Source organism: Hyperolius riggenbachi, chromosome 7 (assembly GCF_040937935.1).
Source record: "Hyperolius riggenbachi isolate aHypRig1 chromosome 7, aHypRig1.pri, whole genome shotgun sequence".
Lineage (NCBI taxonomy): Eukaryota > Metazoa > Chordata > Amphibia > Anura > Hyperoliidae > Hyperolius > Hyperolius riggenbachi.
In genome coordinates, this window is record NC_090652.1 from 109,627,152 (window position 1) to 109,699,240 (window position 72,089).

At 45.3% G+C, this 72,089-nt stretch overlaps 1 protein-coding gene across 3 annotated transcripts; it reads right to left on the reverse strand.

Annotated features, from left to right (window-relative positions):
- Positions 1 to 6,252: 6,252 nt before the first annotated feature.
- On the reverse strand, positions 6,253 to 51,878 carry MAFK (MAF bZIP transcription factor K). 3 transcript variants are annotated; one of them, XM_068244504.1, is made up of 3 exons: positions 51,755 to 51,878; positions 12,498 to 12,577; positions 6,253 to 7,023 (listed from the first exon to the last, which is right to left on the reverse strand). In XM_068244504.1, the coding sequence occupies exons 2-3, from the start codon at positions 12,531 to 12,533 to the stop codon at positions 6,592 to 6,594; spliced, it is 468 nt and encodes a 155-aa protein (XP_068100605.1). In that variant the 5' UTR covers positions 12,534 to 12,577; positions 51,755 to 51,878; the 3' UTR covers positions 6,253 to 6,591. The 3 variants fall into 3 exon arrangements, with proteins under 3 accessions (XP_068100605.1, XP_068100606.1, XP_068100603.1); XM_068244505.1 differs by lacking the exon at positions 51,755 to 51,878 and adding an exon at positions 19,674 to 19,767; XM_068244502.1 differs by lacking the exon at positions 51,755 to 51,878 and adding an exon at positions 12,728 to 12,760.
- Positions 51,879 to 72,089: the final 20,211 nt, after the last annotated feature.

Sequence of the window (72,089 nt, forward strand, 5' to 3'; positions counted from 1 at the left end):
AGGGAAGATCCACGACCAGAACTCTGGCCGAAAGCATTCTGAACATGCGCAGAATTTTCCTGGCTACAGGAGCTTAACAGAGGGAACACACAGCATGGGCCATGCTGTGTGTTCCCTCTGTTAAGCTCCTGTAGCCACAACGCGGGCCGCGCATGCACAGACAGTGAACCTTCAGAGAAGAATAACGGCACACTGGAGTGGATAGGAAGCACAATGAGGTACATGATTGACTGTGGGGGGGCTGGAAGTAACCCCACATATAGTAAATCTGAGCTTTTCCCCACCAACTTGGGTTTTCTTTACCACTTTTACCCGACCCTCTGTTTTATTTACCACTTATTACAGGTGCTCCAAAAGTTAACTGACTTATCAAGCAACACAATAAAAGATTGTCATTTACATACGGCAATAACTTTGAACCATTAGACCCCCAAAAATGTGACTGTTGCTACGAGTTACTGTGGCCTGCTCACTGAAATTTGCATGACAACGAAAGCCCAATTACACAAAATGTCATCTTTCTGAAACCTATAAAAAAAAGGTTCATTCAACTAGGCAGTGCAAAAAGAAAAGCAATCTTTGCACAACAGTGGAGCATTGATGATGTGCATTAACCCTACAATACAAATACAAAACAGATTTCACCCTTTGCAGGATATGGATTCTGGTTGCTGTGCGTTCTGGGACTCGGTTGTACTCTGATAAAGGCGTACGTAAAACAAAAAGATGCAAGCTTTGATCAGTGTCCCTTTCCTAGCAGGCACAAGGCTAGAATGTTCTGCTTGTGCATGTATGTCATGAGCACTGCAAATAAGTAGCTGAAAAAAAATGAAGTCAGATCAGCATTGCTCTCTCTCCAGAGGAATCAGCACATTTGTTTGCCAGCCTAATAACCTTCAGCAGTGGAAGGTTCCAGAGACGGGGAACTAAAACGGTCTTTACTGAACAGCAGGATGGGAAATGTTTTGGTGGCTGCTATGATGTTTTCACATTAACTTCTGGAGAAAACTACATAACAAGCACAGGTTTATCACAACAAAAAGATCACCAAATCCATAGCAAATCAATTTACAAAAATAAAACACTGCCACATTGTTCAAATAAGTCCTGGAACTTCCAATCTACATGTCCAAATCTAAAAAAACTCTTTAACCCTTTAGCAGCCAATTGATTTAGAGGCTTGCAAGTGCTCCAGGCCAATTTCTTTTAGCGCCTTATTTGTTACATTTCCTTACTACTAATTAGTACTGCTGTAATGTGTATTTATGTCCACTTGTCACTAGGGGGCAGTGTGAGACAACAGAGGACTCCTGCTTTCAGTTTCTATATCCTCTGTTAACAGAGAGACATCAAAGCATTCCAATAATTTACAGCACAATGAGTTCTGCCAGCTGAAGTCAAAAGCAATGCACTCATCTCAAATGAGATAATTCCTTTGAAGCTGTTAATGGGTTAAAGAAATACTCTTAGGTCAGACATTGAGCCCTTTAGAATAATCATAATAAAAAAAAATTGTCACGTAACTTCTACAGCACAAGTAAGAATCTAAAGGTAATCTAGAATTACACGTGACAACTCTGAAAGAAAGACCGCACATTTTTACGCTTACTAAAGGATTCAGGTAATGGGCTTTTAATTAAAGCAGAGCTAAATCGCATAAAGAAAGCAACCCACCATATAGCAAATCACTGTAAAAAACATCTGTGTTAGCTCTTAAAACGGTTTTAAAAATTCTACACTTCAGTTATTCCTCTGTAGGGTAGCAAGGCCCCAATTATACATAACATATTGTAGGACTTTAACAACATATCAACATCCAGTGTGGAAGACCAGCAGCCATTGGGCCTACAAAAATGTATCCAGTGGGGAGATAAGAGGTCCAGCTAGCATAAAAGAAATTAATTAGAAAATGACTTAATTTTTATTTTCAGTTTTATACAGTAGCTTTATTTTTAAGATTGCATCAAGCGGTCACTGCTACTATTTAGAATTCACACTCTGCTTTTTAAACTTGAAGAGGTACTCCAGTGAAAATAATGTAATACAAAAAGTGCTTCATTTTTACAAAAATTATGTATAAATGATTTAGTCAGTGTTTGCCCATTGTAAAATCTTTTAAATCCCTGATTTACATTCTGACATTTATTACATGGTGACATTTTTACTGTGGGCAGGTGATGTAACTACTGCATGGTTGGCAGTTGGAAACAGATGTACAGGAAACTGTCAAGAGTACGTACTCAGAGTTTCTTGTGGGAGGGGTTTCACCACAATATCAGTCATACAGAGCCCCCTGATGGTCTGTTTGTGAAAAGGAATAGATTTCTCATGTAAAAGGGGGCATCAGCTACTGATTGGAATAAAGTTCAATTCTTGGTTGGAGTTTCTCTTTAAAGAACTCTGAACTTCCTGCTGTAAAACCTTTTTACTCTTCTACCTGACATAAGTATTTTTAGCTTCTATTTACTTTTCAGCAAACAAATAAAATGGCAAGCTCTTTTGCATAGATAAAAATGTTTTCTTTTTAACCCATGCTGTACTGCAAAATAGAAAGTGACTTCAGATATTACATGTATACGTTTATCTCATCTCACTTCAAGTGTACTTTAAAGAGGGATCGTTAGCCACAAAATCCAATTCCATTTAAACACTGCAATGAGTTTGTAATGCTGTCAGGAATCTCACCCTGCGTTGTAAGCACTCCAATCTATTTAGAAATCTTTCTGCTGTTATAAATCTTATATGTCAGCCTGGCTCTATTCTCTGCCATCGCTGTGGAGCAAGTTCCTCATATCCCTTCCCACACTCCTGCTTCTCACTGATTGGTATGAGCATACTGCAGTGTGACAGTCTGAGGCTGCAACATGATCCTGTGCTCCCACCTGTTTACAAGCAAGCAAGCGATGACACAGCAGATTGGAGGAGGAAAAAAAAAAACTTAAGGGAGGAAATTACATCAGGATGTAGCTTCAGACTAAAGGAAGAGGACATGGCCCCTGCCAGGAACAGAGTTCTCTTCATTTACTATATAAAATTTACAAATCAAAACGTGGACAGTACAATACGTGTGTTTTGTAAGTAGATCAAGTATTTATCTACTTATATATGTGGGGTTTTTTTCATGGCATAGTATGGCTGATCCTCCTGCTTTAAAGTGAACCTAAAGTTAAAAAATAAATTTAAAATTAATGCCCACTTACTTACCTGGGGCTTCTTCCAGGCCCCTGAAGTCCTCCTGGTCCTCCGCAGTCATCCCACATTCCGCTGTTCCTCCGGTGTCCCCCTCCAAAACTGGATGTGTGGCCCCGTGCAGCACGCGTCCTCTATTGCGATTGAGCAGTAAGCAAAATCTGCTGCCAAGGGGGCCCTATCCAGGAAGCACAGTGGCCAGCCAACTCTTCAGATGGCCGGATTACTGAGGGGGACAGTGGAGGAACAGCTGAGCGCTGGGATGACAGCTTAGGACCAGGAAGACTTCAGGGGCTAGAAGAAGCCCCGTGTGAATAAATGGGCATTTTTTTATCTTTGCTTTAGGTTACATAGTAAAGATTTGCCACGCGTATCACATCCTAGACATAGATGTATGTGATTTAGTGACTGCCAGTTGCATATAGTCCGATATTAGCCATGGAGAGAATCCAAAAACATAACAAAAGTTGTGATACCCAACTGTACAAGATGTCTTTGCAAGCTTTCAAAACTTCAAGTTTCTTCTTCAGGCATGCTTCAGAACTGGACCATTCCAGTTCTGAAACATGCCTGAAGAAGAAACGTGAAGTTTTGAAAGCTTGCAAAGGAATCTTGTACAGTTAGTCATTAAAGGTATCACCTAAACACTTTTTGTTATGTTTTCGGACTTCGTGACTGGCTCGAAGCAACCAGTTTACTGAAGAAAAAAAAAAGTTATTCCAGCAGGCATCTGCATGAGACTGCAATCACACGACCACCAAGTTGCTAATCTTTAATTAACCCTAACTAAAAAGTGGTGGAAGTCAGCACTGAGGTGCAGGATTCCTGAGATCTGGGGGCTAGTGCTCTACTTATTTGAATGGTTCACACAGCCAGGTCTTTTTGGTGTTTGAACAGCAGGTGTGGAGATTACACATCATTCATGTAATCTCTTCCATTTTAATGTTAGCCTCAGGTGGTTTTGATGTGGGCTTCTAAGGCTGTGTTCCCACTTGAGAATAGACATTTTTTTGTCCATTCTCCGCTCATTGCAAAACGGATAGTAAACGGTTTCTATTCAATACACAGGAGCTTTTCACACTTGTCAGCCTGCAACGGATCCACTGGATCCGTTGCGGTAAGCGGGCCGCACGTCTGTGCAGTCCGCGATAATCCCGGGCAGGTGGATGCATTCCCCATATAGCCTATGGTGTTAACGCATCTTCCCCAGCATCCAGCTTTAATATGACCCAGGCAACGGCTGTAATATTTTACCACATAAGAGACAATAACAAAAATGAAGTGCAAGTTTGATGGATCACCAATGATCTCTTTACTGCAAGCTCTTAGATACCTCTGAATGGTGCCTTACTGGCTTGGTGTTGAGGAATGCTGTATGATAGTGTGCACTGTTAAGAGGACTTCATACATTGTTACTACTGCGCCTTTGGTGTATGGTGCTCTGCTTTCTTTATTTGATCAACTCTGCTTTAGGTATATTACACAGGGACCCTCCTACAAGGTCCTCCCTGGTGCCACTAACATTGTACTGCAATGATAAGCCATGGAGTAAATCTGACCACTAAGGTGCAATTTTAGTGCCCCCTCCCCCACACTTCCCTTTGTAGCCTCCAAGAAACTCCAGAACCCTTTTCATTTTTCAGCTATTTGTTCCATTCCATCTTTATTAATGTAATAGAAACTAATACACTGAGATTGACGAACACGAAGGTCAAATCAATCTCTGTTCTGTTAAAGAGGAACTGTAGTGAAAAAAAATGCTTATTCTTTTGCAATATTCATTGTAAGATTATTTAGGCAGTGTTTCCCTATTGTGAAATCTTTCCTTTGATTTACATCCTGAAAGGAATTGCAGGTGGTGACATCTTTAGTCCTGTCCGGTGATCCCTACAGAATGTTTGGTTACTGAGCCAATACAAAGAAGCCAGTACAAAATATACTTTTACAATTTACTGCATCCTACTATATGTCACTACAGTTCCTCTTTAAGATTCATTTTTTTAAATTAATTTCTTTCTGGAACTAAATTTCATACAGTTTCACCTTAAGAAGAATTTTGGCAAGAACTCTTGTTGATTTAATAGTTTGGCAAAGAAAAAAAAATAAAAGAAAGGTTACTCAAAGTAAATCCCCAACCTTTTCCCTGCCATTATAGCACTGGTCATTCCAAGTTATAACACAAAAATAATTATATCATTGCCTCCCTGGTGCCCAAAGACCTCAAGAATCCCAGGTTAACGTGACCATAACACCTTCAAGTGCTTTTTGTTTCAAAGCCATCTGTGATATATACTTTTACAAACCCAACACATGCCAAATACTGAAACACTACTTATGGATTTCATTTTTTTTTTCTTGTAAAGCTTATAAAAAAGTATAAAAATCACTGAACAACCTACAGCACAAAACATAGCTTTACACTCACTTGCCATATACACTTACAGGAACCATCAAACAATTCATCTTTGCATTCTTCTTATCAGGTACATGTATACCTAACAGCACAAAACCTTCAATGACAAAAACTAACTTTCAAAGTTACCAGTGACTACAACACTTCTGTTTCAGGTCAAAGTCATGACGCTGACCTGTCATTCAACAAAACGATAAGAGAGACATATGGGAAGTCCCAAAAACTTCAATAGTAAATGAAAACTAAATGATAGCTTCTCAGTGGAACAAGATGATCACCTGCGTTGGACAAACTTTATCTAATCTTGTAAACTCGAAACAACCTTTACACAGGTGTTCCATCTGTCATCTATATGATGGGCCTTCATGGAGACTGAAAACTGCATGGGTCGGTGTGATATGGGATACAGTCATAGTACATTTTGCCATTTAAAGAGATCCTGAGTTTTGTTTGAAAGGTCATTTTGAAACCACTTTGACACAGTCCCAACTGTGCCAACCAGAGCTAGGTAACAAAATGACACAAAGTGTACTATCAACAATGATATAGTGTTCACATGTAACATACTATTTCATATTTAAACAGGCTGACAATACTTTTTCTATATAAATCAAAATAAATAAATAAATTATGGTGGGGTCAAAACTCCATTACATTTCTTAGCTTGTTTATGAAGGGTCTGTGGAGATCCAAAGAAAAAAACATTATATTATATTATAATGATAAAAAAAATAATAATGAAGTCCTAGGAATTTAAAATAAGAGTTAAACTCATTCAATGTAATGAGCCAAATTCCCTGGCACAACAGCATCAAGGCATTAACGTTGTGATCTTCAGTGGTGCCTCTATGCATCATGTTGGGATGGGCAATGGAATAAAAGGCAGTGCCTAACGTGTAGCTAGGCAGGGAAGGAACCGAGAAACAATGTAAGTGAAGCCCATAATGTCCCTTGTAGAACAGTCAGCTAGTTCTCTCTTTCCATAGATACTAGGATGCTGCAGAGAATGGTATGGATGCCGATATGTCAGCAGACTTCACAATGGTGATGACACTGGTGGTGGCAACCTTGGTTGGGGTGATGGGACCCCTGGCGACTGTACGAGCGAAGGTCTGGAGAGCTTCGTACTTGGAACGTAGGGCATCCAACTCAAGCTTCATGCTGGAGTTCTCCCGTGCCAGCTTATCTACTTCATGTTGCAACTCGACTCGCTGCCTCTCCAGCTCCTCTTTCTGGGTGACGCGCTTTACTCGGCAGCTGGCTGCGTACCCTCGGTTTTTCAGGGTGCGCCTACGCTGCTTTAGGCGGATGATATCCTCTTTTGTGAGACCGCGGAGGTGCTGGTTCAGCTCCCGTACAGACATTGATACGAGTTCATCATCGCTTAGTACTGGGGCGTTCTCTCCCGCCTCCTTCTTAACCTGTAAAAGGTGAAATCAAAGCCCGCACATTAGAGAACCGTCAATCAATAGATCAAGAAATTAACTGCAGTTTCCCAAGATTTAGCATTAAAGAAATTGGTAAATATTTAGCAGACTCAGGCATTCTCTCCAAAAAATGGAAGGAAAAAACAAAGGAAATCGTAGGTGCAAGTGGTGGAAAAACATACACCTAAGGACAATGAGGGATAGTATGCAACTAATGCAGTGTTACCAGCTAGGCATGGTCAATGAGATACAAATGATTCTGAGTAGATACAGCATTATGCAAATGCACAGTTCTTTGAAATTTATAAAGATGATGGCAGCGCTTCAATAATTGCTTGTTCATATACTAGTTGAATATCATACAGCAAGATGAAAAGACCCCCCCGTCAGGTGGGGACTCACTGGATTCAGCAGCCGTCAGGGCCCGTTATCGCCTTTGGGGTAAAGGCCACCCACAGCCTCACTGGCAATTCACCTCTGGTGCTTCCGTGACTGTTGAAACAGCAAGGAGTCGTCTCCTCATTGCGTAAAAGTACACTTTATTGTAATAAAAGATCCAAAAAATCTCCAGCAAAACAATAAAAATAGCCAGCACATGAAGTTTTCCTCACAGTTCTAATAGCTCAATATGAGCATTAAGGGGATATACAGGGCAGGTATGCACTTAGCTTAATGCAGCGTGTCTCCCGCTGGCATAAACTAAAGTACGTGCGCTAGTGACTCCAGTCGCGTCCGACTGGCACTGCGCACTCAACGTCACGCTACTCAACGTCACGCTCAACTTTTTTTTTTGCTACGGCAACTCCTCAGGGGCCCCCAAGGAGTTGCCGTAGCATGGAAGTCAAGGAAGCACCGGAGGTGAATTGCCAGTGACGCTGTGGGGTGGCCTATACCCCAGAGGCATTAACGAACCCTGTCGGCCGCTGAATCCAGTGAGTCCTCACCTGACCGGTGACCTTGCTGTATGATATTCAACTAGTATATGAACAAACAATTATTGAAGCGCTGCCATCATCTTTATATATTTCAAAGGTTGGTGCACAACCAAGCAGCAGCGCTCCGCACTTGTGCTACTGACTGTTAACTAGTGCGTTTGTTGCATATGTTCACGAACAGTGATTTATAGTGTTACGGAATACCGCATAGGTTTAAGGAATGTAACTGAATCGACTACAGGAGTAATAGCTCCCTTGTGGTTATAGTGTAATTATTTATATGAGTGCAGTGTCTTTTCGTGCAACATTTATTTGTAATATTATACAAATGCAGCTTGAAAATGGACCAATCAAATAAAGCCAACTTGGGGTTCGCTCTGGTCAATTTTCAAGTTGCATTAAAGAGAACTGGAGGCGAGGTTCTAACAATGAAATCCCAATACAGAGGCTGGGTCTGCTTATAGAGCCCAGCCTCTGTTGCTATTCAGATTCCCCCTAACTTCCCCCTGCGCTCAGCAAGACCCCATAATTGTGCGGCTGTGTTTACTTTTGTAACGTCAGTCTCCGCTTTCCCCCGCCTCCTGCAGAGCTCCGGTCCCCGCCCGCGTCCCTTCCCTCCAATCAGCGTGGAGGGAATGGACGTGGGTGGGGACCGGAGCGAAGCAGGAGGCGGGGGAGAGAGGAGACTGGCATTACAAAGGTAAACACAGCCGCTGCTGACACGCTCAGTGTCGGCAGCGCGGCTGTGAATTATGGGGTCTCGCTGAGTGCAGGGAGAAGTTAGGGGGGATCTAAATAGCAACAGAGGCTGGGCTCTATAAGCAGACCCGGCCTCTGTATGGGGATTTCATTGTTAGAACCCTGCCTCGGGTTCTCTTTAAACAATTACTGCATTAACTCAGAATCATTTGCATCTCACTGGTAATCCCCATTGCTATCCAAATGCCACACCACTTAGATGCCTTTACCAAAGTCTAGGGCAGTGCTTCTCAAACCTGTCCTCATGACTCCCCAACGGTTCATGTTTTGCAGGCAACCTCAGCTATGCACGGGTGGGGTAATTAGTGTATCAGCCTGGTGGATTCCATGTAGATGAGACACTAATAACCCCACCTGTGCATTGGTAAGGCTGCCTGCAAAACATGCACCGTTGGGGAGTCACAAACACTGGTCTAGGGAGTGGAAACAATCTAAAGCAGCAGGCTCTCCAACGTAGCTACTGTACTTTGCAACTACCCCTACCAGAAGGCTCTGTTATTTTGATGCTGTATACTGTAGCATAACCAACATATCTACTCCAGTAATCAAAGTAAACCTGAACTGAAGTTTTCAAAATCTCCCAAACCCTCTAGCAAACAACTGCTACTGGAAAAGACAGATACTTACCTTTTCCAATTTAACTGTTCCACACAACCCCAAACCATTACTCTTACCAGCTTTGTGCAGAGTAATCTATGTGACATACACTGCCCAAGTTGCCAATCACTGCATACATGTATTAGAAGTAACTATACCAGTCTCAGAGTGCTAAAGATTTGCACAGGAGGAAGGGGGTGGAGGGGGGGGGGGGGCGATACCATTTGTAGAAGTGTGCTGCTGCTGCTCGTTGTCCTCGGATCCCCTCCTTTCCCGGTCCCCATAGCTTCCCCATCACCCAGAAGTTTCTCAGAGCGTGCAGAGCTATTATGAAGTACGCAGGTGCAAATTTTGAGCTGCACCTGTGCAGTGATGGAAAGTGCTTGTGAACAAGTGCTTGCCTTTTTTTGTGCTTGCACGAATTGAAACTTGCGCCTTCACGGTTCTGATTTGCGCACTGTCGCTAGGGGGAGATTCCTTGTTTTCATATTCAACTGGAGGATTGTGTTGAATATGAAGCCCACAGGAGACCCTGAGGACAACAAGCAGTGGCAGCACGCTTCTGCAAAGTTAATCTAGCCCACCATGGGCTTCAGTCATTTTTTGGGCACCAGATCAGGAGTACTTTAAGACATCTCCAGAGATCTCCAAGCAACTCTGGTGGGGATAGCCTACTGATCCAGGAGAGGGATTTGCCACCCTCACCTGGATCATGTCAGATGATAGCTCGTATGACTGAGAATTCTGCAAATTAGGGGTTCTATGATAAGTGCTACATGCAGCATCCTTAGCAAGAGTTTTCCTTGACTCAGAAGAGCCCAAGTTTATTAAATAAAGCTTCTCAGTGCTGGCTCCTGCATGAGACTACAATCACTCAACTGCTACTTTGCTGACCTTTTAGCAGCCCCCAAGTTGTCTCAACATGACAGCAGTGAAGCCCGCCTCCTTTTACTACATAATAATCAGGGCGGTGGAGTCGGAGCAATTTTGGGGTACCTGGAGTTGGAGTCAGTGGTTTCAAACTGAGAAGTCAGAGTTTGAGTTGGATGATTTCTGTACCCACTCCATAGCCTTGTAGGGGCTGTAGATTCGGAGTCATGGAGTCGGAGCAATTTTGTATACCTGAAGTCGAAGCCATGGTTTCATAAGCTGAAGAGTCTGAGTTGGGGGATTTTTTTACCAACTCTATAGCCCTGATAATAAAAATATACAGCCCTGGTTTTCTGCAACACTTCTAAAATCTCCAAAGAATGGAGAACTGTGGACCTGATGTGGTAAATTACGCCCAGAACAGGTTGCAGCGGACCCTTAGTGGCAACAGCTGTGCACTAGAGAAGATGGGGAAATTTTCAAATTGCAGTTGAAGTTTACTTTAAGCAATCTTACAACAATAAAAGAATACAGTCACAATGACTAATACTTCACATTACAGAATTAAAAAGGCAAAGTTCAAAAAAAGTTCAACTCATGGGTTTCATTTCCTGACTGGGGGAAACAGATCATTTGGAAAGTATGCTTTCCTTTCTAAAAGCCAAAAAAGCATTCACACACACAAAGAACAAAAAAATATTTCATACCTTTCACAGTGAAATAAGCATTTGCTCATGAGGATTAAGAAACATTAGCACACAAGGGAAAAATACAGATCTTAAATTGTAAATTTTAATTTTGGTACTGCAGTAGTACAGCGCAGGCGCTGAACGCTCCCAGCCACGGGAGTGCGACAAGGCGACTGGGCCGGGCATTCGCAGTAAGCCCCGACTCCCACAGTTACCGGGAGCCACAGCGGAGGATCCAGGAGGCAAGGGACGGGAGCGATCAGGCCGAATGGGGATGGATGAATCCCCAGGTATGTACGAATTCTTCCTTTTATTTAATCTCAGGTTTACTTTAAGATATACCAGACTGAAGATATTAGTACACAATGAGTCAGAAACTGACCAGTATAAATAAAAATCTAAAGCTACGCACACATGCTGGTTTGAAATAGGTTGTGGTGGACAATAAAGACAGCTTCAGCCATGACTCAGACCAGCGTATGTCCAACATCTCATAAAGATCAGTCATGCCGGCTCTTTGGCAATTTATGACACTTGAGCACAGCCCAATCGCATTATTCTCGTCTCTCCCCGCCCACAGGAGAGCGCTCCATCAAACGCTGCTCATTCTTCCTCCACACACCCCCGCACATAGCAACAGACGCGTCGCTACCCAGGAGGCAGATTATGCATCTTTACAGCGTAGGCGGTGCTCTGTCATCCAATGGAATGGGTGCTGGTCCCTACCGTGATATAACCCTGTGTGTACGGGGCTTAAGGGTATAGAAAGAAAGGGGTCACAAGAAAAATACACACAGTGACCATAAAACCTTGCTTAGTGTTTTGTGGCCTACTTCTTCAGAGGACCATGTAATGGCAACAGAAATATTAACAGGATATGGACATCACCAATTGTGCCTCATAAGATCCCCCGTTATTAAAGCTTACCCTTTGTACACACACTAGCTTATTCTCGGCCAAAAATCTAATGTGTTGGTATAGGTGTCCTCAGAGGTCACTTAATGATCCAGCATGCTGGATCTTCCTGTGACAATCAGAGGCCAAGTCCATAGTTCCCCTCCTTTTCCTGCCCATGGAAGCCAGATGCGTCTCCCTCCTTTGACACAGAGTACGTTGTTTGGCTGTTGCTTAGAAAGCCATCTGTACAGCATTGAGGCCCTGCTGTGCTATTCTCAGGATCAAGTTTGATCTTTGTGGGTGAACCAAATGAAGAGGAAACTGTGGGTTTATCCAGCTTTAGTATAAACTAAAACAAACGTAAACAGTAACTGTCTTGAGGTTGTGCCAGAGTTTACCAAGAACGGAGGAGAAGCAGTAATGCAATTTGAGCAGCCACTCACAAGTGGGGTGTCCATAGTACCAGAACCCCAATCATAATGCTGTTTTATCTTTTTCCAGTCTGAGCCCATCCATATAGGTAACAAGGCCATTCAGCACAGCATACAATAATGGGTATAGTGTTTTTGAGCAATAAATGCAATAATTTGACTAAATCTTTAACCATAGGCTACTGGATTTGATTCAGGCTACACCAAAAGCTAAACAGCACCATCCTACTTTAAGTTTTCAAGGCACCGGGTACACACAACAGAATAAGCAGACACATGTAGCATCTTACCTTTAATGCTTTGTTTGGCTTGAGATTAGTCGTCATAACCCGTAAACAATTACCAGGACAGAACGGTGCAGAAAAAGCAACTGTAAAAAGGGAAATAGAAAACACAAGTACAGGTTATCAGAAAGCTCTGCGGACCCTGGAACAGTGTACATAACATGAGATACAGTAGCAATGTGTTGTGTCAGAATAGTCAGAGCTGAGCCCAATGTCACCCACTGAGAAGAACTTACCATTGAGTGTGCCCAGCATAAACTGAAATGCACAGTAAGCAGAGCTTGAGAATATGTGATGGAGAGAGAATTCAGGTTCAGCTAAAAATTGGTCAGTAAGCAAAACACAAGATTAAAACCCAGCAGCTGATTAGCAAAAATGCCAATCAGAAACCTCACAGATGTGAAAAAAACCAAATGAGTCGCCGAGAACCACCTCCTGGCAATCTGACAAACCGCACCGGAAACCGGAGTCATGCGTGTTCACAATATGACAATGTCACACACACTGCTTATTACAAACCCGGCATTTAAATCATTGATGAAAAGAAAATGTAGCTGAGACACTACAGATTTCCCAAGGATGGTTGCCGTGGAAACCATCAAAAACCAGCCAACTTGGAGACTGTAACCATGGAGACAAAAAGGAGAAGAGAAGGAAAAAAAAAAAAGGGGGTCCAAGTGTGCGAATGACTTGAGGGCAAGTCCAACAAAGGGAAGCAAGAAAAATAGAGCAAATAGTCTCATTGATGGCAAAGAGGAGGGTCTTTGGGGAAGCTGAAAACTCATAAGATGAAAGGAGGACTCCCAGACACTTGCAATGTGGGAAGAATGATCACAGAGGGTCATAAACAGATCAGAACAGAAAGCAAGAGAAAAAAAAAAGGGGGGGGTCAGTATGTGGTTACGGTTTTGCTGATCAATGCACGGGTCCTGATAACGAGGACTTCTGACTGACATCTTGCTGCAGCTGCTTCAGCCTGACTCCCGTCAAATCCTAAGGATTAGCTTGACACAAATTTTAAGTGTTTATTTCCTCAGCTGTGGTAGAAATTCACTAAAAAGACCCGGGACTTGGAAGAAAAATCTGAAGAAAGTCATTACTAAGAGCTCACAACGTTCTCAGCTGGCTGGCTGCTGAAATCTCATAATGAAAGGAAAAGTGCTACCAGCATGATCACAACAAACAGTGCTCACTTTAATTAACAACAGGATTAACATGCCTTGTACTGGCCATGGAAGATATTTCATCTGGCTAATCTCTCATATTCACTGACTCCGCTCCAAACGCAGCAGTACTAAGGAGAGAAGATTGGGACTTTTCTCTACATTAAAAGAATATATTTGTAACTGTTCAGATCTGACGCTGCCGCAGCAGTTGGTCTTTTGAGTCTTCAGAATCAAACTGGAGGGTTACATGAAGTAGTAATGCTGAAACCAGTGTTCCGGCATGGGTGACCGATCCCGATTTCCAGATCTCCTCTCAGAATTAGGCAAGGGCTACACTGGAGACTTTAATCTCTCCTTAGGAATTGGAGTGCACAGCAGCCCCAGCTGTAATACACATTCTGCTGCTGTGGCACTTCCTTCGAAAGGTACAAAGTAGGACCGTGATGACCTGGCTTTACTGGCAAGTTATTCAGCCGGAACCATTGAAATGGGTCAGCCTGACCAAATAAAGCATTTCAGATAGAGCAGATAGTGGTAGAGTTAATGTGGCACTAAAGTTTAAAAACCATAAATTTCCAGGTAATCCCCTATTGCAGAAGACTATAATAAATAAAAAGGGAGGGGGGGGGGTGGAGGGGGGCTTTCTTATATGTCTAGTGCCTAAAATTTAACTTGCATTGAGATAGACTCCAGGGTAGGGAAAGCAAGTTGTAAACAGTAAAGGTATACAAACCCATTAGATAAGTCAGCCGAATTGGCCAATAACCACGTCGGCCGATGATCGTTGGTCTTTTTAATGTGTGTGTACAACATATGGCCAATCTGGCTCAAGGATCCAACATGATCCTTAATGACCCCTGATGCAAGATCGCAATGTAGTTTTTGCTCCCCCACCACCACCACAAAAGGCTGCTCTATTATGAGATAATCATCATCCCTCCAGCCCTCCTCTATAGCAAGAGAGCGCATTGCTAACCTGAAATCTAGAGATGTGGCAACAACAATCTCAACTGTGTATGTAGCTTAAAAAACAATGGCTGGCCAGAGAAATAGACTTAACAATGACCGTGTGTCACAACTTTCAGCCACCCAAGCAATCACCAGTCTACCACTTTGTCACATGCAAATGAAAGAGTACATGCCACAGATGCTGGGCGGTGATCAGTAGCCCAGTCCAAATCGGCAGCATGTGATGTGACCACTCTCCCACCCTAGGTGCTGCTGTATCAGTAAAGCATTGTTATAGTGATAATAAAATAGGTTTAATTCTACAGTGCTTTACAGAAAGCCATGTCACAAACTGACCCTCAGAGGACAGATAAAGGGAAAGAGGTGCCCTAGTATTTATAAAATGGATTAAAACCAGTTTAAAATCGAAAAAGGTGAGGTGACTTACCTCAATAACGAAATTCTTGTATGAACAAAGATTTTTATTTAGCACAGGCAACGCGTTTCGTGGGTCTCAGCCCGCTTCCTCAGGCCAATCACAGTGCCAATTAGTAGAAAAAAACAGTAAAGGGAGCCAGGCTCCCTGTGGTTTATTGGTTTTAATCCATGTTATACATTAAAATGGTTTTAATCCATTTTATCCATTAAAATGGTTTTATTCAATTTTATACATACCAGGGTGCCTCTTTCCCTTTAACTGTGCTTAACTTACCCCCCAACGTCTCCTGTTGTAGGGGTTGAGACAGAACACCTGTGGTCCTTACTACAGAGGCTTACTGTCACTTTTCATAAGGAGAGCAACCACATCCAGGTCGGAACACCCCGAGTGGAGTCGGGTTCATTGCCTTAAAGAGACTCCGTAACAAAAATTGCATTCTGTTTTTTATCATCCTACAAGTCCAAAAAGCTATTCTAATGTGTTCTGGCTTACTGCAGCACGTTCTACTATCACCATCTCTGTAATAAATCAACTTATCTCTCTCTTGTCAGACTTGTCAGCCTGTGTCTGGAAGGCTGCCAAGTTCTTCAGTGTTATGGTTCTGCTATGAACTCCCCCTTCCAGGCCCCTGTATACACACTGCCTGTGTGTTATTTAGGATTAGAGCAGCTTCTCTCTTCTCTCTTATCTTTTACAAGCTGGATAAATCGTCCTCTGAGCTGGCTGGGCTTTCACATACTGAAGAATTACAGACAAGGGCAAAGCTGTTTGCAGAAAGAAACAAGCAGCCTGAAACTTCAGTGCATGAGAACAGGGGGAAAGAAACACACAAATAATCTCTTGAGATTCAAAAGGAAGGGTGTATACAGCCTGCTTGTGTATGAATGTATTTTCTATGTGTGGACATACTGTACATCAACCTACTTCCTGTTTTGGTGGCCATTTTGTTTGTTTATAAACAAACTTTTTAAAACTGTTTTTAACCACTTTTAATGCGGCGAGGAGCGGCGAAATTGTGTCAGAGGGTAATAGGAAATGTCCCCTAACGCACTGGTATATTTACTTTTGTGCGATTTTAAAGGGGAACTGAAGAGAGAGGTATATGGAGGCTGTCATGTTTATTTCCTTTTAATCAATACCAGTTGCCTGGCAGCCCTGCTGGTCTAGTTCTCTGCAGTAGTATCTGATTAAAACCAGAAACAAGCATGCAGCTAGTCTTGTCAGATCAGACTTATAAGTCTGAACCACTGAAACACCTGATCTGCTGCATGCTTGTTCAGGGGCTATGGCTAATAGTATTAGAGGCAGAGGATCAGCAGGGCTGCCAGGCAACTGGTATTGTCTAAAAGGAAATAAACATGACAGCCTCCATATACCTCTCTCTTCAGTTCCCCTTTAACAATACAGATTCTCTTTAACCTGCTTCCTGCGGTTAGTTGCCCCCTTGCAACCTACCTTTGTAAGTAGTATTTCAAATTTCTTTTCTTCACGATTTTCCTATCTAACATACTACACTATTTGGGCTCCTGTTTTTGTCTCCTGTACCTTTGTGCCTAGGGTGCTGCGACACCCCTCCAACTTTGTGACCCTCAGAGGAGCTCATAATCTACTAACCTTGCCATAGTCTAGCAAGCCAACCAGTTTAGGCCCGATTTACTGCATAGCAAATCAATCTATCAGTGTGCCGTTGGGAAGTACTAGAAAACTGGGGGCCCAGAAGATACCTACACAAATCTATGGAGTACATACAGCCTTCATTCAGGTACTTTTCTAAATGGCATATGAATCTGGTAGGTGAGGTGCAGCATCAATGGTAAAAGCTATAATGCATTCAGAAATACAAAAACCTCACCCTTGTTTTGGCCATAAATTCTATATAGCCAGCCCAAATAGGACACATCACCTTGGTGGAGATCAATGAAGATGAAAGAGCTCATAGAAGAGTGCATCATCAGCAACAATCCGAAGTGAAGCACGACACCAACATGTCAGTGTGCACAACCTCGTTTCAACTCTTCAGACACAAGTAAGCAACTTCACATGTGAGATTTGAAGAGGATAGCAAGGAGAGAAGCCAATCAAGATATGGCTACCTCTGCTCTGTGGAGGACTTGGGGTCTGTATGTAAGGACATGTAGGCACCATCCCTCCACTGCCCACATAGGAGGGGAAGATTCCACCACTTCTCATCCATCTGCATGTCCTCAGACCTCTCTTCTGGTGATTCTGATACTGTAGTAAACAGCTAGTGAGTCAGTCCTTGAAAGAGGATCAAGAGACTGCACTAAACAGCGTTTCAAGCATTTTTTTATTATGTTTTTTTCAAATGGTAGTACTGTATTTAAAAACAATATTACCACCCGTTAGCAATACGCTCCATGCTGATTCGCTAGATTTGATTTTAACTACTTTAGGACCTTGATGACTGAAATCCTGTTTTGATGGCTGCCAGGGCGTAGGTTTCAGTCCATCAACGCACACTTTCTCGCCGCTTTCGTCGCCGTCTCCCCTCCGCAGCTCACTCTCCCTGCCATCTCTATAACGGCAGAGCCCTGTGAGTGGATCAGGAGCAGATTTCATTGGCTCCTGACCCTGTCTATCCACGTAAGAAGCTCCCATTATCTTACATTGATAAGCGGGGTCAGGAGCCAATGAAAGCGGCTCCTGACCAGCTCACCGGAACTCTGTCGTCATAGAGACTGCAGAGTGGGTGGCCCAGGTTCCCGACGTGCGGCGGTGATGGCAATTGCGGCTGATAAGTGCAGCAATTTGTTGCTATTCCGCCGTTTCCTGTACCAGCGGTCTCTGGTCCTTAAAGGGATACTGTAGGGGGGGGGGGGGGTGTCGGGGGGAAAATGAGCTTTACTTACCGGGGCTTCTAATGATCCCCCGCAGACATCCTGTGCCCGCGCAGCCGCTCACCGATGCTCCGGCCCCGCCTCCGGTTCACTTCTGGAATTTCTGACTTTAGTATGGTCTGTGTCTGCGCAGTACACTCCTGGTGACATCAGCGGGAGCGAGGACACGGCAACGCAGGCGCAGTGGTTTTCTGACTTTAAAGTAAGAAATTCCAGAAGTAAACCGGAGGCGGGGCCGGAGCATTGGGGAGTGGCTGCGCCAACACAGGATGTCTGCGGGGGACCATTAGAAGCCCCGGGTAAGTTCAGCTCATTTTCCCCCGACCCCCCTACAGTATCCCTTTAAGTGATTAAAGAACAATTTACCAAAACACTCCTAGGCTAGGGAAGAAATAATTAAAACCAGAAACATGTTTTGATTTAAGGTCAATTGAAGCAAGAGGAGTATGGAGGTTGCCATATTTATTTTGCTTTAAGCGGTACCAGTTGCCTGGCTGTCCGGATGATCTTTTGCCTATAACACTTTCAGCCATAGATTCCAAAAAAGCATTTGCAGATCAGGCGTTTGACATTATCAGATCTGACAAGATCAGCAGGGCTGAACGTTCCATTTTGAGTGCACTGGCCCTTTAAAAAAAATCAGTTACATACGCACATACCTGTGCTCCTGCCTTAGAATCCGGGATGCCTGTAAAGCTAGTGGCAGCTGAAGAAAAGTTTTGTACAGACTGACAAAAGAAGTGATTCAGAGTCACAAGTGTTTGATCAGCACATACAGTGAACACTAGAATACCATGCGAAGCATCAACATCTGTGACATCATGTGGTCTGAGTAAATAAACGACAGTCACATGTGAGCAATATCATAAGCTTTACCATAGGCACGATCACACGTTTCCTTGAATCTGCCAAGTCAACAGCTCATTCCGACGTTTGTTTTGCTGACGGAGCACAAATCCTCTGGTAATATAGTTTCTAAATATAAACAAGCCCCTCTGCCAATAATTACAATGAAAATAGAAGCTGCGGAGTCTGTAGGGCTCTCTCCTGTCAAATCCCAGACTCAACAGTCTACAATACACTGGTTACCACAAATCTGCATTTAACTTTGAAGGAGATCAGCCGTGGAAGAATAGAGACAGTGCATGTAAGCATTATAGACTCCCCAGCAACTTTACACAACACATGGCACAGGGTGGAGGAGCGAAGCATTAAATATACCCAAACAACTTTGCACATGGTACAGAGTGGAGGAGTGAAGCATTATAGATTACCCAGCAACTTTACACAACACATGGCACAGGGTGGAGGAGCGAAGCATTAAATATACCCAAGCAACTTTACACATGGTACAGAGTGGAGGAGTGGAGCATTAAAGATCCCCCAGGAACTTTACACATGGAAGAGAGTAGAGGAGTTATTAAGAATAATACTTTCGCACTTTGGATAGTTGCAGGCAGCTTCCCAGAGTGCAGCCCTTTAAAAAAGCTCAGGCAGTTAGACACTTTCACTCATCACCATAATACAAATACCATTACTGCAAGACTCAACTTTCCATCTGATCTGACTAGAGAAATATGGCAAAAACTAGCTTAGCAGCAGCAATTCTTAGCCAAGCATTCGTCCCCCAAATAGCATAAAACATATGTTACAAAACACCACAAGGCCTGTGATCATAACATGCTGTCTCCCTTTCTCACATAAATAATAATTTATAGTTCCAAGGGGTAGAATCTAGCCACCCAAACGTTGTAGCGATATTCATGCTCACCTTGCGTAGCGATGGTGACCTGGAATGGTGCTTAAAGTGTAAATACGCTGAAGGAGGCCCTGTTCCCTGTAAAGACATTGCCTGAGTACACCCACTCGCTTACACAGAAGGAAGCCACACTGAGGGAGGCCCTCCAATCGCTGTGTGACATAGCAATGCTGTGACTCATCGGCTGTTTACAGGCTTTGCAGAGCTCACATTCCCACAGAGCGCAGCAGCACTGCCCTGTCTTCCCATGTGCTTGCAAACTAGAGTAACACATAAGGTAGTTCCTCTGCCCATTAACAATTTGTAGTAAACTAATTCTCAATCAGATTATTCAGATCGTATTGCATGAAAACAAAGAAGCTGACGGGCCCAATCAATTCTGAATGCGTTATTGATCGCTTTCTTAAAGTAAACTTTAAAGAGGAACTCCAGTGAACATTTTACTGTTGGCAGGTGATGTAGCTGCTGCATGGTTTTTGGCAGTTGGAAACAGCTGTAAACAGCTATTTTCCACAATGCAACAAGGTTCACAGACAGGAAACTGCCAAAAGTTTGAACTTTTCTTGTGGGAGGGGTTTCTTGTGGTAGGGGTTTCACCACAATATCAGTCATACAGAACCCCCTGATGGTCTGTTTGTGAAAAGGAATAGATTTCTCAAGTAAAAGGGGGTATCAGCTACTGATTGGGATAAAGTTCCATTTTTGGCCGGAGTTTCTCTTTAAGTGACATACATCAGTAGGGGGGAGGTCCGATCGTCCGCAAAAATGTGCACACGAGTGGCTCCATGCTACGTGTGGGCTGTACCTTGCACCTGCGCAGAGTGGCCGTGCTCATACACAGAGGGAAGTGCCAATGTGAGCAGGTGCGGGCTGTACGTTGCACCTGCGCAGAGCAGCCATGCTCATACACAGAGGGAAGCACGGATGTGAGCAGGTCCGGGCTGTACTTTGCACCTGCGCAGAGCAGCCGAGCTCATACACAGAGGAAAGCAAAAATGTGAGCAGGAGCGGGCTGTACTTTGCACAGTAACCACCACCCCCCACGCCTAACCTTAACCACTCCAACACACACACGCCCAACCTTAAACACCTCCACCACTAATCACCGCAAAAAAAAAAAAAAAAAAAAAACATTTTTCAGGCTCCACCATAGATGCTCATTGAATTAATATCTGGGATATGGCTAAATCGATAAAATGTATACAATTGAAATAAAGGAAGTCAGATATTGCAAAAAACTTTTTTTATTGTACGTTTCTACAAAGCACAATATAGGTTATCGGGAGCCCTAATTTCCACTTCAGCGCCCTCTTGTCGCTACTTTATATTGTTGTCAATGGCAATGCCCATTTTGTAAACTACCGGCTGGTGCCCAAATTGTCTGCTTTCTATTTTTAAAGGGGAACTGAAGAGAGAGGTATATGGAGGCTGCCATGTTTATTTCCTTTTAAGCAATACCAGTTGCCTGGCAGCCCTACTGATCTTCTGCCTCTAATACTATTAGCCATAGCCCCTGAACAAGCATGCAGCAGATCAGGTGTTTCAGACTTTAACCATTTCAGCCCGCAGAGATTTTTCACCTTATGCATCAGAGCAATTTTCACCTCCCATTCATTCGCCAATAACTTTATCACTATGTATCACAATTCAATGATCTATATCTAGTTTTTTCCGCCACCAATTAGGCTTTCTTTGGGTGGTACATTTTGGTAAGAATTATTTTTTATAAATGCATTTTAACAGGATTAATAAGAAAAAAATGGAAAAAATTCATTATTTCTCAGTTTTCGGCCATTATAGCTTAAAATAATCCACGCTACCATAATTAAAACCTATGTATTTTATTTGCCCGTTACTATACCATTTAAATTTTGTCTCTATAACAATGTATGGCGCCATTATTTTATTTGGAAATAAAGGTGCATTGTTTCCGTTTTGCGTCCACCACTATTTACAAGCTTATTATTTAAAAAATGTTTGTAGTATACCCACTTCAAATGCATATTTAAGTTCAGACCCTTAAGTAACAATTTTTTTTTTAATTGTAATTTTTTTTTCCCATTAAAAATTTTATTTGGGTAATATTTTGGTGTGGGACATAAACAGTAAATTTTTAATGTTATAAGTGTAAATTGTAATGTAAAAAATATGTAGATGTAGTTTTACTATTTGGCCACAAGATGGCCACCTTCATTGTTTTCCCTCCTTATACTTCTCGCTAAGCGGAAGTACAAGGGGGATGCGGAAATTTTTCGGGGCAGAAAAACTGAAGCCTCTTGTAAGAGCGCTACCGGGGGGGGGGGGGGGGGGGGCACGATCGCGCAGGAGCGCAGCAGACCAGCCGCCCGGACGTGAGCTTCACGTCCGGGCGGCAGAAATGGTAAAGTCAGATCTGCCAAGACTAGCTGCATGCTTGTTTCTGGTGTTATTCAGAAACTACTGCAGAGAAATAGACCAGCAGGGCTGCCAGGCAACTGGTATTGATTAAAAGGAAATAAATATGGCAGCCTCAGTATACCTCTTACTTCAGTTCCCCTTTAAGCTGGCAGGTACCCTTTGAAGAAATGATCGTTCCGCTTGGTGGATTTACCAGATATAATCATAACTGGTAAAGATCCAATCGCAAGTTGGAATCTTTAGTGGCATGAATCAATTAAATCTGATCTTTTAATCTGGATGATCGTATCAAAACCGATTGTTCGCTAAAAATAGTACAGTTAACAGGAACCTTTAGACTCGGCTGAGAGAATGGGGGGGGGGGGGGGGCACGATCGCGCAGGAGCGCAGCAGACCAGCCGCCCGGACGTGAGCTTCACGTCCGGGCGGCAGAAATGGTAAAGTCAGATCTGCCAAGACTAGCTGCATGCTTGTTTCTGGTGTTATTCAGAAACTACTGCAGAGAAATAGACCAGCAGGGCTCGACTCGGCTGAGAGAATGGATACAGAAAATGCATGGTGAAACAGCACTCTGTGCTGCCCAATAAAACATATATAGGATTTCTTCCAACAAACTCGGCTGGGACATTTTAACAGCACTCTCAGGGCTACTTGAAAACAGATCTGAGAACACAGGCTTCAGCCACAAAACCACTGAGGTTTTGGAAAAATGTATACAAGAAGTGGTACATTCCAAGTTGGTCTGCCATAGTGGAACATTGGAGTTTGGTGGATACACCAGAAACCACACACAGAAATTATGCAAGTCATGCTTACTTCTGATAGTTTGAGGTTAGGCACAGAATTCGGCATCTGAGTTCTTCCAAACAAGTTTTACTTTCCCAAATGTGAGAGGGAATGCTCAGCATATGCATTTGCCTAGGCCATATATGCATTAGAGACATTCATAAATGCCTCTGAGGAAGCACCGCTGGACGCAAAAAGGCAGTCAGGCTCTGCTCCCACCGTTACTCTCCCCGATCAACAGTATGCTTACTTATGCACATTGTTTTTTTGTTTTGTTTTGTTTACTGAAGCCATTTGTCTCGGCATCCATTTGCATTAATAAAATGACAATGTTTTTGCAGCAGTGTCAGGAGTTTTCTCATCTCTGTTTTTACAGACATTTATAAATGTTTCCAACTGCTGCTCACTGATCGGTGTGACAAAATGTACAAGTCACTACAAAATAGCTGTGTAAGCAAAAACAGCATCACTGCACAACTGCTGTTCCAACTTCCCTCACCAGCCTGAGGGGTAACTAGTCACATATTTACTTTAACCACTTCAGCCTACAGGTGTTTTCATCTCAAGGACGGAAGCAATTTACCACTGTCAGTGCTGCTCCAATTCATTTGCCAATAACACTGGGCCCCGCGTTTAAACCCCCACTTTAATGTTGAAGAGGCCTTCGGGGCTCAACAGAAATACTCCGGTCTTAGATTACTTCCAAAGATGAGCAGTTCCATACTGCAGACTCACGCGTTCACAGAGCAAAGCTGCTTGTCTTGAGACGTACCATATAAACTTGCATATAAGCTGACCCACATAAAAGCTAAGGTACTCACTTTTCCTTAGAAACCAGGAAAAAGTGACTGACTCACGTATAAGCCCCCTTTCGAGTATAGCCCCCACTGCCCATAGCCAGATGTATCCCAAGGATGATACAGCTGTGTCTCAATCAGGCAACAAAATTAGTTTTATCCATGGACATGGATTTTCTTAGATGGCTCTGTTTTTTGATATTATGGTACACGGTGTCTCAAGATGCCAACAGATGGAATCATAGATATAAGACACAGCGATTGCCGCACAGGAAGAATACCCGATCATTGCATCGCTGGGTCACAGGATGTTTGAGCAGCGCACTCTGCACACTATGTTGCAGGGTATGAGGGGCACGGACACAACAGGGAGCCAGCTGGCATGAGCAGGATCGCTAGTGCACAATCCTCACGCTCCTCTGCCAGAAACAAAACCACCTCCACCATCCATTCTGCTCCACTGACTCGCATATAAACCCCTTGGTTTATATGCAAGTCAGTGGAGCAGAATGGATGGTCAACTTTTAAAGGACATCCGAGGTGAAAATGATCTGATGAGAAAAACAATGGTATCTGTCCTATACCTCTTTTCTGCTTTCAGAAGCCATTTACTGACAGGAAGGCGTCTATGGCTGTAATTACTTATCAGTGAGTTTTATGCTATAGTCTGACCCAGTCCGACCCAGACAAACTATCACTTGCATACTTGATGTTTAACCTTCCTGGCGGTAAGCCAGAGTTGAGCTCGGGCTATGCCGCCGGAAGGCCCCGCTTAGGCCCCGCTGGGCCGATTTGCATAATTTATTTTTTTTTGCTACACGCAGCTAGCACTTTGCTAGCTGCGTGTGCAATCCGATCGCCGCCGCTACCCGTCGCGCAGCAGCCGCCACCCCTTCCCCCCCAGACCCCGTGCGCTGCCTGGCCAATCAGTGCCAGGCAGCGCTGTGGGGTGGATCGGAGTCCCCCTTGACGTCACAATGTCGGTGACGTCATCCCGCCTGTCGCCATGGCGACGGGGGAAACCCTCCAGGAGATCCCGTTCCTTGAACGAGATCTCCTGATCTCCGATCGCCGGAGGCGATCGGAGGGGCTGGGGGGATGCCGCTGAGCAGCGGCTATCATGTAGCGAGACCTTGTCTCGCTACATGAAAAAAAAAATTTTTTTTTTTTTTAAATGGCTTTGCTGCCCCCTGGCAGATTTTGACAAACCGCCAGGAGGGTTAACTCTTTTCAGGCAGAGAAAGAAAAAGGAACACAGCCTAGTTATTTGTGTGCTAGGCACTGTCCATACACGTCTATTTAATCAGGTCACTTCAGTTGTCCTTTAAGCACTTTTTTTTGCTGAAAAATTAGGCTTATACGCAAGTCTATAAGGTACTTGGAGACCTGAAGACACAACCAGCGGGGGATTTGAATTAGAACCTATCGGTGGAAAGATGGATTGCAGAGAAGAACGAGGAGGCTTTAAAAACAACTATGGTAACTTTTTTGTTTTAGGAGGTTACAGTTGTCCTTTACAGGACAACTGAAGAGAGAGGTATATGGATGCTGCCATGTTTATTTCCTTTTAAGCAATACCAGTTGCCTGGCAGCCCTGCTGACCCTCTGCCTCAGATCAGGCGTTTCAGACTCTAAAGATCTGACAAGACTAGCTGCATGCTTGTTTCTGGTGTCTGGTGCAGATACTACTGCAGAGAAATAGAATCAGAATTCTTTTCTGCCAAGTACAGCGGTGAATTGTACCCGGAATTGGTTTTGGCGCATACAGGGTCGTTGATGAAAAACAAGAAAATAGCACGGTTAAGCATGTACATACATAGACATGGGACAAGCACACATAGGACAACATTACAGCTTGTGCGTACAATTAAGCAGAGTGTCGTATACTGTTAAGCATGGTACATACGTATAAACAATAAAAGCAAAAATAAAAAGCAAAAACAGAGAGCATTACAGCACACACGTACAGTTAACGTAATACAAACAGAGCAAAACATACACTGATAGCAGGAACAGAAAAGAGTGGGACGGGAGGAGCAGCCTGAGAGCTGATCTGAGCGCTGCCATTTTCGGCACTGGACGCTACACAGCGACACGCTCCCAACAAGACAGGTGCTCAGCAGGACTGCCAGGCAACTGGTATTGATTAAAAGGAAATAAATATGGCAGCCTCCGTATACCTCTTACTTCAGTTCCCCTTTACGTTTCTACTCTCAAGCAGAGTGCAGGCATTTTTTTCCTACATATAAACTGCAAATAAACTGTTCTCTGCTCATCTCCTGACTCCTTCAATATAGCTAGCAGGTTTAAAACCTGTGAATATTACTGCCTAAAAGAAAAAAATATTAATTAAAAAAAAAAAAATGTATAAATATGTATAACCCATACAGAAGGGGCAATATACCAGTAATTATAATTGATGGTGTTCTATGAAAGTGCCAGAACCGAAATGTTTACTGTACAAACAGAACGGATGTGAATGGATCCAATGTTAACCTATGGATCCATTCACATGCGTCCGTTGGTACGGATACGTTCCGGTCCCCAGACCTAAAAAATGGCGCAGGCCCTAATTTTCCAGACTGTTCTGCCCAGCGGAACGGATCCGGACAAAAAATACTGCAGCATTGGGGCAATGTAAAACGGAACGTTTCTTCACACTAGTGAAGAAACGGACCGTTCCATGTGGGATGGGGGCATGGGCCGACATGAACCTGAGCGAGGGAGGGTGCAGCAGCCGGGCGGGTGGGCTAGGGAGGGTTTATACATACCTAATCTTCCGTAGCAGCCGGCGGAAGAGGCTTCCGTCTTCTTCCGCGTCATGTGACTACATGATGCGTCATGTGACTAGTCACATGACGCGCTGTGTAGTCACAGCGGAAGAAGAGGAAGCCTCTAATGCCGGCTGCTATGGAAGATTAGGTATGTATTGCTGAGTGAAAACGGATCCGATCAATCATCGATCAGATCAGTTTTCACTATGTGAATCGGGCCGCAGACAGAGCCATCCGGATCCAGTGAAGCGGAGACTGGATTCGCTCACCGGATCCTTTTGGTTCAAAATCGCAATGTGAACCGGGCCTAACTTGTTCTGTAATTTAATATCACAAAAAAATGCCTTTGCATTGGAGTTTGCAGACTGCACTTCATGTCTTAAAGGGTCTCGACAACCAAACAGAATATATTTCCAAGCATTTGCACATTTTAGTGCTCTCACTAAATGACTGCCCAGTAACACCTCTTCCTGCATGTGTAATTAGCTGCACAGAGCAGGAAACATTTCAACACTGGAGTAGTAATTGCCTGACACAACTGATGCTCACTGTGCTGGAAGGAAGGCTGTGATATGCATGCAGCTTTCTCTGCAGATAAAGAAAAATGTAACAAATTTGGTACAAAGCTTGACAAAATGTCCTGTGCAAGGTTTGGAAAATAATGATTAAAGAGTAACTGTCAGGCTGCAGAAGCTAATTTAAACCTCTATTCTCCTGTGTTAAACAGTTTAGAAGGAAGCCCAAAAGCAATTAGTGAAGATAAAAATCTCAGTTACCTTTGATGTGTGCTTATCAGCAAGTCTGTTATTCTTAAGAAGACGCAAGCCGCATATCATACTGCAAAGCATTCTGGGGCTCTCCCCTCGGCTGCTAATGAGACGTTACAGCAGCTTGTAATCGCGTAGCACTGATAAATCTCCGGGCAGAGTACACTGCAGGAGTCAGCTATTGTTCCTAGCCACATGGCTCATTAATATTCACTGCACACTGTGTTATTTAGTACCAGCTTATCTGTGATCAGGAAGCAGGCAGGACATGACGACACATTTGACAGAAAAACATGGAGCCTGCCATGAGCTGTCAGGAGCATTTATCTCTGCATATACTATATACAAATTCTGTGAAATCCAAACGTGGACAGTGAAATGCATATGTAATGTAAGTACAGCCAATCTTTAGCTACTGATATATGTGTTTATTTTCTCTGAGACCTTATACCTAACAGCTCCTCTTTAAAAGAGGTTGGGGATGGAGGCACAAGAAGTGCTTGTGGTGTGTGTGTGTGTGTGTGGGGGGGGGGAACCCAATGATTTATGTACCAATTCCTTAGTTCTGGTAAGTATTAGACTAAAGAGTCGGAGTTGAGGGGGGGGGGGGGGGGCATTGATTTATGTACCAATTCCTTAGTTCTGGTAAGTATTAGACTAAGGAGTCGGAGTTGAGGAGTCAAAGCCATTTTGGGTACTTGGAGTCGGAGTCAGTGGTTTCAAAAACTGAGGAGTCAGATGATTTTTGTACCGACTCCACAGCCCTGGTACTTTTCTTCTTTCTCTATCTCTTATCTTTACCCTTTTGTAGCTTTCTTACTGGTCTTAACCTGTATAGGTTATCCATTGACATTTTATGATAAAGAAGTAAAAATAAAGTCTTCTGGTTAAAACCGATAAAATTATTGATATTTAAAAGGTGTCTTGCGATTTATAGATCTGAACTGAGTAAGACTGCTTATAAAATCAACACAATTGGAAAATCGCTTGTCCATGCATCTTCCACTCTGCACGAACATTTAAGGTCATTGTCTGTGTCAGTTTCTATTTGTCCTGCATGAAAGTTTTATTATCTGTACTGTACTCAGAACTTCCTCCCTGTTTTAAAGGCTACACAACAGCATAATAACCTTTAAACAAAAAACATTTCTTTGTTACAGCTGATACAAATCCTATACTAAATCTGCACTGTTTCTACTTCCTGATTCATGGAAGCAGACATATTGTTAATGGCCTTTGCTTTCAAATGGCCTTACCTGCCATCTCTGCCATAGGCAGTCATGTGACAGGTGAGAGATCAGATTACAACTTGTGATTAGACACAAATCAGGGGGAATTAAACAGGCTAAACTCTCTAAATACATACAGGGTGCATTCCTCTATGTATGTATTCAGTCCTGTGCAAGAGTTCAGGTTCACTTTAACAGGTAATTATAACCAAAGGATTGCAAGATAGAATAATAGAAACATACTGGATACTGACTATATGCTTACAACCTCTGCCAGGGCTTGTTTCCAAAAGTTATTTCCCCATTTGCCAGATCTATAAGGCCCGTTACACACTGAAAGCGTGCAGGAGAACGGCTCCTGCACGCGTTGCGGCGTGTCGTCGGGACACTCCGGTGCGACGCTGAGTAGCGGCGGTAGTAGTTAATTAACCCGAAGGGGAAACAGCGATTCCCGACGATAAAATGCGCCGGGACGCGTCGTACCGCAACGTATCGAAACGCAGCATCGGGTGTGAAAGGTAATGGTCTACATCACTTAGCATGCAATGCGGCAGACGGATGTATATGACGCGGGAGTTTCAAACTGTGGTCGCTCCCTGGGGAAGATGGCAAACCCCATAATTTGGGGGGGGGGGGGAGCAGCTGCCCGTAGGTAAGTAAAGCCTACCACCTCAACGGCACCCTATCATAAACCTCCCTTAAGGGGAGGCTCATTTCATATTTTTAACGTACAGGTGCTCGAGTCCCTTTAAGTAGCATGTTAGATGTCTCTGTGTTTGTTATAAAGTTTGATTAACAGCGCTGCAGCCACTAAATTCACACACAGCAGGCCACCCAGGAGCACTGAGGAATCTTTGCCAAAGAATAAGTTCTGGCTTCAGCAAGGATTCAGGAGAGTTGTAAACACTCTATATAGTTACATAGTTATTTGGGTTGAAAAACGACGTACGTCCATCGATTTCAACCAGAAAATAAAGTACAACACCAGCCTGCTCTCTCACATATCCCTGCTGATCCAGAGGAAGGCAAAAAAAAAACCCTTACAAGGCATGGTCCAATTAGCCCCAAAAGGGAAAAAGCTCCTTCCCGACTCCAGATAGCAATCAGATAAAATCCCTGGATCAAGATCACTGGGCATTACCTAGTAATTGTAGCCATGGTTGACTTTCAACACAAGGAAAGCATTGAAGCCTGCTTTAAATGCAGATATAGAATTTGCGATAACTACTTCCTGTGGCAATGCATTCCACATCTTAATCATTCTTACTGTAAAGAACACTTTCCTAAATAAATGGCTAAAACATTTTTCCTTCATGCGCAGCTCATATCCTCTAGTCCTTTGTGAAAGCCTATGGACAAAAAGCTCATCTGCCAAGCTTTTATACTGCCCTCTGATGTATTTATACATGTTAATTAGATCCCCTCTAAGGCGTCTTTTCTCCAGACTAAATAAACCCAGTTTATCTAACCTTTCTTGGTAAGTGAGACCTTCCATCCCACGTATCAATTTAGTAGCTCGTCTCTGCACCTGCTCTAAGACTGCAATATCTTTCCTATAATGTGGTGCCCAGAACTGAATTCCATATTCCAGATGTGGCCTTACTAGAGAGTTAAACAGGGGCAATATTATGCTAGCATCTCGAGTTTTTATTTCCATTTTAATGCATCCCAAAATTTTAGTAGCTTTAGCTGCAGCGGCTTGGCATTGAATACGATTATTTAACTTGTTGTCAAGGAGTACTCCTTCTCCAAGTTTGAGGTCCCCATCTGTATCCCCTTTATTTTGTATGGTGCTAGACCATTGCTACGACCAAAATGCATGACTTTACATTTTTAAACATTGAATTTTATCTGGCATTTATATTCCCATATAGCCATCCTATCCAGACCCTGTTGCAATATGTCACTATCTTCCAGAGAGTGATTTTGCACAATTTTGTATCATCTGCAAAAATGCTTTCTACGGCATCTAGTAGATCATTAATAAATAAAATGAAGAGTACTGGACCCAATACTGACCCCTGTGGCATCCCACTGCTAACAGTCACCCATTTATTTTGAATAAGATCCACTGACCACAACTCTGTTTTCTATCTATAAGCTAGTTCCCTATCCACATAGGCATGGGCCATGTGGAACATGGGAGGCAGTGACATCATAAGCTGTTGTCCTCTGGGTCCACAGGGTGGAAGTGGAAGGAGTTTTAATCATATGTATAGAGATAGCTATTTCAGCAATGCTTTCCAAAAGGAAGATTGCTGTGGAAGTCTGTTCACCTTCAGCATAAAACTGTTGAGCACCGAATGTGGCACTGTTCATTTGTATTAAAAATGTTCTAGGTATGAGCTTTCGGGAGTCACTTGCGTTGTCAGATCTGACGCCCAATACACACGGTACGATTTTCCGTGCGATAGATGAATACAATTGATAAAATCCATCATGTCCGATATTACTCCCAATCGTTTCCGCGCTCAATTTCTCATAGCGGTGAATGGAAAAAGATAAGAAAAACAAATGAAGATAAGAGAATCGAGCGCAGAATCTAGTGTGGAAAAAAAAAAAATCGCAAAATCGCATGGAAAATCTTGCCGTGTGTACCCAGCATTAGTCAGAACTGGATTGTAACATCTGAACATAAATAACACAGTAAAACGCATTGACTACTCAACATTTTTGGTGCTCCAGAACCTAGTGTACTTCATCTTCAGTGACAAGGACTGATATAAATTGTTCTGTGTGAGTACAATCTATATCATGCAGTCACACACATAGAAGGACAATATGGGGAGCAGTATATTATCCAGCATTACTAGAAGTCACATCACCTTCTGATCTTTATCCTAGTAATTGCTTACACTACATGGAGATGTAGAAATACCTCACATGCTGCAAGTCATCAATGAACAGTGTTTCAGACTACACTGTAACGTGAGGTCAGGCAGACAATGCTAGACAGATTTCCTCTTTACTGAGGGCCACACTGAAAACCCCTCACTGCCCATCACTGTTGCCAGAAGCCCCCCTCTCACTGACTGGCACACAATGACTCTGCTGTCACAGAATGGAAAATGCTATGCCATTCACATCAGCATTTTTTTCTTTACTTTGCGGCTCTCCCAAAATAACCTCTTGACTGATGAGGAAAATAGCTTGACCCCAGACACCCTTTTTAACCTTTGTATAAAAAAGCCTAGCTCTTAGGAGTCAAATCATTAAAACTGTCAAAGATAATCCATTTACTCAGCGTTATGGCATATTTGGATCAGAGTCATCTGTGGCAGAGACTTATAGCTGGCTTCAGTGCTTGGCTATGCAGTTACAAGTGAGACATAGTTAGCAGCCTGGTTGTATTGCATACAGCAACTATGTGGAGTATTGCCTTCTTAAAACATGGCAGTGTATGTGGAGGGCAGTGCCAGGTATGTGTGTGACGCACATAAAACAGGCTTGAAGAAAGTGTTTCCCCACACTACAGTTCCTGTATGAAGCATCTTTCATGTCCATCTATTGTACTGCTCCACGGAAGAGGATGGCACTATATAAATCCAAACTTCCAATAAAACCTCAATGCTTAATTACTGTCACTTTTCAGTCTTGTGTGCTTAAAGAGAAATCATAACCATGAATTTAATTTCATCCCAATCAGTAGCTGATACCCCATTTCCCATGAGAAATCTTTTCCTTTTCACAAACTGATCATCAGGGGGCTCTGTATGGCTGATATTGTGGTGACACCCCTCCCACAGAGTGATGCCAGGACTATGGTTCTGACATCACACTGTGGGAGCCTTGTTGCATTGTGGAAAATAACAGCTGTTTCCAACTATTTCTAACTGCCAAAAAAGCCTACAGCATCTTCTTCCACTGACATCACCTGCCAGCAGTAAACATTTCACCATGTTATAAATGTCAGAATGTAAATCAGGGAGAGGAAAGATTTTACAATGGGCAAACACTGACTAAATCATTTAAGCATAATAATAGTAAAAATTAAGCAATTTTAAATTATTTTCACTGGAGTTCCTCTTTAATACGTGTAGCCGCCCAGTGCACCAAAAAGCTCACACAGGTGGCCACCACCACATAAAAAATGAGATAGAACCAGATGCTGGTCACAGGTATAGTTGCTCATGTTGCTGGGTCACAGCCAACAGGACCTTTTGCATAAATTGTTATGCAACACAGGCACATAAATAGTGCTAAAAGGTAGTTTGGTAGAAACTTGTCCACTCTCCTTAGGTTCCTGACTGGTTTCGCAACTCCTACATTATCAGGGGTAATGGAGAGTAAGCTATAATGCTAAGCAATAGAGTATATAGTTTTAGAAAATGCCTGTATCTCTTGCATTTTTTGCTATATATCCAAAATAATAATATCCATTTAGGTGATTGAATAAAAGCTACCACAGGCATCCACAGCCGATTGCTTAAATGGACCTGGCAGAAAGGAAGTATGGCATGAACACGTGTAGCACCTATTCAAGCAAGATGATCCAGCGACTGAGATTGGACTGGTATGCATCATGTGTATACAGACCAACATACCCACCCTGCAAAACAGTTGTGGGTGGAGTACTTTCTTTAATTCATTACATAATGTTGACCCCTCATCAATACAAGATATGAATCTGTAGGGTTCTAGGGCTGCATAACAACTGGATATCCCAACTAGCCACTGTAAGGATGCAGCCGCAGTTGCTGCTGAGGTCTGATTATGTGCTACATGTATCCCTTAGAGTCCTGATGTGCCTGCAGATGTTAAAGGGAACCTGAAGCGAGGAGAAGTATTTAAAACAAACACATGATGTAGCTGCAAATGAATATTACATACTAACCTCACCATCAGTTCCTCTCAGAGTCTCATCATTTTCTTGTTACAGTGATCCCTTCCAGTTCTGACAATATTTTGTCAGAACTGAAATATACCAGTTGCTGTCAGTTATATATCAACAGCTGTCAATTACAACTGAATGTGCAAGGTATTGTCCATGTTTCCCTATGGCTCAAGTGGGTGATATTTCAGTTTAACAGTGCGCTGACCAGGAAGCTGTTATGGGGTAATGGCCATTTTTACATTGATCACAGTGGACAAACAGAACGCAGGAAAGGAGAAAGATCGTGAACTAGACTACATGGGAGGTAAGTATGACCTGTGTATGGTTATTTTGACTTTTTATTTTCAGTACAGTTTCTCTTTAAGCACTATGCAGTACCCTAAAATGTATAGCCCATAAGAGAAAAAAAATCTTGCCAAGTCCAAATGCATTGAGCATAGCTCCCATAAGTCCCTTCTCTCTCTCCATCCTTTGAGAAAAGGTGCCCTCTAATGGTACAATATTTCCCGCAGATATGAGCAATCAGATTTGCTGGATCGTAAGTAATCGGAAGGTAATTATCCATTGTTCTCATAAAGGGGTCGATTAGTACACTTTTTCTCTTCAGATACAACAGTAAGATCCAACAAACCCATCCACAAACTTTTGTATTTTAATCCACCATAGAATAATTTCACAGTGATTTTCTCCACATACTGCGCGATTGTGATTTTCTGAGTCAATTGTAAATATATGAGTGAACTATCGCATCTGCAGGAAATATTGTACAATGAAAGGTGGCCATTAGCGTTCCACTTTCTAGTGAAAAATCATCCAAGTGATCAGGTAATTCTGATTGGAAGAAAAATCGTTCACTACACCATCAACGAACCAATTTTTGCTTCCTATCTATCACAACCAACAAGAAAATCCAAATCTTGGTTTGATGAAAATCCAGTCGTACAACTATTGTTAGAATCGTTCAGAATTGATTGTGCCCATCAACAGAGATTATTTACAACCAATCTGATCAGAATTTCTGATCGCTCTAAAGAAAACCTGTAACTAAAAAAAGTTCCCCTAGGGGGTACTCAACTTGGGTGGGGGAAGCTTCTGGATCCTACCGAGGCTTACCCTGTCCTCCTGTGTCCCACAGAGGTCTCGCTCTGGCCCTCCGAACAGCAGGAACGTAAATATTTACCTTCCCAGCTCCAGCGCAGTATCGGCTCTCCGGTCGGAGATAGGCAGAAATAGCCGATCGCTGCTCTACTGCACAGGCGCAAGTCTCCTGCACCTGCATAGTAGAACGGACTCGACAGAGATCGGCTATTTCCATCTACTTCCGTGCTGAGAGCCGCAACAACGCCCCCGCTGGAGCCAGGGAAGGTAAATATATCAAGCCTTGTCGAGCCAGGATTGCAGGACACTTCGGGGAAGCCAGCGCTGGATTGCCTGCAGCTATAGGGGAGCAGGAAGACTCATTGGGACCCAGGCTTCCCCCCCTCCTGAGGTTAGTAGCCCCCAGGGCATGTTTTTTTCAGTACAGGGTCTCTAACAATTTTTTGCTAGGCATTGGACCGTTAGTGGCCACTTTAACGGACATCTTAAAGCAAGTCTGAAGTAAAATAAAAAACAAAACAGATACTCACATATGGAGAGGGAAGGCTCTGGGTCACATAGCACCTTCCCATTCCTCTCATGGTCCCCTCGTTCCAGCACTGTTACCATAGCTGAGCATCTGTTTTGTTTTTTCACTTAAGTCTTGCTTTAAGTGAGCAAACTGCTTTGAGAATTCAAGCCCCCACTATTGTCAGATGTTCTCAGTGTGTAGCCTAAATTGAAGCCAGAATGTCTATCCTAGCTGCAGCTTCCAGTAGCCCAGGGTTTTTCAACTCAGTCCTCAAGTACCCCCAACAGTATACGTTTTGCAGAAAACCACAAACATCTACAGGTGAGGTAATTAGAGTCTCAAGAGCTCACTAACTACCTCTGCGGATTTTCACAAAACATATACTGTTGGGAGTACTTGAGGATGGAGTTGAGAAACCCTGCACTAGCCAACCAGAGTTTGAGGCAACCATCTCGACCGCCTTTTATAAACACGATTGTCCCCAGGCTGTACTGCTTGCCCGGCTATAATGTCATTTTTTGCAATATCATAAAGATTCAATAGAAGGTAGTGCATTTCCAATGGACACACCCTGAACATTCTCGAGCATGCTTGTTACAAGAAATAAACAAGACATGCTCAGCAGATGCTGCCTTATGATACCAATTTCTCAAGTCAAAAGTGCAAAGTTTTCCACAAGCTGCTTGCTCATCATCAGATCCATACAAGTCAGCAAAATGTCACCCAGCATGACAGTTTGTGTCACATAATGCATATCTGCTCACACTGAATACCTCATGTTATAAAACCCAAATAAATCACCACCTGTGCCTAATGACAGGATCACTGTGCAAATACTTTGCAGACTGGGGACACTGGAAGCATGGAATCTGCTGTAATAAGAAAAGATTCTGCTTATTTAGGGAAAGAAATTCTGACAGCTCCAGAGGAAACACTGTAGCATGCTTCTCCTCTGACTCACTGCTGGACTTTGCCAATAATTATAAGCTTGCTGCAGTAAAAGAGGCATAGAAGGGAAAACACTGGAATATAGCGAAAAGATTTCATGCAGAAAAGGATGATTTCATTGAAAAGAGATTTGAGGGGTAAACCAGACAGAATAAATAGAGAACAGCAGACAGAATAAATACAGAGCGCGGTACAGAATATATGTATACAAGAGCAGCTTGTTACATCGTGTCTTCTGCTTACCACAAATGCCAGACAGAAGGCACAATGTTACAGATGTTGCCAATTACCTGTAGAGAGGCAACTTGCCATGAAGGCTGCCACTATGGACTACACAGCATACAGAGCATCTGGCTTCAGTTCCAGCGCTTATATGGAACAAGAACGCCAGTGTTCTGTGTTCATGGTCTGCGTATCTGCTCAAAGTGGATGACTTAAAGGTGCCCATTAAACATACAATCTTGATTGTACAATCTTACCACCTTTATGGACAACCTAAAGTATCCAAAGTATATTCAAAGTGGGATTTCTGATAACGATCAGACCCAGGGGAGATTTTAATTGTTTTGAATGTTTTTATGTATTGGAGAAGTTTTGCAATAAAGGATAATACATGCTTTTTTCACCGTAAATGAATTTGGAGTTACTTTATTATTTATTATCCTCAAAAATGGACATCGTTCACCTTTTTTAAAAAGCATGTTCACTGTCTTAGAGCAATGATCCTATTCACTTTATAGTGCAGCTCTACCTTCAGGTTGAATAAGCTGTGTAGCAGACAACGTTGTCAGCTATGCTGGGGAAAGAGGGGGGGATATGGCAACGAGCGGTGCATGCAAAACAGGGGAGCGGGCGGCGCAAACGATGAGATCAGCCGGGGTTTCGGGTTGCTGGGGTTGAGAAGAGTCGTCTGGTGGATCGCTCACAGGTTGGACGTTGGGGGTCGCCCAGTGCCGTACACATGCCTAACTGTTGGCTAAGGTAGTCCTTAATCGGCCGTCTTAAAGAGAAACTCCGACCAAGAATTTAACGTTATCCCAATCAGTAGCTGATACCCCCTTTTACATGAGAAATCTATTCCTTTTCACAAACAGACCATCAGGGGGCGCTATATGGCTGATATTGTGGTGAAACCCCTCCCACAAAGAAATTCTGAGTACGTACTCTTGGCAGTTTCCTGTCTGTGAACCCTGTTGCATTGTGGGAAATAGCTGTTTACAGCTGTTTCCAATTACCAAAACAGCAAGAAGCAGCTACATCACTTGCCAGCAGTAAAAATGTCACCATGTGATAAATGTCAGAATATAAATCAGGGATTTAAAATATTTTGCAATGGGCAAATACTGACTAAATCATTTATACATAATTATTGTAAAAATGAAGCACTTTATTACATTATTTTCACTGGAGTTCCTCTTTAAGTCAGGTGTGTGTACAAGGTTTTAGTAAGCTTGTACTACTAAGACTGTAAGGCAGTGTAGTGACATATAGTAGACTTCAGTAGACTTCAGTAAATTATTCAGAATACTCTCATGTTAAATATCCTGACTTCAGCACCAGAAACTCTATAGCTATAAATTGTTGTATATTGGTATGTAGCGCCCCCCTGCTGCAAGGATGCTGGGAAAAGAGGTCTGGAATGTATTCTTCCTACTTCAGGGTGTCACTTGATCACATCCCGATTGCAAGTTTTTTACAGCAGCAAAAACATGTGACCCACGAAGTAGTTATTCTGTTCACCATGTGGCTTTTATATACTGTACATATTGCTATTAGAATCTGCTTTGATTTTTTTTAAGTTTTAAATATAAAGATGCATGTTCAGCTACATGAATCTTCTCTGAACTATAAAATACAGTCACAATTGCTTTGCCCTGGTACTCAACAGCTCCAAGCAAATAAATCACAATCTACTAATGCAAGAATACAAATGGCAAACCTAAATAGTATACATTTAAAAACACATCAGCAGAGCCGGCTGACACATTTCTGTCCTGACAAGCTGCCTTTAAATCTGCTGATGTACAACCCAGCAGAAGTAATCACTGCAAATGAACGCAGAACTAGACTAACGATGTGTTTTTAATACTTGCCTGGAGCAATCCTTATAAGTCTCGGTAACTCCTAAAGTAGACTTCAGTATTAAATATATGTTGTGGTATCTGCCTAGAGCTGATCGCACACGAGCAGATGTTTTATCAAACTACTGAGACATGTCTCTCAACTCCATGTTCATCAGGCACGGTGGTGATCTACGTTGAGTTCTATGAAGGGCCACATTTCTCTACATCTATGGGTTCATTTGCTTTCAAAATAATAACACTTTATTGTATTTTTATTGTTTCATTGTTCAGTCGCTATTCAGTCAAATCCGACTCTTTGCGATCCAATAGATGACAGCACGCCAGGTAGAGGCCGGCATCGGGTACCAGTACCCGCGAGTTACCCGAAATGCAGGTCGGATACCAGTTTTTATTTTAATAGGGTTGCAGGTCGGGTGCGAGTACCAGATCCACCAGAAAGCAGGTTGCAGGTCAGGAGTGGGTAGCGGGTACTAGATCCACCAGAAAGCAGGTTGCAGGTCAGGAGTGGGTAGCGGGTACCAGATCCACCAGAAAGCAGGTTGCGGGTCAGGAGTGGGTAGCGGGTACCAGATCCACCAGAAAGCAGGTTGTGGGTCAGGAATGGGTAGCGGGTACAAGATCCACCAGAAAGCAGGTTGTGGGTCAGGAATGGGTAGCGGGTACCAGATCCACCAGAAAGCAGATTGTGGGTCAGGAGTGGGTAGCGGGTACCAGATCCACCAGAAAGCGGGTTGCTGGTTGGGTGCGGGTAGCGGCTCTGAAACAGACCCACACAGGGCATCAGGTCAGGTACCCTCGAGTGACTCGAAATGCGGGTCAGGTTCGGGTACCCACTTTGATTTAAGCAGGTGTGCATGCTTCACTTCACTTTATGGATTACAATAAGGCAAAAAGCAAGCGCACCCTCATGGAATAAGGACATCCCTGGTTGACCTGATGTGGAATACTGCACATTAAAGTGTGTTGCATCTAACTTTGTGTGCTGATGAACCGTGTTCGCTTTACAAAGTAGTGGTAAGTGGAAGTCAAGGGGATGGCTCTCCACTTGTGGTCTTCTCTCACTTGCTAACACACATTTTTTCCTAACAAAAACAAGAGGATTAGTAGGAAGGAAAGAGTGACCTTTCATTTCACCTACGCTGCCAGCTTTGAGCCCTAAGAAGAAGCATGGGCGTGGTGCAAAAATATGTGACTAAGCTTTAAAAGTAGAAAACTGAGTCATCACTCCGTGCCCACACCACTACAGGAAGACCTGCACACACAAAACCAAAACACACTCTCTCTACTTCATCAACATACACAACTCGTAAAAACAAAAAATGCACTAAAATGTAGGCAAACAAGGCGATTCTTGGAAAAGTCTACTTTCAAATTCCTCTAGCTGAGTTATTAAAACCACGAACACTTGAGGGTCCTACATTAAAACCCACATTGCAAGCAGAAAAAAACAACAACACACACATACTAACATACTGAATGAGTCATCCCTAGTACTAGGTACAGAGGAAACTATTCAATACAATCTGGCAGTAGAAGTAGATGACGGCAAAGGGGCCTTTCAGAACAGGACTTAAATTAAAGTGAACCTGAGGTGAAAATAAACTGATGAAATAATTATATTCTCCTACTTCTAAAAATGTATGTCCTTTATAAAATATTCCAGGGTTTTCTTTTATATTCAAACATTTACAAAATAGGTTGAATGTTTTAATGTGTCTATTCAGTGGCAGCTTATTAAAGCAGTAGGATCAGCCATACTATGCCAGGGAAAAAAACACATATATAAGTAGATAAATACTTGACCTACTTACATAACACATGTATTTTACTGTCCACGTTTTGATTTCAGTGAATGTTATATAGTAAATGACGAGAATTCTGTTCCTGGTGGGGGCCATGTCTTTTGCCCAGAGTTAAGGCTAACTCGTGATGTCATTTCTGCCCTTTACTTTTTTTCTTGTCTCCTCTAATCGCTGAGTTGCCTCAGCCTTGCTTGTAAACACAAGTGAGTAGGGGATTAGGTTTCAGATAAGAAGCTGGCAGGGAAATAAAGGGAAGAGGAGGAATAGATTATAGATAAAAAAGAACCCCCAGCATGCAATTCTTTGGCACGACCACTAAAGGGCCAGTGTTCCTTAAAGGACTTACGAGGCAAAATAGCCCAAAAAAAAGTTAAATACCTGTATGAAATATCAATGCACGGAGGGCGCGGTCCGCGCCGTTCCGCCGGGTCCCCGCATCTCAATGTGCCCCCCCGGCCGGTCCCGAGCCCACAGCCCGGGTTGGGCTCATCTTCCTCCACTAAGATGGCCGCCGGATCTGACCGCAGCTGCGCAGTCCGCATATGCGCGAGTGCGGCTGCGCAGCTCTAGGGCCTTCCCCCCGATCCACGCAACAGGAGACTGCCTATAGCGTGGATCAGGGGGGAGGCCCTAGAGCTGCACAGCCGCACTCGCGCATATGCGGACTGCGCAGCCGCGGTCAGCTCCGGCGGCCATCTTAGTGGAGGAAGGAGAGCCCGACCCGGGCTGTGGGGTCGGAACCGGCCGCGGGTGCACATTGAGATGCGGAGACCCGGCGGAACGGCGCCCTCCGTGCATTGATATTTCATACAGGTATTTAACTTTTTTGGACTATTTCGCCTCGTAAGTCCTTTAAGTATGTGATAACTCCAAATCATAACAGCAGAAAAAGTTTTGAAAGTTTTGAATGCAGGATTAGCATCTTTATCACTTAATACACTCAGACCAGTTGCTGTTGAAATTTGATTTTTATGGTGAGGATACCGCTTTAAGTGTCCCAGAGTTAGAAAAGGGTCAATAGTTAATGTATTTTATTTCTCCCTATCCTTAGAATTTGTATTCTGCCAGTAAAACTTTTATGGCTGTAATCTACTCATCAGTAATGTTTACTATATTCTGGATGAGGTATCAATAAGACAGAAGCTGTGACTTCCATGCCTAGAAATTAACTCTTTCAGGCAGCAAAATAAAACAGGTAAAACAGCCCGGTTTTTAATAGGTTTTGTACTGTACATACACGTTTATCTCATGTCACATATTGCCTCGGATACACTATAGACTGCTAGATAGTATAATGGGGGCTTCTGCCTCTGACATAGTAGACCTGGGTTCAAATCTCATCTCTTCCTGCTCAGTAAGGCAGCACCTATTCAGTAAGGAGATCTTGGCTAAGACTCCCCAACACTGCTTCTGCCTACTGAGTGTGCTTTAGTGGCTGCCTTGCAAGTGCTTTGCGTCCAACAGGAGAAATGAAATTACCTGAGAAGTTTCAGTTTCTCCCACAAACCATTAACATATTAGCAGTTTAATATGGGGGAGGGGGGGGGTATATGTTATAAATGAGTAAACGATGAAACTCCAGCACTATATTTATTGCACACTATAATCCTGTAAAAGAATCCAGGCCATAGGTAAAGATGATCTAAAGCAAAGAAGCGACAGCTGGCATTTTGACAGTTGCTATGTTATGATAACAAAGGTCACTAGAGATCAGAAAACTGCAAATTAAAAATGAACAAGGGATCAAACTCTGAATGCTGCCTATTTTTATTAGACGTTGCCAATTCCCTGGTTGTCATAACCTTCACCCTTTGCTCCATTACACAAAGCAGAGCTAAAGCACAAAACGAAAACCCAAGAAACAAATGCAGCTGCACCTATAGCTGAACCACAATAGTAACAATGGTCATGACATCACACGGTGGGAGGGGTTTCACCACAATATCAGCCATAAAGGCCCCCATGGTGATCGATTTGTGAAAAGGTAAAGATTTCTCGTGGGAAAGGGGGTATCTGCTACTGATTGGAATGACTTTCAATCCTTGGTTAAAGTTCCTTTTTAAATAAAGGAAAGACCACATTTACTTACGGTAAAGTCTTTTCCAGTAGTCTGAAGGACAGCACCCCCTCTTGAGACTTGTCTCCCCTCACTCACACTGGACGGGAAGCTAAAAGATAAAAATTTGCATAGCAGATATGCAGGCAGCATAAATACCCCCCAGCTCACCTAGAGCCCTCAGTTAATAAAAAAAGATTATACGGACGTTGGCTTCAATAAATAAAAAACAAAATAATCTGTATATTTACCTCAATATTTCCCACACTGGGTGGGTCGCAGGGGTGCTGTCCTTCAGACTACTGGAAAAGACTTTACCGTAAGTAAATGTGGTCTTTCCCAGAACGTCTTTCAGGACAGCACCCCCTCTTGAGAGATAGACAAGATGAAATCTTAGGGTGGGACGACTGCCTGTAAAACTTTTCTGCCAAAACTCAAGTCTGCACTGGATAGGACATTAAGCCTGTAGTGCCTGACAAAATTATTTTGACTGGACCAGGTGGCCGCCTTGCAAATCTGTTCAATGGATGCACCAGCCCTCTTTGCCCAGGATGTAGAGATACCCCTTGTCGAATGAGCTTTGATTGAAGTAGTAAGCAGTTTCCCCTGAGATCGGTATGAAGTAGTAATGGCTTCTCTAATCCATCTGGCCAATGTAGCTTTGGAGGCCTGCTTCCCCCTAGACACTCCCCCAAACAATACCAACATTGAATTCGATTTTCTCCATTCCTTAGTCCTTTCGAGATAATGAATGATACATCTTCTTACATCAAGACCAGGGGTCTCAAACTCAATTTACGTGGGGGCCGCAGGAGGCAAAGTCAGGATGAGGCTGGGCCGCATAAGGGATTTCACAATCGCGGCGCATCGCCGCCTCTGCCCGCCCCTCTCACTCTTCCTTCACAGAGAAGGGCGGGGAGAGGCGGCGATCCGTGCGGCGATTGACGTCAGGAGGGGCAGAGCTGAAGCTGAAAGCTCTGCCCCTTCCAGGAAATGCCGGCGGATTGCCCCCCGGGCGATTTGGGGGCTCTGCAGCCCTCGTTTAGCGGCAGGGATGCAGCAGATTACTTGGGAGCACTGAAGCGAACTATAAGGAAGCTTATGCCGGCGAGGGCCACAAAATATTGTATCGAGGGCCGCAAATGGCCCGCGAGTTTGAGACCCCTGATCTAGACAATGCAGACGTCTTTCCTTCTCATTGGATGGATTAGCGCAAAAGGAAGGTAGAAATATCTCCTGGGATCTGTGGAATTTAGATACTACCTTAGGAAGAAAGGCGCTGTCTATTCGATCATTCGCTGTAATTCGATCATCTGAAATAACACAGCATGGTTCCTGAATCGATAAAGCCTGGAGTTCTCCAACCCTTCTTGCTGACGTGATTGCCAGCAGGAAGGCGGTTTTTAAAGAAAGAAATTTATCTGAAATTTCCCTCAATGGCTCGAATGGTGGTGTACACATAGCTTGAAGAACTGTATTTAAGTCCCATGAAGGAATTCTGGATCGAACTACTGGTCGAATTCTCTTCAGAGCCTGAAAAAACCTAATAAAGTATTCTTCTGCTGCCAGTTTTCACGAAAAACACTGATCGCAGATGTCGGAACCTTCAAGGTACTGACACTTAACCCCTTTTGTAGTCCCTGCTGAAAAAATTCAAGAACTGAGGTAGATAAAGATATATCTAGGGATCTCTCTTTACACCAATTTGAATATACTGACCATGTCTTATTATAAATAGTCCTTGTTACTTTTTTACGACATTGTATTAGGGTCTCAGATAACTTATCTGAGAACCCTCTTGCTTTCAAGATTTTCCACTCAGCTTCCATGCCGTAAGGTGAAGAAGTTGTAGGTTCGGATGAAAGGCTATGCCCTGCTGTAGTAGATCCTGCCGATTCGGAAGAATAATTGGCTGACATACTGTCAATTTCTGTAATAACGTGAACCATGGCCTCTTCGGCCAAAATGGGGCTATCAGAATCATGTGAGCTTGATCCTGCCTGATCTTGTTCAGAACTCGTGGGATGAGAGATATTGTGGGAAACTGTACATCAGACCTGTTCCCCAATTTAGTGAGAAGGCATCCACTGCCCAGGGCTTGTCTAGGGGACACAGGGAGCAGAACTTCTGACACTTGGTATTGTCCCTGTTTGCAAATAAGTCCACTTCCGGGGATCCCCACTGATCCCTGATTTCCTGAAAAACTGCCGGATTTAGGGCCCAATTGTCCTGCTTCAGAGGGGACCTGCTTAGGAAGTCCGCCAACTGGTTGGCTGTACCCTTTAAGCGTCGGGCCCTTATAGACCTCAGATTCCTTTCCGCCCAATTCAGGATTCGTCTGGTTTGGGACCACAGTAACGAACTTCTTGTCCCCCACTGACGATTTAGGTAAGCTACCACACTGCTGTTGTCGGTTCTTATCAGTACATGACTCTGGGTTATGTCTCGACTGCAACTTTGTAGTGCCAACCATACTGCCTGAAGTTCCCTGCTGTTTGATGACCTGGCTCTCATTTTGTTGGACCACTGTCCTTGAGCTGGACGACCATCCATGTGAGCTCCCCAACCCCACAGACTGGCATCCGTTGTTATCACTGATTGAGATGGATAATGCCACAGCCGACCTTCTGACAGATGTGTGACATCTTTCCACCACATGAGTGAGACCTTTATACTGTAAGGAATGAATACTTTCTTGTCTAGGAGTTTCACATCCCTGTTCCATTCCTTTAGGATTCAAATTTGCTAAGTTCTGGCATGGAACTGACCCCACTGAATGGCCGGAAAGGCGGAAGTTAGAAGTCCCAGAATTGCCATTGCCTTTCTGAGGGAGATGTAATGGGCCTGCTGGAAAGAAGAAACAGCATTAAGTATCGCAGAAATCTTTCTCTCTGGCAACAAAATCCTTTCACTAGTAGTAGAAATATTGAATCCTAAAAATGCCATGAACTGGGAAGGATTTAGGGATGACTTAGACCAGTTAATAAGCCATCCCAAAGATTGCAACAAAGAAATAGTAGATTCTAGTTGCAACAACACTGAGTCTTTAGACTGTCCCCAAATCAATAAATCATCCAGGTAACTAAGAACCGATATGGACCTGCCCCTGATTACTGCTAATACTTCTGACAAAATGTTTGTGAAGAGCCAAGGAGCAGAAGAGATGCCGAAAGGTAGAGCATTAAACTGGAAATGTCTTACCTTTCCTTCCAGCTGCACTGCGAACCTGAGGAATTGTTGTGATCTCAGATGAATTGGGACGTGCAGGTATGCATCCTTTAAGTCCAGAGATGCTAGGAAGCAATCTTTCTGTAAGAGAGTTATCACAGAGTAAATATTGTCCATTCGAAATCTTCTGTATTTTATTGACTTGTTTAATTCCTTTAGGTTCAGGATGAATCGAAATTCTCCCTGAGACTTTTTTACCAGGAATACTGGGGAGTAAAAACCCAACTCCTGTTGACATTTTGGAACCTCCCCGATTACTCTTTTTTGCAGTAGAGAGGATATTTTCCTTTGAAGTGCTAGACCTTGAACAATGTCCTTTGGAGTTGGACAGACAAAAAACCTTTGAGGGGGTGCCTGTATGAATTCTATGCTGTACCCCTCTAAAATTATCTTTAATAGCCACTGATTTCCTGCCATGTCTCGTAAAAGTGGGTAATCCTTCCCCCCCACTGGGATGCTGGCGTCATTGTTTATTAGCCTGGGTTGAAGAATGAGGGGTAAAGTTTGATTTTCCCTTTTGCACTTTATAGGGGGCCCATCTTTTCTTAGTGGTGGTTTTATTATCCGACTCTGGCTTGGTGTTGGCACGAAAGGAACGTTTAGACTGAAAAACTCTCTTCCTAACAGGAAAATTTTTCTTGACGTCAGCTGTTCTCTCTAAGGTCTCATCAAGTTTAGACCCGAACAACAACTCTCCCTCACAGGATATTCCACATAGTTTGGCCTTGGAGGAATTATCCCCCTTCCAAGTTTTAACCCACACTCCACGTCTAGCTGAATTGACTAATGCAGTAGTCCTGGCAGTAAGGTTCACTGTGTCATCCGCTGCATCAGTCATATAGTTGGTGGCATTAAACAAATTAGGGAAATCTGTTAAGATTTCCTCCCTAGGTACCCCTGTGGCAATTTTATGTTGGGTCTCTATCAACCAGGTTTTTAGGGATCTACCAACAGCCGTGGAAGCAACAGCAGGTTTAAATGTAAGTGAGGAGGACTCCCAAGCTCTCCTTAGAAGGTTATCGGTCTTTTTGTCTATCGGGTCCTTAAGGTGCCCGTAATCCTCAAAAAGTAAGTCTGTATTTCTCGAAACTCTAGATAAAGCTGGATCAAGTTTAGGAGAGGGACCCCAGAATTTCTGATCCTCAGAGGAAAAGGGGTACCGCCTGTTAAGGGTCCTTGGCCAAAAAGCCCGTTTCTCAAGATTATCCCACTCTTTTCTTATCATACTTTTTAGAGAAGAATGGAGCGGGGAAAAAAAGAGGAATGAGGATCAGATAAGCCTTCATACATTTGATCCAACAGAGATAGAGATTTCCTTTCTGTCTCAATGCCCATAGTATTATGCATGGCAGATAATAAATCATTAATAAGATCATGTGAAAAAGCAAACTTCTGATTTTTCCCCGACTTTTCCCCCCCTTCATCCTCCGAAATGTCCTCAAAGGATGAAATTTCTAATTCTCCCTCAGATAGTTCAGACCCAACTGATTCCTCAGCCCTTCTCTTTCTAGAAACTGCTGTGGGAACTAAAGATACCGAAGGGGACTCAGGAGGGGGAATGGGATCTTCCGGTTGTACAACTTCCAAAGGGGCCGGTGTGGATGATGATGATGCTATCGCAGAATCCTTAATTTCCTTAATAGCTGTGGACATTTCTGATCTCATCCATCCCATTAGATCCTTAAATATTACAGGCGATTCATTTTTCACAATTTTATCAGTGCAATGGTGACATAATTTCCTGGTTGAAGAGGAAATCTTTGCATTGCATAATGGACATTTTCTTTCTCCCTTAGAAGAAGATGTAGAAGCAGAAGTAGATGAGTGATGCTGGGAGCTTGACTTGTCCTTTTAGGCTGCAATAAAGCATAATATGGCCTAAATTAGTGCAGATCCCTACATCCCTATCATACCCCACACGTAAACATATTTCCCCGGTATTAGAGCACCCCTGTGCCGCTTACCAGAGAGGGTTCAGTGCCAGACTCAGCAGATTCCAGCGGAGCGGGGCCTGCAGCGTCCTCCATGTTGCCAGAAAGGTGGGAACATGCACTGCTTTCATTTAAATAGTATTGGTTGATTACCTGATCAGTGTGGGGTAGGTCCAGGTGCACCGAATTCCGCCTGCAAAACAGCGCTTCCTACTTCCGGTCACACGGGACGCAGCGCGTGACGCACTTCCGGTATCCGCCCGGAACTTTTCCTTTGCGCGCCTATGCGCGTATATAGAAGCTGCCAGATCTGGAGAAGCCTCCTCCACGCTGTCCGAGCTGCACGCCGGCTCCCCTGACTAGCTCTATCTGCAGTCCGCAACAACGCTGCCCCTGCCGCCTGACAATGATGGCACCTGCGGAGGATCTCCAAGCATCCCGTCCGGGACAGAAAAAACAACTGAGGGCTCTAGGTGAGCTGGGGGGGTATTTATGCTGCCTGCATATCTGCTATGCAAATTTGTATCTTTTAGCTTCCTGTCCAGTGTGAGGGAGGGGAGACAAGTCTCAAGAGGGGGTGCTGTCCTGAAAGACGTTCTGGGAAAGAATGTTTTGTGAAACAACCCCAATGCTTAATGGGGAGCTTTATCCATCAACAGAGATCTTCTTGGTACCCTCGTTTCTGGAAATTCCGCTGTATGACATCATGCACATGAAGAAAAATGCCTGGCCGCCAGAAAAGTGAGGAAGAGTGATGCAAAGGAGCATGATGCTGCACATCTTGAGTTTCAAAAACAATGCAGGTGAGAAGGGCTTTGGCACAAGGAGAATGTATCTCACAGCAGCTGGTCTCCACTCATATCCTCATATGGCGATGGACGGGGTACTCCTTTAACCTTTTGACCACCGCGCATTGTTATCTTGTGCGAGATAACAGTGCAGCGGCACACAAGCCGGTATACCTGCCTCCTCATGCAGAGTATCGCAGGGAGCGCTGTAATATTTACCCGATCAGGTACACAGCATCAGGTCTCTTCCTCCCGGAAGCCGCACTGTATGCCGACATGCTAAACTGTATAACATGTGACGGCACTTGTTCGTTCTGATTTTTTACAGGAAACGCAATGCAGCCATCATTTTTAACACCCAGGGCAGCTCTATAGCAATTGAAAAATGCATTCTATAAACGTGGTTTATTAAAAAAAAAAACCTTTCATTTTTCCTCATCTTTTTACATTCAAGGGTGAAAATAGGCACCTCTTCCGTCTGTGAAAGGACTTGGGGACGCTGAGCAACTGATGGAAGGCAGATAAGAATTCATGTCAGACTTAAATGACCACAAACAAACCCTGAACCTTCCCCAATGTACTTCAAACAGAAAGCATTAGTCACACTTGAAGAATTTCACACCTATCTTGGATAATGGCAGTGGAAAAGTAGCAGGGGGTTGAACTTCTGAAACATGGTAGCCCTTTCAGCTATTTGAAGACTGGAGCTGCTTAGATCCCTTTAACAGTTTCACAGCATCCGAAATTTGTTTTTCTTACCCAAGCCTCATTTTTAGCTGCACAGAAGAAAACTGCCCGGGCATTTTCCCCCTGATGCTGTGCAAAGCATGATGGGATTTCTGATGTTCTCCTTCTGTTTTGGTGCAAAATTGTTTTTTTAAATTCTAAATTTGAGATTTGATTTGAAGCCTAGCGCACGCAGCTGGGAGGGGTGATCAGGACACAGGGCAGTTGGAACTGTGTCTCATGCTCCCTGTCACCTCCTTTCAACCACAGCATTTCTAGTAAATGTATAAAGTTATAATAAAATGTACATAGACATAGACTTAGGTTTTTAAATAATGTAGCACTAGTATTATTACAACAGTTCTTAGACTGAAAATCCTCAGCAGTGGCAGCAAACAATATGGGGAAAATGGATATTACAAAACAATGGTAAAAATGTAACGGCTGTTCGTTTTGCTGACACAAACTTACACATGATCTAAATCAGTAAATAGATGAATCAGCATACCAAAGCCTGCAACTGAGACTAAACACACGGGACTAAGCAGAAGGCATTAGCTCTACCAAGTGCTGCAATTCTCAACACCTAAAAATAACGTCACTGAATGAAGCCCCTTAGCTTGGTAATTCCTGGACAGGCAATGTCCTCCAGCTGCTGAAAACATGCAATGTGACTTGTCACGACACCAGATATATTGTATGTGCTTCCTGTCTCTTATATAACTACTGACAGACAACTCATATTGTACATCTATTAAGTGACAGCTCATATTGTAATTGCTTCCCCTTTACAATATGAGCTAACACTCAGTACTAGGTATCAGCTGTTGTCAAATCCTTATTCTTCCATCTAAAAAATATAGCAAAAATCAAACACCTTATGTCAGCTGAAGACCTACCTACATTAGTTCATGCATTTGTACCCTCCTGTCTGGACTATTGCAATGCCCTATTCATCATATCCCCGGATAAGGTTCTGTGGGGGACATTTATCAAGTGTTGGAGACAAAATATTAGTAGGTATTTAGAAATCCGGGCAGAATTGTCTCAGACATTCTAAGAAATCACTAAATAGTGCAGATTCCTTCATAAACTGTTAATAGGAGGAGTTAGGAAGGTCTCTCAGACAGCGCAGTGTGAGGGAAATTGCTGTTGCTGAGGTAACCAACACATCTGTTGTCAGCAGGCTCTGTGTGAGGGGGAGGAGCCCTTCACAGGTCATGTCTAGCCTGCACTATCTGTAGAACGGCTATTGAGCACTTCTTAATCTGCAGCAGTTTAGGAATGGATTTGCACTTTTCTTAACTGTAGTGTAGCTCTAGAAATCCACACTAAACTGACACTTATGTAGGCTTTGGGAAGTGTCTTACTATCATGCAGAACAGTTCCTCTGCTGGTTAGAACAGTTTTAGAAGAAAAAAATGTTGGTAATGCTTTGATAAATCTGACCCAGTGCCCCTTACATTTAGTACAGAATGCAGCAGCCAGACTCCTATTCAATGCCAACCCCCCCAGCTCACACATCTCCCCAATACTGCAAACTCTATACTGGTTGCCAATAAAATGGAAACTACATTTTAAGGTCTGCCTCAGCGGATCTATTGGCACTAAACATCCCTCCATGCACCCTCCGCAAACAAAAATGAAAAAATACACTATTTCTCCAAATCCATAGCCTATAGTTTTAAAATAAAAACAGTGCTACTGTAGATAAAACCAGGTATCCAAAAAAGTGGTCAGCACCTCTAAAAAAGTAGCTCTTTTACATTAAAACATAGCTCTTTATTGAAAAATTCTTCAAATTCATAAAAGTAGATCAAAGCATGGGGCTGAATTCCAGCGACAGCCCACTGTTTCAGACTTCACAGCCTTTCTTCAGGCTGGACTGTCCAGCCTGAAGAAAGGCTGTGAAGTCTGAAACAGTGGGCTGTCGCTGGAATTCAGCCCCATGCTTTGATCATCTACTTTTATGAATTTTAAGAATTTTTGAATAAAGAGCTTATGTTTTAATGTAAAAGAGCTACTTTTTTTGAGGTGCTCCCACTTTTTTGGATACTGTTGCTGCCGTCTAAGAGGTACTGAGGGACGATTGGTCATAGCACTCCATTTTCTTTTTTTCTTCTTCTTCTTGAAGCCGTGGGTGCTGATCACAATTGAATTCTGTAGATAAAACCCACACATTTGCTAGTTTGTCTTGGCTATCACAACATTTATATTATGTTCCTGGTACAATGTATGGTGACAATATATTATTTGGAAATAAACATGTGTTTTTGTAGTCTATTGATAATTACAAGCCTTATTTGTTAAACTAATAGTACTATACCCTCATGACATACGTATTAAAAAAAAAAGCTGAGTACTAAAAGTAACTATGTATTTTTATCAAAATACTGTCACTTTGGCTTTTTTTCACAAGTGTTTGATTTTGGTATCTATGGGGGAAGAACAGGGGGCAGAAATTTGAATAACCATACTCTTTTCTTGAAATAAAACACTGTATCAGATAAAACATAATAAATAACTGATTTTGTATTATGCTACTGCAGCATGCAAAACTACAGTTTTGTCAGATCCCTAGCTTTATCACTATGCCCATCTTCAAAGTTTGAAATTATGATTATATTACGCTTACTGCACACCGTGCAGAGGTTCAAAGTCAACGGGAATTTAAAACCTTTTTTTTAACTCCGCAAATCTGGGTGTACTGCGCATGAACAGCCCAGCCACCCTGTTGCTGGGAGTGTTCAGGCAACCAACGCTCCCACCAGCAGGAGCGCAAGCAGTCGGACTGCAACTGCGCCAACACAGGTGGCATTACAGAGTCGCCTAGCGAAGGATCCAGGCAGCCTGGAAATACAGCATAGGATCAATTAGCCTGAACAGGGCTGGAAGTAACCCCAGGTATGTATAATTTTTGGGGTTATTTTTGCCATCTCAGGTACATTTTAAAGTTGCAAAGAAAGAATTGAATCATGCAACAGTGAAGAGGAAACTCCCACAAACAAAGCATTTACCAGTGATGACAGATGACTGGATTCAGCCATATGGAAAGCAATGCTGTCGCATTGTTTACAGCCTGAGCCTGCAATACACTATGTCACATGTCATGTCACTGAGCTGACAGAAGCAGGTCAGGGATCAGTGTTGGAAGGTCAGTGGCAGCTCCCCTGTGATGATGCCGCTGCTGCTGCACATCCCAGCATGCTCTGACAACAAGGCAGCAGCCGGAGAATGCCAAGCTGTCAGTGCATTGTGTAACAGCAGGCCTCCTGACGCGGCTGCAGCCCGACTGACAGCTCCTCTATCACACCGGCACCCGCCGTACAGCGCTCACCTGCCGTGCCGCGGCGGGCTCACACGGGCACCGGAGCCGGAAGTTACCGTGCGTGTAACCGACTCTCCGCTCTCACCAGCACCGTCAACACTCCACTTCCGGGAACTCTGCCGCACGCGTGACGTCTTCCACGCGTCAGCCGACGCTCCTCCCCCTTCAATGACCCATTCATTCGAAGGCTAGGGGTGACGTCACGTGGCGGGAAAATTTCACGTGCTGGGGCTTCCAGGCAGGCAGATGTGTTGCTTGCTTCTGCGAGCTGACGTGCGTGCATGTCCCAGCATGCTCTGCGATGTTGTAGTTGTAAAATAAACTTTTAACTGAATAAACAAATGCATTAACTTACCTGGGGCTTCTTCCAGCCCCCTGAAGTTTTCCTGGTCTCTGTCCATCATCTGCTTGAATATATGCAAGGGTACAATGGTTAATTTGCATATATTCAGCAGTGATGCCTGGGAGACATCTCAAGCTCACTCCAACCTGAATTATCGCAAATTCTGTTTTAAGAAAGCAAACTTGTTTTTCTGTGCCCCTTTAAAGAGAGTCTGAAACGAGAATAGATCTCGCTTCAGACCTCATAGCTAGCAGGGGCATGTGTGCCCCTGCTAAAACGCCGCTATCCCGCGGCTTAACGGGGGTCCCTGTCTCCCCAAATCCCCTCCGTAATGCGGGGGAGCGCTTCCGCATTGGGGCAGGGCTAACCGCCGCAGCCCTGCCCCACGCGCGTCTGTCAGTGCGTATCTCCGCCTCTCCCCCGCCCCTCTCAGTCTTCCTTCACTGAGAGGGGCGGGGGAGAGGCAGCGATGCCCGTCTGATAGACGCGCTGTGAGGCAGGGCTGCAGCCGTTAGCCCTGCCTCTAGGAAGGGCTAATCTGCGACCAAGAAGACGACCAAGGTTTGCGGGGGGGGGGGGGGGGTGGGTTGGGGGGACAGGGAGCCTCGTTCAGCCGCGGGATAGCGTCGTTTTAGCAGGGGCACACATGCCTCTGCTATATATGAGAGCTGAAGCGAGATTTAGTCTCGCTTCAGTGTCTCTTTAAGGGATGAATAGACTGTGGTCCTTAAAGGGATACTTAAGTCAAGGGGCAAAAATGAGTTTAACTCACCTGGGGCTTTCCTCAGCCCCCTGCAGCCGATCTGTGCCCTCGCAGCCCCGCTCTGATGCTCCTGGACCCGCCGGCGGCGAAGCGTTCCCATGCCTGTCGGCCGGTGACGGCGAAACCGGAAGTCGCAGCTGGCGGGTCCAGGAGCATCAGAGCGGGGCTGCGAGGGCACCGATCGGCTGCAGGGGGCTGAGGAAAGCCCCAGGTGAGTTAAACTCATTTTTGCCCCTTGACTTAAGTATCCCTTTAAGTGGTTAAAGGGGGCTTAGATGCTTTCCCAGTTAGCGGAAATTGACACTTTGTGATAAAACAACAATAAAAATCAATTTCCGCTAACTTGTGACAAAATATAAATGCTATGAACTCGTCATACACCTAACGGAATACCTTGGGGTGTCTTCTTTCTAAAATGGGGTCACTTGTGGGGTTCCTATACGCCCCGGCATTTTAGGGGCCCTAAACCGTGCGGAGTAGTCTTGAAACCAAATGTCTCAAAATGACCTGTAAAATCCTAAAGGTATTCATTGGACTTTGGGCCCCTAAGCGCAGTTAGGGTGCAAAAAAGTGCCACACATGTGGTACCGCCGTACTCAGGAGAAGTAGTATAATGTGTTTTGTGGTGTATTTTTACATATACCCATGCTGGGTGGGAGAAATATCTCTGTAAAAGACAGTTTTTTGATTTTTTTTTTACACACAATTGTTCATTTACAGAGATATTTCTTCCACCCAGCATGGGTATGTGTAAAAATTCACCCCAAAACCCATTATACTACTTCTCCTGAGTACGGCGATACCACGTGTGACACTTTTTTTGCAGCCTAGGTGCGCTAAGGGGCCCAACATCCTATTCACAGGTCATTTTGAGGCATTTGTGTGAGAAAGCGCGGAGGAGCCGTGCCATGAGCCAGCGGCAGGCGGCTCCTTCCGCACACAGCGCCCACTCGCACAGAGAGGCAGCCGCCTCCTCGCATCATGAGGCGGCTGTCTCCGTGCAGCACATGACGGAGCGCGGTGAAACCGCCGCGTTGGACGCGGCGGTTAGCGCGCATGTCCCCGCTGCGGAGACACCGCAGAGCGGGGCTGCTGTGGCTGGGACTCGTAGTCCCTCAAGGTTTAGAGTGACGCGCGCACTCAGACAAGTTTTATGACGTCCAGGAGGGAGTCAGCTGATCAGGCAGGTCAGCTGACTCTAGCTCCGTTCCCCATTGGTCCAGCAATCAGGGAGGTGCTGGAGGACACCTAGGTGTATATATACTGCTGGCTGTTCACTCGTTGCTTGTCTGGCGTTGCGATCACATATGTGGGAGCACCCAGATCCGTAGTCAGATCCGTTAGTGTGCCGGGACCAGCTGGAGCTGTAATCCTACACTAAGCTAGATTCTGTTGATAGCTTAAAGTACTAGTTTGATTGTGATTTTCTGTTATGACCTTTGCCTGCCTCGACTATCCTCCTGAACTCTGACCTTGTACCTCGTTATATCTGATACCCTGTTGCTGAACCCTGCCTGTACTTTGACTCCGCCTCTGCCTCCTGATTTTGTACCCCGATATATCTGATACTCCGTTGCTGAACCCCGCCTGTACTCTGACTCTGTCTTTGCCTACTGATATTGTACTTATCTGTCCGTCTGTATACGACCCGGCTTGTCCGACCTCGAGAACCGAACTCACGATTGGAGGCGGTTCCCCCATCCTGTTGGTGACACTTCCTCCTGAGTGTCACCTTCGGACTTCCCTTCCCACTGTCAGTCTGACTCCTCCCGTCTTGGAGAGCTCAGATCTGCGGAAGGAATCTGTGCAGTCCTCCTTGCTGCACTGAGGCTTGTCCTCTGTATTACTGTTGCACCAATCACAACACTCTACTCAGGTGAACAGAGGTTAGCTAGTATATTGGATTATCGGTGATACTGCAGATCACATATAATCTGGTATACGTCTGTATTTCCTGTGATACTGCAGATCACCGGTAATCAGACCTCTCTGTGCTTCACCGATCGTTACAGAACGCCAGACCACAAAACCGATGGAATCACGCGCTGATCCTCTGACTGTGCTTGCCACTTCGGTGGATAACATTCATCAAGCACTGGGCCAGCACAAAGCCTTAATCGATGCTCTATCAGGCTCTGTGAAAACCCTCCAGACGTCAGTTGATTCAGTGCGATCCCCTCATAGTGATGACATACGTATGCCTGTACCTGATAAATTTTCCGGCCACAAGTCTGACTTCCGGAATTTCGGGAGTAGACTGTTGTCGTATTTCGAGTTGAGACCCCGATCCTCGGGGACTGAGACCCAACGGGTCATCTTTATTAAAACTTTGTTGACTGGGGACTCCCAGTCCTGGGCATATAACCTGCCTCCTACCGATACCGCTCTGACCTCGGTAGAGGAATTATTTAAGGCCATGGCCATAATCTACGACGACCCTGACCTTGCTGCGTCCTCAGAGCGGAAGCTCAAACTTTTGCGGCAAGGCAGAGGTTCGGTCGAGGATTATGCGGCGGAGTTCCGTAGGTGGTCATTCACCTCTAGATTTGATAACTTCGCCCTAATGGATTATTTTTTGTCTGGGTTGACGGAGGAGGTCTCCGACTTAATGTTAACCGTTGAAACAAAATGGGTAAGTCGGCACTTGCTGTATACTGTCATTTATTCCAAAGGTGGTAATACATCATTTCACAAAAACATTGTGGAGGAGGTAAACATACCGTATAAGAAGGCTGTATGTGGTGGGTGGGTGCTGGGCACAGAAGAGCCTGACGGCCGTTTCGCGCTATATACGCGCTTCTACGGAGGCTATCCGTAGAAGCGCGTATATAGCGCGAAACGGCCGTCAGGCTCTTCTGTGCCCAGCACCCACCCACCACATACAGCCTTCTTATACGGTATGTTTACCTCCTCCACAATGTTTTTGTGAAATGATGTATTACCACCTTTGGAATAAATGACAGTATACAGCAAGTGCCGACTTACCCATTTTGTTTCAACATATGCATCTTCTGTCCACACGCAAGCCTGAGCACGCTGTCTGCACCTAAGGTTTAAGAAGGCTGTTCCCCCCTGCCGCTTCCCTCCTAGCATGTGTAGTTAGCTGTAGTGCCGTCTCTTTTTTCTTTTTTCTGCTTGTGTTGCACTTAATGTTAACCGTACCCGAGCCCAAGACAGTTGATGAGGCCATATCATCGGCCATTCGAGTAGATCGCAGGCTACGCCATCAGAGGCAGGCCAGGGGCAGTCACCGTGTCAGGGTGACTTCGTATGCGGCACCGGTTGCTGCATCCTCTGTAACAGCATCTCCGCCTGTCTCACCCTTTCCGGCCTTGCCTCCACCAGAGCCGATGCAAATTGGTCGATCAAAACTGACCCAGGTGGAGCGAAGGCGGAGGATGACGGAACAACTGTGCCTATACTGTGCAGAGGCAGGACATAGGGTGCGAAACTGCCCCAACAGGGCGGGAAACGGGTCTGCCTAGGAGTAGTGGGGGGTGACACCCTAGGCACACAAACCTCACCCCTTAAAGAGAAAAAATTACTTCTCCCTTGTACGGTCACATGGGATGATAAGTCTGTTGCCACTGAAGCTTTTATTGACTCCGGCTCAGCGGCTAACTTTATGAACTTTGAGTTTGCTCAGGAGTTGGGTCTACCACTCACTCCCGTGAGACCCCCCATTCAGGTCACGGCAGTTGACGATTCCCCTTTGCAGCGGAATCGTCCCCTGTCACAGACTCCGCTTGTGAAGCTCACCATAGGGGTATTGCATGGGGAGCAGTTACAATTTTTTGTTTTACACATGTCCACCTCCACTATTATCCTAGGCATGCCTTGGTTGCAGGTTCATTCCCCGCAGATAGACTGGGCCACAGGACAGTTGACAGCATGGTCACCTCATTGTTTCCAGCAGTGTTTGGGGAGACTGACATTAGGTCTAACTAAGGTACAGGTGGAAGGTATACCGGAACAATACTCAGATTATGCCGATGTGTTTTGTCCCAAGGCCGCGGATAAATTACCCCCGCATCGCCCATTTGACTGTCCCATTGACCTTCGTTCCGGTTGTATGCCTCCTCGAGGCCATTTATATAACTTATCTGGCCCCGAGAAACTCGCCATGCAGGAGTACATCCGTGAGAACTTGGCAAAGGGCTTCATCAGGCCGTCCCGGTCACCCGCTGGGGCAGGCTTCTTTTTTGTTAAAAAGAAAGACGGGGGTTTACGGCCTTGCATCGATTATCGTGGCCTCAATAAAATCACAGTGAAGAATCGCTACCCGTTACCACTCATAGACGATTTGTTCACACAGGTCACTGAGGCTAGGATATTTTCAAAACTGGATTTACGGGGGGCATACAACCTTGTGCGTATAAGGAAGGGCGATGAATGGAAGACGGCCTTCAATACCCCTGATGGGCACTACGAGTATAGGGTGATGCCCTTCGGTTTGTGTAATGTCCCGGCCGTCTTCCAGGAACTCATCAATGAGGTTTTTCGGGAGGTGTTGGGAAAGTTCGTTTTAGTCTATCTAGACGACATTCTCATTTTTTCTAACAACCTCCCGGAACACAGAACCCATGTCAGGATGGTATTAGACAAACTGAGGCAGAATCTGTTATACGCCAAACTCGAGAAATGTATTTTTGAGGTCACGTCGGTTGCCTTTCTGGGGTATATAATCTCCACCTCAGGTCTGTCTATGGACCCTGTCAAGGTCTCCGCGGTCCTGGAGTGGCCGCAGCCGGTGGGGTTAAAATCATTGCAACGGTTCTTGGGGTTTGCGAACTATTATAGAAGGTTTATTAGGGGTACTCCACAGTAGTCGCCCCTCTCACTAGCCTTACTAAAAAAGGGGCAAACACCACTTATTGGTCTCCTGAGGCCTTACAGGCTTTTTCTAAGTTAAAGGGGTTGTTCTGCTCAGCACCCATACTCAGACACGTGGACACTTCTTTTCCGTTTATTGTTGAGGTAGACGCCTCGGAGATCGGGGTGGGGGCTGTGCTGTCCCAGCGTTCTGGTCTCCAGGGTAGACTACACCCGTGTGCCTATTTTTCCCGAAGGTTCTCTCCGGCAGAGAGAAACTACGACATAGGCAACAGGGAGCTCCTAGCCATCAAATTGGCCTTCGAAGAGTGGCGTCATTGGCTAGAGGGAGCTGAGCACACTATCACGGTTTATACAGACCACAAAAACCTGGAATACATCAAGGGGGCTAAAAGGTTAAGCCCAAGGCAGGCTCGATGGTCGCTATTTTTCTCGAGATTTACATTTTTGATCACGTATACGCCAGGTAGTAAGAATACCAAGGCAGACGCACTCTCTAGGTGTTTTGAGCCGGAGACAGCACAGCCCTCTGTTCCCGAGACCATTGTCCCACGAAGTGTGGTGTTAGCCGCCACCGAGACTTGGGAGGACTGGAAAGAGACCTTGAGTCCTTTTCAGCAGGATATCCCGGAAGGGAAACCAGATGGGGTATTATTTGTTCCGTTACCATTCCGTCTCCAGATCTTGGAGATGATCCACTCTCATAAGAACGCGGGACATCCTGGAGCGTCTAGAACGCAAGATCTCGTGGCCAGATGTGCATGGTGGCCTTCGCTAGCCGCTGACTGCAAAGAGTTTGTCAGGGAATGTGCGGTGTGCGCGAAAAGCAAGCCCTCCCGGCTTGCATCTGTGGGTACTTTGCAGCCTTTGCCCACCCCGAGTGAACCATGGACCCACTTGTCCATGGATTTCGTGGGAGAGCTTCCGAGATCTGAAGGCATGTCAGTTATTTGGGTGGTGGTTGACCGTTTTAGTAAGATGGCCCACTTCGTGCCTCTGAAAGGACTCCCCTCGGCCCAGGAACTGGCCGATTTATTTATCATCCATGTCTTCAGACTACATGGCATTCCAGAAGACATAGTATCCGATCGGGGAGTCCAGTTTGTTTCGAAATTTTGGAAGGCATTCTGTCACCAAATGGGCATGAAATTGTCATTTTCCTCGGGGTACCACCCACAGACAAATGGCCAGACGGAGAGGGTCAACCAATCGTTAGAGCAATTTCTGAGATGCTACGTTGCCGAGGCACAGAGTGATTGGGTTAAATATTTACCTTATGCAGAATTTGCCCACAATAACTTAAAGAGTTCGTCCTCAGGTTTCTGTCCATTTCAGATTGTGACAGGTAAACTGCCTAAATTCTCCCCATTGCCAGTTGCGGCCACTCCGTTCCCAGCCTTGGAGGCGTGGCAAAGGTCGTTTAAGGACATGTGGTGGACCATCAAGAATAATCTCGTTAAAGCATTTCAGAGTCAGAAAGGTCAGGCTGACAAGAGACGCTCGTTAGAGTGGAAATTCCAACCAGGAGATTTGGTTTGGGTGTCAACCCGTCACCTGACCCTGAAACAACCCTCTGACAAACTTGGTCCCAGGTTCGTGGGTCCATTCCCAGTTGCTAGGAAGATCAACGATGTCACATATACCGTTGATCTTCCCACCAGCATGCGTGGAGTGAGGTCCTTCCACGTATCACTTCTCAAACCCGCAGTCCAGGTGGGCCCCACTCCTCCTCCTCCTCCTCCTGTCTTAGTCGATGCCCAACCCGAGTATGAGGTGGAGAAGATCATAGACTCACGTTGGAGCGGTTAGCGCGCATGTCCCCGCTGCGGAGACACCGCAGAGCGGGGCTGCTGTGGCTGGGACTCGTAGTCCCTCAAGGTTTAGAGTGACGCGCGCGCGCACTCAGACAAGTTTTATGACGTCCAGGAGGGAGTCAGCTGATCAGGCAGGTCAGCTGACTCTAGCTCCATTCCCCATTGGTCCAGCAATCAGGGAGGTGCTGGGGGACACCTAGGTGTATATATACTGCTGGCTGTTCACTCGTTGCTTGTCTGGCGTTGCGATCACATATGTGGGAGCACCCAGATCCGTAGTCAGATCCGTTAGTGTGCCGGGACCAGCTGGAGCTGTAATCCTACACTAAGCTAGATTCTGTTGATAGCTTAAAGTACTAGTTTGATTGTGATTTTCTGTTATGACCTTTGCCTGCCTCGACTATCCTCCTGAACTCTGACCTTGTACCTCGTTATATCTGATACCCTGTTGCTGAACCCTGCCTGTACTTTGACTCCGCCTCTGCCTCCTGATTTTGTACCCCGATATATCTGATACTCCGTTGCTGAACCCCGCCTGTACTCTGACTCTGTCTTTGCCTACTGATATTGTACTTATCTGTCCGTCTGTATACGACCCGGCTTGTCCGATCTCGAGAACCGAACTCACGATTGGAGGCGGTTCCCCCGTCCTGTTGGTGACACTTCCTCCTGAGTGTCACCTTCGGACTTCCCTTCCCACTGTCAGTCTGACTCCTCCCGTCTTGGAGAGCTCAGATCTGCGGAAGGAATCTGTGCAGTCCTCCTTGCTGCACTGAGGCTTGTCCTCTGTATTACTGTTGCACCAATCACAACACTCTACTCAGGTGAACAGAGGTTAGCTAGTATATTGGATTATCGGTGATACTGCAGATCACATATAATCTGGTATACGTCTGTATTTCCTGTGATACTGCAGATCACCGGTAATCAGACCTCTCTGTGCTTCACCGATCGTTACAATTTGGTTTCTAGACTACTCCTCACGGTTTAGGGCCCCTAACAAGGGCGTAGGGCCCGTGGTCGCAGCGGTCGCCTTGGCGACCGGGCCCGGCTCCTGAGGAGGCGGGGGAGGGGCCCGGGGGGCCCATCTCCGTTTGGAGGGCCATGCGCCCGTTCGCGCTGGTAGGAGGGAGCCGCAGCCGCGGGGAGGGCAGCCCGACCTCTTCCTCCCTTCCTCTCCCCGGGGCCCCCCCTCAGATGCAGAGTAAGCGGCTAACGGAAGCGCTATAGGCAGAACTCACATCCCTGCGTTCCACTCGCCGCTGATCTCCTCTCTGGCTGGCTCTGCATAGATGTTGTTACACACGCAGCTTCTGGCTAAACAGGAAGCTGCGTGTGTAAGCATCTATGCAGAGCCAGCCAGAGAGGAGATCAGCGGCGATTGGAACCAGGGCCGGAGGTGAGTTCTGCCTACAGCGCTTCCGTGAGCCGCTCACTCTGCATCTGAGGGGGGGGGGGGCCCGGGGAGAGGAAGGGAGGGAGAGGTCGGGCTGCCCTCCCCGCGGCTGCGGCCCCCCCCCCCCTCCATTATGGGGACGGGCAGCTACCTAATCTATCCTGGGGGGCAGCTACCTAATCTATCCTGGGGGGCAGCTACCTAATCTAACCTAATCCTGGGGGGCAGCTACCTAATCTATCCTGGGGGGCAGCTACCTAACCTATCCTGGGGGGCACCTACCTAATCTAACCTATACTGGGGGGCAGCTACCTAATCTATCCTGGGGGCAGCTACCTAATCTATCCTGGGGGGCACCTACCTAATCTAACCTAATCCTGGGGGGCAGCTACCTAATCTAACCTATACTGGGGGGCACCTACCTAATCTATCCTGGGGGCAGCTACCTAATCTATCCTGGGGGGCACCTACCTAATCTAACCTAATCCTGGGGGGCAGCTACCTAATCTAACCTATACTGGGGGGCACCTACCTAATCTATCCTGGGGGGCAGCTACCTAATCTATTCTGGGGGGCAGCTACCTAATCTAACCTATACTGGGAGGCACCTACCTAATCTATCCTGGGGGCAGCTACCTAATCTATCCTGGGGGGCAGCTACCTAATCTAACCTAATCCTGGGGGGCAGCTACCTAATCTATCCTGGGGGGCAGCTACCTAATCTAACCTAATCCTGGGGGGCAGCTACCTAATCTATCCTGGGGGGCACCTACCTATTCTAACCTAATCCTGGGGGGCAGCTATCTAATCTATCCTGGGGGGCAGCTACCTAATCTATCCTGGGGGGCAGCTACCTAATCTATCCTGGGGGGAAGCTACCTAATCTATCCTGGGGGGCAGCTACCTCATCTAACCTATACTGGGGGGCACCTACCTAATCTATCCTGGGGGCAGCTACCTAATCTATCCTGGGGGGCAGCTACCTAATCTAACCTATACTGGGGGGCAGCTACCTAATCTAACCTATACTAGGGGGCACCGACCTAATCTAATTTATACTGGGGGCACCTACCTATCTAACCTATACTGGGGGCACTTACTTATCTAACCTGTATTGGGGGCACCTAGCTAGCCTATACAGGTGGCAACTAAACTGGCTACCTATATTGGAGGCACCTACCTAACTAACCTATACTGGCGGCACCTACCTATCTAACCTACGCTGGGGGCAACTATTCTGGCTACCTATATTAGAGGCACCCACCTAGCTAACCTGTACTGGGGGCACCTATCTATCTAACTTATACCGGCGGCGCCTGCCTATCTCACCTATACCGGGGACAACTATACTGGCTTACCTATGCCTGACTACCTATACTGGGGGTACCTATAGCTGGCTATAGGGATTTTGATATGTGTGTGCATCCGTCAGGTGTTGTCAGGGGAGGGGGGGCTGTTGTTGCCGGGGGGGGGGGGGGGGGGCCCACATCCAGATTCCGCATCGGGGCCCAGAGGTTTGTAGCTACGCCACTGGCCCCTAAAATGCCAGGGCAGAATAGGAACCCCACAAGTGACCCCATTTTAGAAAGAAGACACCCCAAGGTATTCCGTTAGGTGTATGATGAGTTCATAGAAAATTTTATTTTTTGTCACAAGTTAGTGGAAAATGACACTTTGTGAAAAAAAACAATAAAAATCAATTTCTGCTAACTTTTGACAAAAAATAAAATCTTCTATGAACTCAGGGGGACCTGAGGGTTTGGCCAAGTGATCAGGAGCCCACACGGGGCAAATTAGGGCCTGATCTGATGGGTAGGTGTGCTAGGGGGTGACAGGTGGTGACAGGAGGTGATTGATGGGTGTCTCAAGGTGTGATTAGAGGGGGGAATTGATGCAAGCAATGCACTGGCGAGGTGATCAGGGCTGGGGTCTGAGGGCGTTCTGAGGGTGTGGGCGGGTGATTGGGTGCCCAAGGGGCAGATTAGGGACTGATCTGATGGGTAGCAGTGACAGGGGGTGATTGATGGAAGATTGATGGGTGATCAGTGGGTGATTAGATGGCAGAACAGATGTAAACAACGCACTTTGGAGGTGATCTGAGGATGGGTCTGCGGGCGATCTGATGGTGTGGATGGGTGATCAGATGCCCGTAAGAGGCAGGTTAGGGTCTGATCTGATGGGTGGCAGTGACAGATGGTGACGGGGTAATTGACGGGTGATTGACAGATGATTGACAGGTGATTACAGGGGAGAATAGATGTATACAGTACACGGGGGGAGGTCTGGGGGGTCTGAGGGTGTGGGCGGGTGATTGGGTGCCCTAGGGGCAGATAGGAGTCTGATCTGATGGGTAGCAGTGACAGGTGGTGACATGGGGAGATTGATGGGTGATTGATAGGTGATCAGTGGGTGATTAGATGGCAGAACAGATGTAAACAATGCACTTTGGAGTTGATCTAAGGGTGGGTCTGCGGGCGATCTGATGGTGTGGGTGGGAGATCAGATGCCCATAAGAGGCAGGTTAGGGTCTGATCTGATAGGTGGCAGTGACAGGTGGTGATTGACGGGTGATTGACAGGTGATTACAGGGGAGGATAGATGTATACAGTACACGGGGGGGGGGGGGGGGGGCTCTGGGGAGGATCTGAGAGTGTCGGGGGGTGATCAGGAGCCCCCGGGGGCAGTTTAGGACCTTATAAAAAAAATAGCGTTGGCAGATAGTGACAGGGAGTGATTGATGGGTGATTAGGGTGGTGATTGGGTGCAAACAGGGGTCTGGGGGGGTGGGTGGGATTGGCGGGGGGGGGGGGGTCTGAGGGGTGCTGTGGGCGATCAGAGGGCAGGGGGGGGGCAGGATCAGTGTGTTTGGGTGCAGACATGGAGGGCTGCAGCCTGCCCTGGTGGTCCCTCGATCACTGGGACCACCAGGGCAGGAGGCAGCCTGTATAATACACTTTGTATACATTACAAAGCGTATTATATACTGTACATGCAGCAAATCAGTAGTTAATTACCCGCCGCCGCCGATGGGCATATTGCGGTCGTTTGGGCCCAGCCCTTGTCGCCACCCATCGGCTGTGAGCGGTCGGCCAAAGGTTAAATGCAGGTATAGAGTTTGCCATAACGACTTCCTGGGTCCCTTATTATTCAAAATGAGTGTCCCAATAAATACGAAGGAGGCACTCAAAATGGCTCAGAAGCCTGGGGCTCGCTATCCCGTCCAAACTTCTGTCTGGGGCCCGAAGGGGGGGGGGGGTGTCGGGGGTTGTTTGGGGGGGCGTGGTTAGTGGCGGTAGCAGCCCCCCCCCCCTTTTCCCCTTTCCCCGATTTTGAGTGTGGTATATAGGTAAGTAAGTAGGTATCTAGGTATAGTTGCCCCCAGTATAGGTAGCTAATACAGTTGCCACTGTATAAGGACTATAGTTGCCCCAGTATAGTTACTTAGGTAGTATAGTTACCCCAATATAGCTAGTATAGTTACTCCAGTATAGCTAGTATAGTTACCCCAGTATAGCAAGTACAGTTAGCCCAGTATAGCCAGTACAGTTAGCCCAGTGTAGCCAGTACAGTTAGCCCAGTATAGCCAGTACAGTTAGCCCAGTATAGCCAGTACAGTTAGCCCAGTATAGCCAGTACAGTTAGCCCAGTATAGCCAGTACAGTTAGCCCAGTATAGCCAGTACAGTTAGCCCAGTGTAGCCAGTACAGTTAGCCCAGTATAGCCAGTACAGTTAGCCCAGTATAGCCAGTACAGTTAGCCCAGTATAGCCAGTACAGTTAGCCCAGTATAGACAGTACAGTTAGCCCAGTATAGACAGTACAGTTAGCCCAGTGTGACCAGTACAGTTAGCCCAGTGTAGCAAGTAGAGTTACCCCAGTATAGCTAGTATAGTTAGCCCAGTATAGCCAGTACAGTTAGCCCAGTGTAGCCAGTACAGTTAGCCCAGTATAGGCAGTACAGTTAGCCCAGTGTAGCCAGTACAGTTAGCCCACTGTAGTAAGTAGAGTTACCCCAGTATAGCCAGTACAGTTAGTCCAGTATAGCCAGGACAGTTAGCCCAGTATAGCCAGTACAGTTACCCCATTATAGCTAGTACAGTTAGCCCAGTGTAGCCAGTACAGTTAGCCCAGTATAGCTAGTACAGTTAGCCCAGTATAGCCAGTACAGTTAGCCCAGTATAGCCAGTACAGTTAGCCCAGTGTAGCCAGTACAGTTAGCCCAGTATAGCCAGTACAGTTAGCCCAGTATAGCCAGTACAGTTAGCCCAGTATAGCCAGTACAGTTAGCCCAGTATAGCCAGTACAGTTAGCCCAGTATAGACAGTACAGTTAGCCCAGTGTGACCAGTACAGTTAGCCCAGTGTAGCAAGTAGAGTTACCCCAGTATAGCTAGTATAGTTAGCCCAGTATAGCCAGTACAGTTAGCCCAGTGTAGCCAGTACAGTTAGCCCAGTATAGCCAGTACAGTTAGCCCAGTGTAGCCAGTACAGTTAGCCCAGTGTAGCAAGTAGCGTTACCCCAGTATAGCCAGTACAGTTAGCCCAGTATAGCCAGTACAGTTAGCCCAGTGTAGCCAGTACAGTTAGCCCAGTATAGCTACCCCAGTGTAGCTGGGATAGGTGCCCCCTCCCCCCACGGCCGCCGCTCCTGTTACCTTATGAGCGGGCCGCCGCTTCCTTTCTTATATTCCCCATAGCCATACTCCTCTTTGCAGCATCTTCAAATACAGCATCGCGTCCCGCGGCTGCTGTAAAGAAGGAAAGGAAGCGGGACAGCGGCTTCCTGTAGCGGCGATATGCAGGGAGAAAGGCCAGATCCGCCTTGGCCCATCAGAAAACTGCCCACGGACCACCAGTGGGCTGCGGCCCGGTGGTTGGGGACCCCTGCTTTATCGTGTGTGGAGAGGTGACCCACAGAGGGATTGAGCACCGGCGAAGTAGGCCTAATCAGGCTTACCTACACAGTGAGCTTGCAGCTACATTTTTGTTTGTTATTCAAAATTAGTGGTCGTGTCAAATTGCAGCAAGCATGGAGAGGCTTGTTTGTGTTTTCACTTTTAACATTTTTTAATCATTAATGAATGCTTGCTGCTACAGTATTTGCTGTAGCAGCAGTCATTCACTTTTGAACTGATTCACACATGCACAAGCGTTGTTGCCATATGGGAAAGCATAGCGGCGGCTTTCATTCATCCGGGAACTTGAAATGGTTAAAAAAAAATATTAATAATTAGGTACACCTGTTAAAATCTAGTGTGTGTACCGGTGTCCCTTGATAAATATCCTATGCCTGAGCCCATTGTTCTTTTCTTCACCCAGCCTGCCAGAAGCCACTCCATTATCCAGCATCCATCCAGTTGACCCTCCTACCTCCCCCATGGCATTAGACTGCATCACTAGCTTGTTGGCTAGTAAAGCATTTGTACAGCACTTGGCCTCTGTTACTCAAACTGTCTGTCGTCCAAGGAAATTGCATCCATGCCCTTTGAGCAACAGAAAGTGTGTGTGTGTGTGTGTGTGTGTGTGTGTGTGTGTGTGTGTGTGTGTGTGTGTGTGTGTGTGTGTGTGTGTGTGTGTGTGTGTGTGTGTGTGTGTGTGTGTGTGTGTGGTGTGTGTGTGTGTGTGTGTGTGTGTGTGTGTGTGTGTGTGTGTGTGTGTGTGTGTGTGTGTGTGTGTGTGTGTGTGTGTGTGTGTGTGTGTGTGTGTGTGTGTGTGTTTTTTCAGCTTTAGGGTTAATAAATGGACATTTTAGCAGTGGATGTCTGCCTTCGCTTTATCTATCTTTTGGAATACTCTTTATAAAGCCCAGTGCGCACCAAAAACCTCTAGCAGATCTGCAAAACGCTAGAGGTTTTTGGAGCAGATTTCAGAGTGATCCTAGGCATGATGTTTGGTGACGTTTTCTACACATGCCTAGCGTTTTTTGAAGTGTTTTTTGTGTAGCAAATTACAAATATTGTTACAGTAAAGCTGTTACTGAACAGCTTCTGTAACAAAAACGCCTGGAAAACCGCTCTGATCTAGCGTTTTTTCAGAGCAGTTTTCCACTTTCCTATACTTTAACATTGAGGCAGAAACTCCTCAGAAATCTAAAAAATGCTGCAGCGTTTGCGTTTGTGGAAAAAACAAACCTCTCTGGTGTGCACCATCACATTCACTTTCATTAGCCAAGTGTTTTTCCCCCTGCAAGCGTTTTAAAAAACGCTTCAGAACAGCTCTGGTGTGCACCAGCCTTAAAGGCAGTTTCTTCAACTGGAAAGAAAAATGTTGCAACTGCATCAGGACCTTCCTTAAAGAGACCCAGAGATGAGAGAATCGCTGTATTTTTACTTACCCGGGGCTTCCTCCAGACCCATAAGCATGTGTGTGTCCTCACCATCCTCCTCAGCACCGCCGTTCAGCCACAGTCAAATCCCGGTAAGCGGCTCAGTCTGAATGAGCGACGGACCCTCTGCGCATGCGCAGAAGGTCTGCCGTTGACGTCACTGAGCCGCTTACTGGAGCAGATTGCGGCTGAAGGGTGGCGCTGACGAGTCTGGATGGGTCTGGAGGAAGCCCCGGCTAAGTATAAAATACAGCGATTCACTCATCTTTGGGTCTCTTTAAGGGCTCGTTTCCATATGCGCGCTTTTAGCCGCACTTCGGAAAATGCGATTGCAGGGACATCAAAGAGTGCATAGACTGCACAGTCTGATGTTTCCATATACACGCATTTTGGCACGCGCGCCGCTGTCCTATTCATAATAATGAATGGAAACGCAAGCGCCGCCTTTGGGGAAATCAATTGCAACGCAGAGCCCCGATGACGCACGGCCACCTGCGTTTCAGATGGAAATGAGCCCTTAAGGATACCAGAGCGGAGCACTATACTAAAAACGGGAGTAGCAGGCATGTATAAGGTGCAGTCCTCATGCACACCGCTCTCCCCGTTCTCGTCCGCCCCCCTCTTTTATACCTGAAATTCTCCGTCGAAGCTGAGTCCAGGTAGCCGGCGTCGGGCAGTAGTAACTACTAACTACAGCCTGACTCCGGTGAAGAATGACTTTTAACCAAAAAGTGTATGTGTATATATATATATATATATATATATATATATATTTACTAATATTGTATGTTGATGATAATTCTCTGATGGAGATAATCAAGCACAGAATGGTCATCAAATTCCTTTCACTAAGAGATGCAAGATGATTTAAAGGATGATTCTCCTTCTTATTCCACTGTGTAATGGCTGGATAGTGTAATGGTTAAGGGCTCTGCCTCTGACACAGGAGACCTGGGTTCGAATCTCGGCTCTGGCTGTTCAGTAAGCCGGCACCTATTCAGTAGGAGACCTTGGGCAAGACTCCTTAACACTGCTACTGCCTATAGGACTCAAAGAGCTAGTGGCTAGCGCTTTGAGTCCGCCAGGAGAAAAGCGCGATATAAGTGTTCTGTGTTTGTTGTTTGTTTAAATTGTCAGTAAAGCCTTTGTGGTGAAAAAAAGGCCTGGAGTACCCAAAGTTGTCACAACCCAGGTAATGATTTGAAGATTGAAGAATGACCACCAGAAGCATTGTGGAGATTTCAAATGAAAGAGTTTACCACATTCTCATTGAAGAATTAGAAACAAGGAAACTGTATTCAGGGCCTGAGCCACTGATGCAGTTCTATCCGCTTCTGTCCGCTTTTCAGCATCTCTAACATTGATATGTAACTGAAAAGTGGACACAACTGCGTCAGTGGGCTCAGGCCCTTAAGCTTTTACAAGTTACAGTAAGTATATAGAGACACTATCATTAGAGGTTGATTTTTATGTTGCTGTATGAGCATCCTCCTTCCGGTGGTTCCCCTCTGTGGTCCAAATGGCAGCCACGTTACGTTAGCCCGGCAACTTCGGGCGAAGTCGTGTGCAACTGCACATGTGCACCCTGTCCACGGAACCCATCGCCGTAATTGTCCTGGCGGTTCAATCTTCCGAGAACCGTGCATGTGCAGGACGCTTATGGCGTGGACGTGTGATGAAGCTGGGTTGCATGAACAAGGTGTGACAATGTGCATGCGCAGTTGCACACGACTTTACCTAAAGTCACCAGCCTAATGGGGCCACCAGCAGGACCACAGAGGGGACATCGCTAGCGGTCTACTGGACTGGAGGAAGTCCCAGGTAAGTGCAAACTTTAATTTCAATGGTCTGCTCAGGTTCCTTTAAAATATAACTGTGGGCTATCTGAAAGAAAAAACAAACTAGAAATAAGGTGCAATAAGGTGGGAGGTGAAAACAGATACAATCCAACCCAGATGTTTATTAAACTCATGCAAATTTTATTTTGGGCCACAAATCAGATTTAGAGGACCGCAAAGGCAGAGAAGTGTAGGAACCTGAACTGAGTAAAATTATTTAAAATAAACACACAAGGTTACTTCAAATGAACATTACATAGTTACCTTGCCATCAGTTCCTCTCAGAAGCTCACCATTTTCTTCTGACAATGATCCCTTCCAGCTCTGACAACATTTTGTCAGAACTGAAATATATCAGTTGCTGTCAGTTATAAATCAGTTGCTGTCAGTTATAGCTGAGAGGTCAACTCATGTGCCAGGTAATGTCTATGTTTCCCTATGGCTCAAGTGGGCGATGTTACAGTTTAACAGTATGCTGACCAGAAAGCTGTTATGGTGTAATGGGTATTTTTAAAATGGAGGACAAAGAATTCCCTTGATCACAGTGGACAAATAGGACGTGGGACAGGAGAAAGAGATTGAGGGGTAGACTACATGGGAGGATAGTATGACTTGTGTATGTTTATTTTGACTTTTAATTTTCAGTTCAGGTTTTCTTTAACCTCCTGAGCGATAATCCCGAGCTGAGCTCGGGGTATGTCGCGCAGGAGGATTTCTCAGGCCCCGCTGGGCCGATTTGCATAATTTTTTTTTTGTTACACGCAGCTAGCACTTTGCTAGCTGCGTGTAACTTCCGATCGCCGCCGCTCGCCGCCGATCCGCCGCTACCCGCCGTTCCGCGCAGCCCCCCCCTCCCCAACCCCTTGCGCAGCCTGGCCAATCAGTGCCAGGCAGCGCTGAGGGGTGGATCGGAACTCCCTATGACGTCACGACGTCCATGACGTCGGTGACGTCATCCCGCCCCGTCGCCATGGCGACCAGGGAAGCCCAGCAGGAAATCCCGTTCTGAACGGGATTTCCTGCTTACTCTGATCGCCGAAGGCGATCGGAGTGGGTGGGGGGGATGCCGCTGCGCTGCGGCTATCATGTAGCGAGCCCTGGGCTCGCTACATGATTTAAAAAATAAAAAAAATTAAAAAATAGTGCTGCGCCACCTCTTGGGCGATATAATTGTATCGCCCAGAGGGTTAAACTCTCTTGTCAGCTGTAAATAACGTCATAATATCACTTCAATGTTCATAACGACCCTGTCCAGCAATTGAGTGACTAGCCCAACAAGGAAGGCATACGGTGTTGTATCTGATTATGCTGCCCTAAGGCTCAACACACACCATACAATCTTGATTGTTCAATCTTACCACTTTCATGTAGTATAAGAGCTTATCCAATCAATCATTCAAGGTATTTTCAATCTGATGGCCCTTATACTACATATATTTGGTAAATCTGTACAACCAAGATTGTATGGTGTGTGTTGAGCTTTCGGATTACGCTGCCGCACATGCGCAGTATCAAAATCGTGTAGAGTTACATAGACTCACGTGATTTCTTCCATAGTGGTTTAGCACAGACGCAGATGCAGTAGTTTTAAGCTGCCCGAGCTGCACAAGCTGGCTGAGGGTGCTGTGCTTCCTGTTCCACTGTTATTGGCTGGCTGCAGAGTGCTTCCTGTGTCATGGGGGAGGTCACTGGTGACTGGAATGATGGATGCTTCACTGTGTTCCTCGCTGCTGGATAAATCCTACTGACTGGCCTGCAGCTTTTTAGAAACTTTGCTGGCAGCTGAGGGGTTAAAGACATTGGATGCAACAATTCCCTCCTGGAAGGAGCAGTCCAGTTTGGCTGGGCTGGGGGCAGTGCCGCACCTGGGCGGGTGCTGCGGGTGCATTGCAACCAGGAGCCTGTCTCTGACAGGCGCCGCCCAGCCGCCGCTCACCCCCTCTGGCCGCCGCGTCAGACCTCGATCAGTAGTGCGGGTGCTAGGACCTAGCATACCGCACTGATATGCGGAAGTGACATCACTTCCGCATATAGAGAGGGTGCGTCCGGCAGCCCGCTCTTACTGGTCGGGTCGCCCGCTGATCTTGGGGTCTGACACTGCAAGGTGAGGGGGGAGCGGCGGCGGCGGCTAGAGGGGGGGGGGGGTCCCTGTCACTCACTAGCTAAACGGGGTTCCCTGTCACTCACTAGCTAAACGGGGCTCCCTGTCACTCACTAGCTAAACGGGGCTCCCTGTCACTCACTACCTAAATGGGGGTCTTTGTCACTCACTACCTAAACGGGGTCCCTGTCACTCACTAGCTAGCTAAACAGGGCTCACTGTCACTCACTAGCTAAACGGGGTCCCTGTCACTCAATACCTAAACGGGGTCCCTGTCACTCACTACCTAAACGGGGTCCCTGTCACTCACTGCCTAAAGGGGTTCCCTGTCAATCACTAGCTAAACGGAGTCCCTGTCAATCACTAGCTAAACGGTGTCCCTGTCACTCACTAGCTAAACGGGGTCCCTGTCACTCACTACCTAAAGGGGGTCCAAGCTGGCTACATATACTGGGGACACTGGCTGTTTGTCATTATGTGCATTTACTGGTGAAAAGCTGTTTCTTATGTGCATTTGCTGGTGAAAAGCTGTCTCTTATGTGCATTTACTGGTGAAAAGCGGTTTCTTATTATGTGCATTTACTGGTGAAAAGTGGTCTCTTATGTGCATTTACTGGTGAAAAGCGGTCTCTTATTATGTGCATTTACTGGTGAAAAGCGGTCTCTTATTATGTGCATTTACTGGGAAAAAGCTGTCTCTCACTATGTGCATTTACTGATGAAAGGCTGTCTGTCATTACGTGCATTTACTGGTGAAACCCTGTCTCTTATGTGCATTTAGTGGGGAAATTTTGTCAGTAAAAATAATCTTTTGTCAGTAAATTTTTAGGCATTTGTCAGTAAAAAATAACGTGAAAGGTTGGCAACACTGGCAGGCTGCGCGCGGCAACGGGAAAGATACAGGCAGCCCACTTCACGCTTGGGCTTGGCGGG

Bases quoted from the DNA above. Each gene is read 5' to 3' on its own strand.
- MAFK (XM_068244502.1), bottom strand. The intron at 7,024-12,497 runs GTAAGATGCTAC...CACCTTTTACAG, and splicing joins AGCCAAACAAAGCATTAAAG to GTTAAGAAGGAGGCGGGAGA.